This window comes from Dendrobates tinctorius, unplaced genomic scaffold (genome assembly GCF_039654945.1).
Source record: "Dendrobates tinctorius isolate UK_male_01 unplaced genomic scaffold, ASM3965494v1 ptg000202l, whole genome shotgun sequence".
NCBI lineage: Eukaryota > Metazoa > Chordata > Amphibia > Anura > Dendrobatidae > Dendrobates > Dendrobates tinctorius.
The window spans coordinates 6,485,583-6,557,671 of record NW_027361869.1 but is presented as its reverse complement, the minus strand read 5'-3'; the positions used below and the strand labels follow the sequence as shown (position 1 = coordinate 6,557,671).

Below are 72,089 nucleotides of genomic sequence, written 5' to 3'. Positions count from 1 at the left end.
ACTGAAAACGTGTGTGCAAAGCGTTTCTCTTGTTTAGGACAAACAGAAATAATATGCGAGGCATCTCCACAGAAAAAACACAGCTTATTACGCCTTCTGAACTCCTGACGTTGCGCCTTAGACAAAACTCTATCACAATGCATAGGTTCAGACGTCTGTTCTACTGGTGGCAACACCTCTCATGCAATCCTGCGTTCACGTAAACGCCGATTAACCTGAATGGCTAATGACATAGAATCGTCAAGACCAGAGGGAACAGGAAATCCCACCATAGTATCTTTTACGGCTTCTAACAAACCCTTCCCAAAGAGAGCAGCCAAGGCATTATCATTCCAGGTAGTAAGGACCACCCACTTTCGGAACTTTTGACAGTACAACTCTGCAGAATCTCGACCCTGGTTCAATGCCAACAGGGTCTTTTCAGCCTGATCAATAGCATTAGGTTTGTCATACAACAACCCCAAGGCTTGAAAGAATGCGTTCACATTAGTCAGAATAGGATAATCTGGTTTCAAAGAAAACGCCCAATCCTGGGGATCACCACGCAGCAAAGAGATGACAATTTTAACCTGCTGAGCGGAGCTCCCTGACGAGTTAGGCTTCAAGGCAAAAAATAATTTACAATTATTTTTGAAACTCAAAAATTTAGATCGATCCCCAAAAAATACATCAGGTGTAGGGATCTTTGGTTCAACAGCATGCGAACGAGCAAGGTAGGCGGAAATTTCCCGCACTTCCGCAGCGAGCTGCTCCACACGATCAGACAATTGCTTTATCTCCATTGAGAGAAAAAAAAATTCCCCCTATGGCCTCAAAGATATAGAGGAAAGAATATACACACCTTTTTTTTTTTTTTTTTTTTTTTTTTTAAGACAATTCTTTCCTGCAATTGAGTACCCTAGGATCTGCGGTATGGCGGGTGATTCTGTTATGATTGAGTCACCGTAGGAGGCAAAAACAGAAATGTTAGCTAAGTCCAGAAAACCAGAAAGGTTGGCAGCTATCGGATTGCAGACCCCTGAACCTATCCACACAACTAGCAGTAGCTGTGGGGGGTTCCTACGATGCCCTAGACCCCTCGATCACAGCCGGAGAATTAAATAGCCTAAAGACAGAAAGGGAAATCTAAACTGCCCCAGAGCAGACCCCAAAGCAAAAGGCAGCCCCCCACATATAATGACGGTGAAGCAAGAAGAAAGAACACAACACAGACAGAAAGATAGACTGAGCAAAGCCGGGGCCCAAGCTAACTAGATAGGAAAGGACAGGAAGGCTGCTGTCTGCAATCCGTGAAAAACCCTATGAAAATAAGAGCCAACAGACTGACAGTGAAAAAGGCCCTGAAGACGCTAGGCTTCAAAAAGACTATGTCAGTACTCAGGAATATTCTGAAGACAGAGCAACAGGCAAAAGAAGAATCAGCTCACCCCAGCAGGGAATGGCAGAATCCAGAAAAGCAAGGCAAACAAAAACAAAACACAAATGCTAAAAGGCAAAGCAGAAAACTTAGCTTTAGAGGAGCAGGAATCAGACTGGTTTCCTAGGGAGTTCAACAGGAGCCATGTGTGTACGAGGTGTAAGGAGCGGAGCCGTGTGTGTATGAGGTGTATGGAGCAGAGCCCTGTGTGTACAAGGTGTACGGGGCGGAGCCGCACGTGTACAAGGTGTATGGAGGAGAGCTGTGTGTGTACAAGGTGAATGGAGCAGAGCCGTGTGTGTATGAGGTGTACGGAAAGGTGCCCTGTGTGTACAAAGTATATGGAGCTGAGCCTTGTGTGTATGTAGCGGAGCAGAGCCGTGTGTTCACAGGGTGTATGGAGTGGAGACGCATGTGCATGGAGCAGAGCCGTGTGTGTACGGGGTGTATGGAGTGGAGCCACATGTGTATGGAGCAGAGTGTGTGTGTACAGGATGTACGGAGCGAAGCCACATGTGTACAGTGTGTATGGAGTGGAGCTGCATGTGTACGGGACGTATGAAATGGAGCCCTGTGTGTACAAAGTGTACGGAGATGAGCCGTGTGTGTACAGAGCAGAGCAGAGCCATGTGTCTACGGGATGTACGGAGTGGAGCCGCGAGTTTATGGAGCGGAGCTGCATGTGTACGAGGTGTACAGAGCGGAACCATGTGTGTATGAGGTGTATGGAACAAAGTCGCATGTGTACAAGGTCTACGGAGTTGAGCCATGTGTGTACAAGGTGTACAGAGCGTGGCTGTGTGTGTACAAGGTGTGCGAAGCAGAGACGAATGTGTACGAGGTTTACGGAGTGAAGCCATGTGTGTACTGAGTGGAGCTGTGTTTGTTCGAGGTGTACGGAGCGGAGCTGTGTTTGTACGAGGCATTGAAAGTGGAACCGTGTGTGTATGAGGTGTGCGGAGCCATGCATGTACAAGGTGTATGGTGGGGAGCATTCATACCTCCCAAGCCGAGAGCTTACTTTTCCCATGGACACAGGAGTACACGGCGGAGCCCCGAGGAGCACTTTAAAACTCACATGTGAGGTTCCACCGGAAGTGACGTGCTAGAAACTGACTGGAAATGAGGTAATTTTGGGAGGAGATTGTGACAGAACCATGGAGGCACTTCATCAGGGAATGCTTCAGATCCATCACCGTGTCCTCCAAGAGCAGGACTCGGGGATATCGGCCAACTGAGTGGCTCATGATATGTCCTTCACCGGGAGGCTCAGGTGGACACTACAATGGGAGCCGGGCTGCTATAGTATCTTTATAGAATCTTTCTTTCTCTCTCTGTTTCTTTCTTTCTCTTTTCTTTCTTTCTCTCTCTGTTCTTTCTTTCCCTCTCTAATCTTTCTTTTATTCTTTCTCTCTCTCTTCTTTCTTTGTTTCTTTCTTTCTCTTTCTCTCTGTTCTTTCTTTGTTTCTTTCCCCTCTTTCTCTCTCTCTCTGTTCTTTCTTTCTCTTTCTTTCTTTACCCTCCTTCTCTCTCTAATCTTTCTTTCTCTCTCTAATCTTCATTTATTTCTCTCTCTCTGTTCTTCCTTTCTCTCGTTCTGTTCTTTCTCTCTCTGTTCTCTTTCTTTCCCTTGTTTCTTTATTTCTTTCTCTCTGTTCTTTCTTTCTTTATTTCTCTCTCTCTGTTCTTTTTTTCTTTATTTCCTCTCTTTCTCTCTCTGTTCTTTGTTTCTTTCTCTCTCTGTTCATTCTTTCTTTCTCTCTGTTCTTTCTCTCTCTCTCTGTTCTTCCTTTCTTTCTCTATAATGTAGCCCCCTCCATACGGTATAATTCAGCCCCACAAAGAATATAATGTAGCCCCTTCAGAATATAATGCAGCCCCCCTCATAGGGTATCATACTACCCCCCTCATATGGGGTATCATGCTGCCCCCTATCATACGGGGTATCATGCTGCCCCCTCCTCACATGGGATATATCATGCTGCCTCCTCTTAGGCCTCTTTCACACTTCAGTTTTTTACAATCAGTCACAATCCGCCAGGTTTTGAAAAAAACGGATGCTCAATTTTCTTTTGAGGATCCGTTTTTTTCCCCATTGACTTGCATTAATGGCGGATTGTGACGGATTGCTGTCCGTTGCATCCGTTTTTTTTGAGGATCCGCCAAAAGTTGCTGTCCGTCACCATCCTCAAAGATTTCAAAACGGAGCTTGCAACGTTTTTTTCTCTGGCGGATATCATAATCATGCAACCAGGACTCCCTATATAACTAAAAAAAAAAAACCTATACTCACCTCTCCTCCTCGCTCCCACGCTGATTTCAGCAGTGGCTCTGAGCCGATGTCAGGAGCTGCGCTGCAGTCAGACCGACACACAGCGGGGACATGATGAAGTGACCTCATTGCGCACCCGCTGTGTGTCAGAGGAAGAGGGTAATGATGGGAGAGGGAGCGTCATTATTGTGGCGCACACTGGGGGGCCGCGCTGACGCCACGAGCCCCTGTCTTTCGGCCCCATGGGCTGGGGGCCCTTATTATTAGGAATCTGAGTTCTGGCATACCTATGCAGAAACCCAGGTCCTCACATTTATCTCCAGAGGCTAAGGCTGGTTTCACATTTGCGTTTTTTAGCGCTGGAAAAAAACGCATACCTGCGCATGCGTTTTTTCCCCTATATTTAACATGGGTGCGCATACCTGCGCGCTGGTAAGCGCATGTATGTGATTTTCATGCGCTGCGTTTTTTTGGGGTGTGCGTTGGTATTTTCCAGACGCAGCATGTTGCATTTTTTGGCCCTGCAAAAAAGCGCATGCGCACATATGCGCACGTTTTGCGCTAAAAATGGCCATTATAGCCTATGGATGCGCATATGTGCGCACTGGCATGCTCATGTATGCGTTTTTTTGCATATGCGTTTTTTTTTTAACCATGGAATTTAGGGGTTTGGGTTAGAGTTAGGGTTAGTTAAGGGGGTTTAGGGTTAGGGTCAGGGTCAGGGTTAGGGTTGGGGTTTGGGTCAGGGTTAGGGTTAAGTATGGTTTGGTTAAGGGTTAGGGTCAGGGTTAGGGTCAGGATTAGGGTTAAGTATGGTTTTGTTAAGGGTTAGGGTCAGGGTTAGGGTTAGGGTCAGGGTTAGGGTTAGGGTCAGGGTTAAGGTCAGGATTAGGGTTAAGTATGGTTTTGTTAAGGATTAGGGTCAGGGTTAGGGTCAGGATTAGGGTTAAGTATGGTTTTGTTAAGGGTTAGGGTCAGGGTTAGGGTTAGGGTCAGGGTTAGGGTTAGGGTTAGGGTCAGGGTTAGGGTTAAGTATGGTTTTGTTAAGGATTAGGGTCAGGGTTAGGGTCAGGATTAGGGTTAAGTATGGTTTTGTTAAGGGTTAGGGTCAGGGTTAGGGTTAGGGTCAGGGTTAGGGTCAGGATTAGGGTTAAGTATGGTTTGGTTAAGGGTTAGGGTCAGGGTTAGGGTTAGGGTCAGGGTTAGGGTTAAGTATGGTTTTGTTAAGGGTTAGGGTCAGGGTTAGGGTTAGGGTCAGGGTTAGGGTTAGGGTCAGGGTTAGGGTTAGGGTCAGGGTTAGGGTTAGGGTTAGTTAGGGTTTAGGGTTTGGGTTAGGGTTAAGTATGATTTGGTTAAGGGTTAGGGTCAGGGTTAGGGTTAGGGTCAGGGTTAGGGTTAGGGTCAGGGTTAGGGTTAGTAAAGTCATGGTTTGGGTAGTGTGAGGGGCCACCTAAAAATGTTGGAAAAAAAACGCAAACGCGGTAAAAACGCACTAAAAACGCATACAAACGCATAAAAACGCTGCGTTTTTTTCATGCATGCTCATAAAAATGCTTGAAAAAAACGCAGCAGTTGTATGCTTATGTATGCGTTTTTTCAATGCGTTTTTTTGCGGGAAAAACGCGCTGCAAAAAAAAGCAAGTGTGAAACTAGCCTAAGTCCTTTGTGCCAGCTTCTGAGCATGCTCACAGGACGAGCTCCTATTGGAGTTCGGGAGTCAGGTGCTCAGGTCGTGCTCTGAATTCTATTGGCTCCTATTGGAGTTCTGAAGATTTCCGGCAGGACCCGTACGCTATAAAAAGCGCGCATGGCTGTTCTGCCATGTGCTAGTATAGTCTTACTTGCTGCTGTATGTTTGTTGATGGATGCATGGACTGGCGAATGACTCATTTGAAACCCCCATTCCTTGGTTATTACAAATGTGTGAGTGTTTGAGTCAGAAACAGTATTAGCGCCAGCGCGCCATTGCTCCTGCGCTCAGCAGCTAGCGTCATCTTGCGCCTGCTTGACTGTGGCGTTTCTACAGCGGCTTAGTTTTTGTCGCGCTGCAGTCGCAGCACTAGGTGCGTTCTCACGTGCAACGCCCTATTCCCCAGACGTCCATGGTAGGTCTAGTCGGAGTTGGTACCATCAGCTAGGGCCACTCCTGTGACCAGTTACCGCATCAGTGTCGCTGAGCTCCTGTGATATTTAAACAGACTCAGCATCTCTGCACGTGTGTGTGTGTATGCTTGCAGCTCTGTGAGTGCAACAGAGCTTGTGTAAGCTTGCAGCTCTGCGTGTGCAACAGAGCTTATGTATGCTGGCAGCTCCACGAGAGCAACAGAGCTTGTGTTTATGCTTGCAGCTCTGTGAGGGAAACAGAGCTTGTTCCACCGTTACTTTACATGTGCTTGTGTTCGCAGCTCTGTGAGTGCAACAGAGTTTGCTCAGTGCACCTGGGTGACGTCTAAAACCCTGTGCACTCTAACGCCATATACTTCTGCCACCATCTAGCAGCGGTCTTATCATCTACCGCACGGTGGACCACGAGCGGTGAACGCACTTTATTTATAATTTTATTTAGTGCGTTCCACCGCTCCTAACATTATACTAGCGCCAGGGTCTGGCTAGCGATGGCAGAACAGCAACAACTACTGCAGTGCATTAAGCAGCTCGGCGACCGGGTGGCCGCTCTTGAGAAGTCTCTCTCAGCTGCACAAGCTACTGATGCTGCTGTACACGCTTTAACTGACGCGGTAGCGCGTTTGTTTGTGTCCACCCTTGCGCCGACAGTTACCCGCCTCCCGTTGCCCGATAAGTTTTCCGGGGATGGCGCCTCTTGTAGGGGCTTTATGAGCCAGTGCTCGATTCACCTGGAGCTGCTGGCTGCGCAATTCCCTACGGAACGGGCCAAGGTGACATTTATCATATCCCTACTGTCGGGCAAGGCTCTGGAATGGGCTACGCCTTTATGGGAGCGTGGTGATCCGGATATTAGGTCCGCAGGCCACTTGCTAACTGCTATTAGGCAGGTGTTTCTCGGTCCACGGGTCACACACATCACTTCTCTACAACTTCTCGCTCTATCCCAGGGATCCCTCTCGGTCAGCCAGTACGCTGTCCATTTTCGGACACTGGCGTCTGAGTTGGAGTGGTCCGACAAGGTCCTTATCCCAGTTTTTTGAAGAGTATTAGCGGAGCACGTCAAGGATGCTCTCTCTACGAGAGAGATCCCCACCAGCCTGGAGGAGTTAATATCTGTCTCCTCGCGCATTGACCTCCGCTTCTCTGAGCGTGGTTTGGAGCGTGCTCACTCCAAACGGAGAGGTACTCTAGCTCCTGAATTTTTTTTACTTCTGGAGCCGCCTGAACCAGAGTTCTTACCCCCAGAGCCTATGGAGGTGTCTCGTGCCAGTTCTGATACACCTCCAGCTCAGGAGTCCATGTGCGATTGTTATCATGTGCACGCTGCTTCTCCGGAAGCTAGTGCCCCGCAATGGTCGGATTCCGAGCCGGTCGACGAGACTTTTGTCCCTCCATATCTGAGGCCTAAAGTCCTCGCGTGGGCACACGCGTCCAATACGCATAACCATCGTGGCTATATGCAAACCACGAGGCTGTTGGCTGGTGCATATTGGTGGCCACACAGGGCTCGGGACGTTAAGAGGCACATTCAGGCATGCACCTCATGTGCTCGGCATAGCCTTCCTAGGCAGAGTGTGGCGACGACCGTCGACACACGGCGGCGTCCCACTGTCTCTCCCACTCCTGCCATCTCCCAGGTGTCCTTTCTGAGACCTGGTGATCTTGCCTCTACCGATGCCTTCCACGTGTCCCGGGTTATCGTGCCACCTACCAGGACACCAGCCTCGCCTTCGGACGAGTCTAAGACCTACGCCACTGTGGGGCACAGGCTTGTGGGTCGGAAGGCTCAGGGAGGGGGGATAATGTTAGGAATCTGAGTTCTGGCATACCTTTGCAGAAACCCAGGTCCTCATATTTATCTTCAGAGGCAAAGTCCTTTGTGCCAGCTTCTGAGCATGCTCACAGGACGAGCTCCTATTGGAGTTCGGGAGTCAGGTACTCAGGTCCTGCTCTGAATCCTATTGGCTCCTATTGGAGTTCTGGAGATTTCCGGCAGGTCCCGTACGCTATAAAAAGCGCGCATGGCTGTTCAGCCATGCGCTAGTATAGTCTTACTTGCTGCTGTATGTTTGTTGATGGATGCATGGACTGGTGTATAACTCATTTGAAACCCCATTCCTTGGTTATTACGAATGTGTGAGTGTTTGAGTCAGAGCCAGTATTAGCGCCAGCGCGCCATTGCTCCAGCTCTCAGCAGCTAGCGTCATCTTGCGCCTGCTTGACAGCGGCGTTTCTACAGCGGCTTAGTTTTCGTTGCGCTGCAGTCGCAGCACTAGGTGCGTTCTCACGTGCAACGCCCTATTCCCCAGACGTCCACGGTAGGTCTAGTCGGAGTTGTTACCGTCAGCTAGGGCCACTTCTGTGACCAGTTACCGCATCAGTGTCGCTGAGCTCCTGTGATATTTAAACAGACTCAGCGTCTCTGCACATGTGTGTGTGTGTGTGTGTGTGCTTGCAGCTCTGTGAGTGCAACAGAGCTTGTGTATGCTTGCATCTCTGTGAGTGCAACAGAGCTTGTGTATGCTTGCAGCTCTGTGTGTGCAACAGAGCTTGTGTATGCTGGCAGCTGCACAAGAGAAACAGAGCTTGTGTTTATGCTTGCAGCTCTGGGAGTGAAACAGAGCTTGCTCCACCGTTACTTTACATGTGCTTGTGTTCGCAGCTCTGTGAGTGCAACAGAGTTTGCTCAGTGCACCTGGGTGACATCTAAAACCCTGTGCACTCTACCGTCATATACTTCTGCCACCGTCTAGCAGCGGTCTTACCATCTACTGCACGGTGGCCCCCTAGCAGTGAACGCACTTTATTTATAATTTTATTTAGTGCGTTCCACCGCTCCTAACACTTATAGCGGGCAGTGTTAGCCGCAGCCTGCGGCAAACACTGCCCACTTAATATTCACTCCTCTCCACGCCCATGGGGTCATGAGGAAGTGTGAATATTCATTTCACTTTAGCAGCGGGAACAGGCTTTGGCTTCCTGTCACCCACTGCTGCTGTGCTGGCACCGGGGGCCCCTATAGCAGCTGCTGGTGTGCCGCTATTAGCGATACACCACTGGTTGGGGGCCCCTGAAGCAGCAGGGGCCCTATATGCCAGCAGGTGTCAGTGCCTGGCCCCACTGGAGAATCCTCCGGTTCTCCAGTGGCCCAGTCCGACCCTGAATGAGGGCACTGTTTTCTAGGGCACTTGCACCAGGCATTACTATATTCTAGAGAGTTGCTTTAGAATTTAAAGGTCACACAGAATCACACAATATGTACAGTAATAGGGGCACATACGGCAGCAGCCGCTCAGTATTGGGGCATCAGCAGGATGAGCATTTTGTCAGGTTGAGAATAGTCCAATTGGTGACAGTGCAGAAAATATGAGAAGTGAAACATGTCTTTGTTGTGTTCTCTGCAGCCGAGTCCTGGCTGGAGGAGTTGGAAAAGATGGGAAAAGTGAACAATTCCATTAGAAAGAACGTCAGCGGTAAGTCACTATCTGTAACTCTGCTGTAATCTATTATATGTTCTGTAGGATGGGTATTATTTACCACTGACCATATGGTGGTAACATCAATATTGGTCTTTTTATATATAGATTATTTTTGGCAACAGTGCGATCATCTGCTGAGGTTCTCTGGTTAGGGGCCCACTCAGAAGTTTCACCCCCCCCCCCCCGAACCAAAACCCTAGCTACGCCTCTGGATCCTGTACACATGTAACAATCTATAACTTGTAAGATTACGAGATATATGTCTATGTTTATAAAGTGTAGTGGTTTCTGACAAGTTAAGCGTTACTATGTTTTTATTTATGTTAGGAGCATTAAAGGGTTTGTCCAAGTTTGTGATGAGTCTGCAGTCATTCTATGTGACTGTAGAGATCTGATTTCTCAGGGCGCACTGCATGCTGTCAGGATTCTCTGGTTCTTGCATTGAGAGTGGGAGGTCATGAAACTGCTAGTATACAATTTGCATTCATGCTGTCACGTGTAGACTAGTCATGTGTGGCCTCATTCAATGAAAATTAGTTGAACGAGGCAAAACACAACCCAGTCGGAATGTGGCCAAAAGTATACGAATTGTATGCTTGTGTTCACATGACCATCCCACTCTTGTCACAGGTAGGGGAGAATCCTAAAAGTGTGCAGTACATGTCCTGTGAGAATTCAATAGCATGTAGTCACCTACAGTGACTGCAGACTTTCATCTCAGATCTAATAATAATAATAATAATTTTATTTCTATAGCGCCAACATATTCCGCAGCACTTTACATTTCAGAGGGGACTTGTACAGACAATAGACATTACAGCATAACAATAATCACATAGATCAAAACAGATACCAAGAGGAGTGAGGGCCCTGCTCGCAAGCTTACAGTCTATGAGGAAAGAGGTAGACACGAAAGGTGGATGGAAACAATTGCTTTTGTTTTTCTTATAAGAATCAGGTGTTCATGTAATGCTGCATTAACCGGTTATCAGCCTAAATATGTAACAGTACAGACACAGTGGGCTATTAAATGCATAAAGCATGTGGGAACATGATACGAGAAGCCTGGTTATGGTAAAAACTTTGAATTGGCAACACAGGGGTAGTTAGGTTAATGCGTTGAGATGGTAGGCCAGTCTGAACCAATGCATTTTTAAGGTACACGTAAAACTTTAGGAATTGGGTATTAATCGTAATAACCTGGATAGTGCATTCCAAAGAATTGGCGCAGCACGAGAAAAGTCTTGGAGACAGGAGTGGGAGGTTCTGATTTTTGAGGATGTTATCTTCAGGTCATCAGCAGAATAGAGGGCACATGTCGGGTGGTAGACTGAGACAAGGGAGGAGATGTTGGGTGGTGCTTAGCCATTGAGTGCTTTGTGGGTGAGGGTATTAAGTTTGTACTGGATTCTGGAGTGGATGGGTAACCAGTGTAGTGACTGGCACAAGGTTGAGGCATCGGTGTAACGATTGGTAAGAAATATGATCCTGGCTGCAGCATTCAAGACAGATTGGAGGGGGGAGAGTTTGATAAGAGGGAAACCGATTAGTAGAGAGTTACAATAGTCCAGACGAGAATGAATAAGAGAAACAGTGAGAGTAAGAAAGAGTTGAATTCTAGAAATGTTTTTTTGAGGTGCAGATAACAAGAGCGAGCCAGTGATCGGATATGGGGGGTGAATGACAGCTCTGAATGGAGTATGACCCCAAGACAGCGGGCCTGTTGCTGGGGAGTAATGGTGAAACCACACACGGAAATGGCAATTTCGGGCATAGGTAGGTTAGTAGAGGGAGGAAACACGAGGAGTTCAGCTTTTGACAGGTTCAGTTTCAGATATAGTGAGGACATGATGTTAGACACAGCGTTTAGACAATCACTGTTTTTTTCTAAAAAGGCAGGCGTGATGTCAGGAGAAGAAGTGTATAATTGGGTGTCCTCAGCATAGAGATGGTACTGTAAACCAAATCTACTGATTGTTTGACCAATAGGGGCAGTGCACAAAGAGAAGAGGAGGGGGCCTAGAACCGATCCTTGAGGAACCCCAGCAGTAAGGGGAAGATGAGAGGAGGAGGAACCAGCAAAAGATACAGTAAAGGAGCAGTCAGAGAGATAGAAGGATAACCAGGAGAGAATGGTGTCCTTGAGGCCGATGGAGCGGACCATAGTGAGGAGGAGCTGATGATCCACAGTGTCAAATGCTGCAGAGAGATCCAAGAGAATTAACATGGAGTAATGACCATTAGATTTATCTGTTAGTAGATCATTAGAGACTTTAGTGAGGGCAGTTTCAGTAGAGTGTAACGAGTGGAAACCGGATTGTAGAGGGTCGAGAAGAGAATTATCTGAGAGATAGATAAGACAGGAGTGGACCAGGCATTCCAGGAGTTTAGAGATGAAGGGAAGATTAGAGACAGGTCTAAAGTTAGCGGCACAGTTTTGGTTGAGGGATGTTTTTTTTAGTAATGGATGTATGATGGCATGCTTAAATGAGGAGGGAAAGATACCAGAGGGGAGAGAGAGGTTGAATATTTTTGTTAGGTGAGTGATGACAGCAGGGGAAAGGCACTGGAGGAGATGTAAAGGAATGGGGTCACTGGTGCAAGTGGTAGGACGACAAGATTCAAGAAGCCTGATTACTTCTTCTTCTGTGACTGGTTCAAAGCCAGAGAGTGAGCTAGATGCAGTGGGGGAGGGAGGACAGTGCATGATATGAGGCGATTGGGAGATAATTTCCTGTCGGATATGATCAATTTCTTCTTTGAATTAATTGGTCAGCGTGGAGATCCGTGGTTGGGGCCTGCACTCTTTTGTTGAGTAGGGAATGAAAAGTGTCAAAGAGACGTTTCGGGTTATTGGACAGTGAGGTGATGAGGGTGTTGAAATAGGTTTGTTTTGAGAGATGAAGGGCAGTGTTGTATGGCATAAACTTATAATGGAGGAAATCTGGACAAGCCTTTTAATTATAAAATGAAGCATTGTAGCCACTCCTAACAGTGTGTAATATTCTCACTATTAGGATTCAGCTCTTCTTGCTGGTTCCAGCAGTTATCACATGGCCACTTCACTCATATGCAATTTTCATCCTTTCAGTCAGGTGATAGCTAGCTTTTCTTCCGGCTTCTCTCAGTTCTTCACTGAACATTGAGAGAATTAGGAAAAGCAGCTAGTCGACACGTGACTGTAAGTGTGCAAATCATATATGTGCTTAGAGTGGTGGGGGGGCACCAAACTGAATTCTTGCCCTGAGTGTTGAAAAACCTTGATACACCACCTCTGCCCTTGAAGAGTTTAGAGCCGGAGCTTTGCCTCCCATTGGTTTTGCACCAAGGTCATTACTTAGCTTTGTCAGAGGCATGACAGAAATGGACAATATAAATAAAAATCAGAAGAAGTGCCAGACTGTAGTCCCATTGGAGGAGATTATTTTGAGATCTCACAATCCACTATCAAGACAGAGTCAACTCCCTTATCTAATCCCAATTTACTGGGACACAATTACAAGTTCACCATATATTTGCATACTGGCCATCTTCTTTGAGATGCTCACTCACTTAGTAGAAGACTTTTTGAAGGAAATTTGACAATTAAAGAAATGGTATTTACCTGTGAAACATAGAGATAATCTGCACGTACACACAAAGCTATTTGGTATGTTCAGTAATCTGAATGGAAGAGCGACTGCAGGGAGAAAATAAAGTTATAATCTTCCTGCAGCCGCTTGCTTCCAGTCATTGAAAGAGCCCTGGAAATATGACCAGTCAGCACTGACAAAAAGGTAAGCATTCTGTAATCACTCACCCTACCCTCTAAACGACAGCCTGCTCTGCGTCGGTGTAACCACTCTTACACTTAGTGTGCAAAACACAACTAATTATTCACCCATAAGTTAGGATTTTGATAATTAATTAAATTGATCTTGTGAATTTAAAAAGTGTTTATTATTACACAAATGGCCACACAGACTTTTGCTAAACTTATCACAGAAGGAAATATTAAAAATAAGCTTGTTTTTTGGTAAAAACCTGACCCAAGGTTAGCAAACAATTTAGAAATTTCTGGGATTCAGCTTATGGCCAGTGAGATTCTAAAAAAATACACAGGCTTGTTTTTCCAACAATCTCCAGGATCTTTCTGAAGTGTTTGCATATTTATAGGCTTAATGAATTGTCCCCCACATTAGTTTAACTGAAGAGATAACTATTAATCCATAGGCTTCTCCAATGCAAAGACATGCAAAGTTGAAGAGCAGTACGAAATTAGAATAACATGTGTCTGCCATAACTAGAGTTGAGCGACTTTTGCTTTTTTAGGGTCGCGTTTCGTTTCGTGAAACCCGACTTTTCCAAAAGTCGGGTCGAGCAAGATCGTCCGATTATAGGGAAAAGTCGGGGTCGTCCCGAAACACGAAACCCAATGTAAGTCAATGGGGAATAAAAGTCGGCAGTGAGAGGAGGACAGGAAACACACCTACAGTGCCCATTTGAATGCCAAAAGCATCAATTCTTCTTACTTAAGCTTGTCAACCTTAATTAACTTCATAATACAAGTTACGCACTGAAAAATGGGGGTTATTTGGCTAAATTTGTGGGGGGAGAGGGCTGGCTGCAGGTTTTCATGTGCCCTGGGCGAAAGAGCGCCCCTTTAACACATACCACAACTCATCATGCTCCGATACGGCAGAGAAATAGCGGTATAGTACAATGAAAAATACCTCACTTTTTACATCTCATGACGAGGCCCATCTATTTCTCCATACAAAATCATTGGTCCCATATAATGTTTGAAACAGTATATGATGAGCTCCACATAATGCTACAGTATATGTTGGTCCCCATGGATGAAGCTCCACTGTCTTATGGGCCCAAATAATGCTCCAAACATAATGGGCCCCATTTCTACTGCTCTAGTGTATAATGGGCCCTGTAAATGCTGCTCCAGTGTCTGATGTCCACCTTTGGAATGTTCCAGTGTATGGTGGGCCCCATCTATCATTCTCCAGAGTATAGTGCTCCCCAAAAATTGCTGTCCCAACATAGAAAACAATCAAATAAGTCTCCTCGCTAGGGAATCCCTGTACTTGTCTGGACAGGTGCTGTAGCTTGCTTAACAGCTCGCCAGCCGTTCTCACGCCCAGTATGGATTGCACGTGATTGCACAAAGGTTAGAAAGGGTACCGTATCCCTGGATAACATGTATGGATAGCGTACACATTCAAAATATATGTCTATACAGCATGAGGCAGGCTCAGACGGTGTTAGGCCCAGTATGGATTGCACGTCATTGCACAAAGGTTAGAAGGGGTACCGTATCCCGGATAACATGTATGGATAGCGTACACATTCAAAATATATGTCTATACAGCATGAGGCAGGCTCAGATGGTGTTAGGCCCAGTATGGATTGCACGTCATTGCACAAAGGTTAGAAGGGGTACCGTATCCCCGGATAACATGTATGGATAGTGTACACATTCAAAATATATGTCTATACAGCATGAGGCAGGCTCAGACGGTGTTAGGCCCAGTATGGATTGCACGTCATTGCACAAAGGTTAGAAAGGGTACCGTATCCCTGGATAACATGTATGGATAGCGTACACATTCAAAATATATGTCTATACAGCATGAGGCAGGCTCAGACGGTGTTAGGCCCAGTATGGATTGCACGTCATTGCACAAAGGTTAGAAGGGGTACCGTATCCCCGGATAACATGTATGGATAGCGTACACATTCAAAATATATGTCTATACAGCATGAGGCAGGCTCAGACGGTGTTAGGCCCAGTATGGATTGCACGTCATTGCACAAAGGTTAGAAGGGGTACCGTATCCCCGGATAACATGTATGGATAGCGTACACATTCAAAATATATATGTCTATACAGCATGAGGCAGGCTCAGACGGTGTTAGGCCCAGTATGGATTGCACGTCATTGCACAAAGGTTAGAAAGGGTACCGTATCCCTGGATAACATGTATGGATAGCGTACACATTCAAAATATATGTCTATACAGCATGAGGCAGGCTCAGACGGTGTTAGGCCCAGTATGGATTGCACGTCATTGCACAAAGGTTAGAAGGGGTACCGTATCCCCGGATAACATGTATGGATAGCGTACACATTCAAAATATATGTCTATACAGCATGAGGCAGGCTCAGACGGTGTTAGGCCCAGTATGGATTGCACGTCATTGCACAAAGGTTAGAAGGGGTACCGTATCCCCGGATAACATGTATGGATAGTGTACACATTCAAAATATATGTCTATACAGCATGAGGCAGGCTCAGACGGTGTTAGGCCCAGTATGGATTGCACGTCATTGCACAAAGGTTAGAAGGGGTACCGTATCCCCGGATAACATGTATGGATAGCGTACACATTCAAAATATATGTCTATACAGCAAGAGGCAGGCTCAGACGGTGTTAGGCCCAGTATGGATTGCACGTCATTGCACAAAGGTTAGAAAGGGTACCGTATCCCCGGATAACATGTATGGATAGCGTACACATTCAAAATATATGTCTATACAGCATGAGGCAGGCTCAGACGGTGTTAGGCCCAGTATGGATTGCACGTCATTGCACAAAGGTTAGAAGGGGTACCGTATCCCCGGATAACATGTACGGATAGCGTACACATTCAAAATATATGTCTATACAGCATGAGGCAGGCTCAGACGGTGTTAGGCCCAGTATGGATTGCACGTCATTGCACAAAGGTTAGAAGGGGTACCGTATCCCCGGATAACATGTATGGATAGCGTACACATTCAAAATATATGTCTATACAGCATGAGGCAGGCTCAGACGGTGTTAGGCCCAGTATGGATTGCACGTCATTGCACAAAGGTTAGAAAGGGTACCGTATCCCTGGATAACATGTATGGATAGCGTACACATTCAAAATATATGTCTATACAGCATGAGGCAGGCTCAGACGGTGTTAGGCCCAGTATGGATTGCACATCATTGCACAAAGGTTAGAAGGGGTACCGTATCCCTGGATAACATGTATGGATAGCGTACACATTCAAAATATATGTCTATACAGCATGAGGCAGGCTCAGACGGTGTTAGGCCCAGTATGGATTGCACGTCATTGCACAAAGGTTAGAAAGGGTACCGTATCCCTGGATAACATGTATGGATAGCGTACACATTCAAAATATATGTCTATACAGCATGAGGCAGGCTCAGACGGTGTTAGGCCCAGTATGGATTGCACGTCATTGCACAAAGGTTAGAAGGGGTACCGTATCCCCGGATAACATGTATGGATAGCGTACACATTCAAAATATATGTCTATACAGCATGAGGCAGGCTCAGACAGTGTTAGGCCCAGTATGGATTGCACGTCATTGCACAAAGGTTAGAAGGGGTACCGTATCCCCGGATAACATGTATGGATAGTGTACACATTCAAAATATATGTCTATACAGCATGAGGCAGGCTCAGACGGTGTTAGGCCCAGTATGGATTGCACGTCATTGCACAAAGGTTAGAAGGGGTACCGTATCCCCGGATAACATGTATGGATAGCGTACACATTCAAAATATATGTCTATACAGCAAGAGGCAGGCTCAGACGGTGTTAGGCCCAGTATGGATTGCACGTCATTGCACAAAGGTTAGAAAGGGTACCGTATCCCTGGATAACATGTATGAATAGCGTACACATTCAAAATATATGTCTATACAGCATGAGGCAGGCTCAGACGGTGTTAGGCCCAGTATGGATTGCACGTCATTGCACAAAGGTTAGAAGGGGTACCGTATCCCCGGATAACATGTACGGATAGCGTACACATTCAAAATATATGTCTATACAGCATGAGGCAGGCTCAGACGGTGTTAGGCCCAGTATGGATTGCACGTCATTGCACAAAGGTTAGAAGGGGTACCGTATCCCCGGATAACATGTATGGATAGCGTACACATTCAAAATATATGTCTATACAGCATGAGGCAGGCTCAGACGGTGTTAGGCCCAGTATGGATTGCACGTCATTGCACAAAGGTTAGAAAGGGTACCGTATCCCTGGATAACATGTATGGATAGCGTACACATTCAAAATATATGTCTATACAGCATGAGGCAGGCTCAGACGGTGTTAGGCCCAGTATGGATTGCACATCATTGCACAAAGGTTAGAAGGGGTACCGTATCCCCGGATAACATGTATGGATAGCGTACACATTCAAAATATATGTCTATACAGCATGAGGCAGGCTCAGACGGTGTTAGGCCCAGTATGGATTGCACGTCATTGCACAAAGGTTAGAAGGGGTACCGTATCCCCGGATAACATGTATGGATAGCGTACACATTCAAAATATATGTCTATACAGCATGAGGCAGGCTCAGACGGTGTTAGGCCCAGTATGGATTGCACGTCATTGCACAAAGGTTAGAAGGGGTACCGTATCCCCGGATAACATGTATGGATAGCGTACACATTCAAAATATATGTCTATACAGCATGAGGCAGGCTCAGACGGTGTTAGGCCCAGTATGGATTGCACGTCATTGCACAAAGGTTAGAAGGGATACCGTATCCCCGGATAACATGTATGGATAGCGTACACATTCAAAATATATGTCTATACAGCATGAGGCAGGCTCAGACGGTGTTAGGCCCAGTATGGATTGCACGTCATTGCACAAAGGTTAGAAAGGGTACCGTATCCCCGGATAACATGTATGGATAGCGTACACATTCAAAATATATGTCTATACAGCATGAGGCAGGCTCAGACAGTGTTAGGCCCAGTATGGATTGCACGTCATTGCACAAAGGTTAGAAAGGGTACCGTATCCCCGGATAACATGTATGGATAGCGTACACATTCAAAATATATGTCTATACAGCATGAGGCAGGCTCAGACGGTGTTAGGCCCAGTATGGATTGCACGTCATTGCACAAAGGTTAGAAGGGGTACCGTATCCCCGGATAACATGTATGGATAGCGTACACATTCAAAATATATGTCTCAGGAGGCAGGCTCAGACGGTGTCAGGCACAGTATGGATTTGACGGCCCAGATTACACAGCGGAGGAGCAGGGAGAGGTAAAGATTGCAAATGCTGGGGCCCTGGCCAAGCAAGGGGGGCCCACTCGTGGGCGTCGGTACTGGCACTGGGCCCCTCATAGTACAGCAGTGTGTCTGACGGCGGGTGTTCACCACCGCCGTCAGAGACACTTGATTGCACTATGAGGGACCCTGTGCCAGTGCCCGCGCCCAAGAGTCGGCCTACCCACCTGTCCAGGGCAACGGCACTCGCACGGTGTCGTGCGCTAGGTGGTGACCCCGGCCATGGGGGGGGAGGCAGCACAGTTAGGGAGTTTTAGAAAGTGGCATATGTTGATGTTGGACATTCAACTGATGCAAAAGGCAAAATAGGTGAAGTACCAGGAAGAGGTGGACCAAAGCAAGCCATTTTTCTGTCACCCTATGTGTCATCAGGGGAAGGTGGGACAAAATCCTTGGAAACCCATGCGTGGTTCATTTTAATGAAGGTTAGATCATCCACATTTTGGGTTGACAGACGGGTCCTTTTTTCTGTCAGGATTGATCCAGCTGCACTGAAGACTCTTTCCGATAGCACACTTGCAGCTGGGCAAGCGAGCTCCTGTAAGGCATATTGGGCCAATTCAGGCCAGGTGTCCAGTTTAGCGGCCCAATAGTCAAAGGGGAATGACCTGTGTGGGAGAACATCGATATGGGAGGAAAAGTAGTTTGTAACCATAGTTGACAACTGCTGTCTCCTGTCACTTTCCATCGATGCAGTATTACCAGTTGTGTGAGCGGTATTTGAAAAATCAGTCCACAACATTGTCATGAAACCCCTGTCTCCAACGCCACTTCTGCTGTGTGCACCACGAACACCTCTGCCAAGCTGCCCCCGGCCCGTACGGCTCGTGTGAGAACCATCACCGCTGCTGTGTGCTGGGAATGCCTCAAGCAACCGATTTACCAGAGTTGCTTGTTTATTAGCCAATATTAGGTCAAGGTTCTCCTGTGGCATGATGTTTTGTAATTTGCCTTTATAGCGTGGATCCAGGATGCTGGCCAACCAGTAGTCGTCATCGTTCATCATTTTGGCAATGCGGGGGTCCCTTTTTAGGATCCGCAAGGCATAATCTGACATGTGGGCCAATGTTCCCAGTGTCAATGATACACTGCGAGTGCTGGGTGGAGGAGCACTTTCTGGCAAATCCACATCCCTCCAGTCACGCACAAACCCTGTACCAGACCTTGCCACGCCAACATTTTCACTTGCCCCACGAGATGCATCCTCCTCCCATAAGTAATCATCCCCATCATCCTCCTCCTCCTCCTCCTCTTCTTCCTCCACCTCGTCCAGGAGAGGTCCCTGAGCAGACAATGGCTGAATGTCATCAAGGATTCCCTCCTCCTCTTCCTCCTCATCAACATTGGCTGCAGACGCCTGCTCCTTAAGGTGCGTCAAAGTTTGCATGAGCAGACGCATAAGTGGGATGCTCATGCTTAGGATGGCGTCGTCTGCGCTTACCAGCCGTGTGCATTCCTCAAAACACTGAAGGACTTTACAAAGGTCTTTCAGCTTCGACCACTGCACGCCTGTCAACTCCATGTCTGCTCTCAAAGTGCCTGGCCGTGTATCCTCCCACAAATGCATTATGGCCTGCCTCTGCTCGCACAGCCGCTCCACCATGTGCAGGGTGGAGTTCCACCTTGTTGCAATGTCGATAATGAGGCGGTGGTTGGGAAGGTGGAGCAATCGCTGCAGCTTCTGCATACGAACGGAGTGTACAGGCGACCGGCGGATGTGCGCGCACAGTCTTCGCACCTTCTGGAGCAGGGCTGTTAACTCCGGATAATTTTTGAGGAAGCACTGCACCACCAGGTTCAAGGTGTGAGCCAAGCAAGGTATGTGGCTGAGTTTTGAAAGGGCTATGGCTGCCACAAAATTACGGCCGTTATCACTAACTACCTTGCCTGCCTCAAGATGTACACTGCCCAGCCATGACTCAGTTTGTCGCTTCAAGTACTCGGCCAGCACCTCGGCGGTGTGTCTGTCGCCCAAACACATCATCTGCAACACAGCCTGCTGACGCTTTCCACTAGCTGCTCGATAGGGGGACACATCGTGTGCAACAGTGGCAGCTGCAGATGGAGTGCTCGTACGACTGCGCTCTGTGGACGAGCTGTCGCTTCTGGAGGAGGAGGAGGAGGAGGAGGGTCGAACGCCTACAGCCAACTGTTTCCTATACCGTGGGCTAGGCAGCACTGTCCCACCACCGCTGTCCCCTGTGGACCCTGCATCCACCACATTAACCCAGTGCGCAGTGATGGACACGTAACGGCCCTGGCCATGCCGACTGGACCATGCATCAGTTGTGAGGTGCACCTTTCCGCTCACTGACTGCTTGAGTGCATGGACAATGCGGTCTTTCACATGATGGTGGAGGGCTGGGATGGCTTTGCGAGAGAAGAAGTGGCGACTGGGTAGGTCATAGCGTGGTACTAAATAGGCCATGAGTTCGCGGAAAGCTGTGCTTTCCACCAACCGAAAGGGCATCATCTCAAACGAGATTAGTTTGGCAATGTGGGCGTTCAAACCCAGTGTACGCGGATGAGAGACTGAGTACTTTCTTGACCTACTCATAGTGTCTGGGAGGGTGAGCTGGACTTGAGAGCTGCATATGGTGGAAGTAGCGGTGGACAGGGCGGACTGAGAGAGGGTTGATGATGGTGATGGAGTTGGTGTTCTTTCTGATGGCCTAGAATCAGTCTTTCGTTGATATAACAGTGGGATTCCCTGACTGCTGTGGCCTTGCAACGACACCTCAACATTTGCTGCTGTGCTAACCGGTGGGCTTACAGTGGGGGAAACAATGTAGCGTTGCTGACTACCTTCGTTGTGATCAGTTGCACATGTGGCACTTGAGGTTTGGTGTTGTGTCCACGCTTGCAAGTGCATGCTGGTTAAATGTCTAAGCATGCAACTGGTATTCAAATTTTTCAGATTTTTCCCTCGGCTAAAGGTCTTTGCGCACTTCTTACAGATAACCTTGGCCTGATCATGAGGATTTTGTTCAAAAAAGTGCCACACTGCACTCTTCCTACTTTGGCAGACATTTTGCGGCCTAGCACGCTGTGATCTTTTGACCCTCTGGACAAGCTGTCCAGCAACTCTTTTGATGTTTGGAACCTGTCTTTGGAGTGCTCCGGGCCTGCCAGATAACAGCTGTTGCGATGTCGATGTCTGCTGTGGATGCTCCTCATCTGAGCTATTGGAAGCAGCACCCTCTTCCCCCAATGGATGCCAATCTGGGTTAACAACTGGGTCATCCATCACCTCCTCTTCTATGTCATGTGCACCTTTCTCTGTGTCACCGTGTATGGTGGTATAGTGTGCGGGAAGGGGCACCTGAGTCTCATCAGGGTCAAAATCTGGCTCTGTACACTGCGAGGACAATGTAGTGCTCTGAGTGAATGTACCAGCAGAATCATCCATCAGCGGCTGTGCATCAGTGCACTCCATGTCAGATTCATCTTGGCCTGGGTAATTCACCATTTGACTTGATAATCCAGGCATGGTATGTGAAAACAGCTCCATGGAGTAATCAGTAGTATGGCCTGCGTCATCCTTCAATCTTGGTTGGGGTGAAGGACACAAGGAAAGGTGTGGTTCATGAACATGAGCCTCCAATGACGACTCAGTGCTTTTACTTTTTACAACTGAAGAAGAGGAGGCGATAGAGCTGGAGGCTGAGTCAGCAATGTAAGACAAAACTTTTTCCTGATGCTCTGCCTTTAAAAGCGGATTGCCAACTCCTAGAAAACTAAGCGTTCGAGGCCTTATGTAGCCAGACGATGACGCAGGGTCAGCACCTCCTGCATTCGGTCCTATTTTGCTCTTGCCACTACCATCAGATCCACCACCAACACCATCATTACCAGCTGCCAACCCCCGCCCAATTCCACGGCCTCTTCCACCAGGCTTCCTCATTTTTGGTAGAAATGTAGACAAAATCCAACAAACTATATAGTAATGTAAAACAAGGTACAAGGTGTCTATAGGACAGGGGAGTTTTAGAATTTCTGCACACACTTGTGGACAGTGGACACTTGTGGATTGTGTGCGGCCCACTGATATCTGAGCGCTATGTGACACGCTCGATGGCACAGCTGCCTGTGACCAAAGTGACGAGAGGATAATGGAGATTTTGAATCTCTGCGTACACTTGTGGACAGTGGACACTTGTGGATTGTGTGCGGCCCACTGATATCTGAGCGCTATGTGACACGCTCGATGGCACAGCTGCCTGTGACCAAAGTGACGAGAGGATAATGGAGATTTTGAATCTCTGCATACACTTTTGGACAGTGAACACTTGTGGATTGTGTGCGGCCCACTGATATCTGAGCACTATGTGACGCGCTCGATGGCACAGCTGCCTGTGACCAAAGTGACGAGAGGATAATGGAGATTTAGAATTTCTGCACACACTTTTGGACACTGGACACTTGTGGATTGTGTGCGGCCCACTGATATCTGAGCGCTATGTGACACGCTCGATGGCACAGCTGCCTGTGACCAAAGTGACGAGAGGATAATGGAGATTTTGAATCTCTGCGTACACTTTTGGACACTGGACACTTGTGGATTGTGTGCGGCCCACTGATATCTGAGCGCTATGTGACACGCTCGATGGCACAGCTGTCTGTGACCAAAGTGACGAGAGGATAATGGAGATTTTGAATCTCTGCGTACACTTTTGGACACTGGACACTTGTGGATTGTGTGCGGCCCACTGATATCTGAGCGCTATGTGACACGCTCGATGGCACAGCTGCCTGTGACCAAAGTGACGAAAGGATAATGGAGATTTTGAATCTCTGCGTACACTTGTGGACAGTGGACACTTGTGGATTGTGTGCGGCCCACTGATATCTGAGCGCTATGTGACACGCTCGATGGCACAGCTGCCTGTGACCAAAGTGACGAGAGGATAATGGAGATTTTGAATCTCTGCGTAAACTTTTGGACACTGGACACTTGTGGATTGTGTGCGGCCCACTGATATCTGAGCGCTATGTGACACGCTCGATGGCACAGCTGCCTGTGACCAAAGTGACGAGAGGATAATGGAGATTTTGAATCTCTGCGTACACTTGTGGACAGTGGACACTTGTGGATTGTGTGCGGCCCACTGATATCTGAGCGCTATGTGACACGCTCGATGGCACAGCTGCCTGTGACCAAAGTGACGAGAGGATAATGGAGATTTTGAATCTCTGCGTACACTTTTGGACACTGTACACTTGTGGATTGTGTGCGGCCCACTGATATCTGAGCGCTATGTGACACGCTCGATGGCACAGCTGCCTGTGACCAAAGTGACGAGAGGATAATGGAGATTTTGAATCTCTGCGTACACTTGTGGACAGTGGACACTTGTGGATTGTGTGCGGCCCACTGATATCTGAGCGCTATGTGACACGCTCGATGGCACAGCTGCCTGTGACCAAAGTGACGAGAGGATAATGGAGATTTTGAATCTCTGCGTACACTTTTGGACACTGGACACTTGTGGATTGTGTGCGGCCCACTGATATCTGAGCGCTATGTGACACGCTCGATGGCACAGCTGCCTGTGACCAAAGTGACGAGAGGATAATGGAGATTTTGAATCTCTGCGTACACTTTTGGACACTGGACACTTGTGGATTGTGTGCGGCCCACTGATATCTGAGCGCTATGTGACACGCTCAATGGCACAGCTGCCTGTGACCAAAGTGACGAGAGGATAATGGAGATTTTGAATCTCTGCGTACACTTTTGGACACTGGACACTTGTGGATTGTGTGAGGCCCACTGATATCTGAGCGCTATGTGACACGCTCGATAGCACAGCTGCCTGTGACCAAAGTGACGAGAGGATAATGGAGATTTTGAATCTCTGCGTACACTTTTGGACACTGGACACTTGTGGATTGTGTGCGGCCCACTGATATCTGAGCGCTATGTGACACGCTCGATGGCACAGCTGCCTGTGACCAAAGTGACGAGAGGATAATGGAGATTTTGAATCTCTGCGTACACTTGTGGACAGTGGACACTTGTGGATTGTGTGCGGCCCACTGATATCTGAGCGCTATGTGACACTCTCGATGGCACAGCTGCCTGTGACCAAAGTGACGAGAGGATAATGGAGATTTTGAATCTCTGCGTACACTTGTGGACAGTGGACACTTGTGGATTGTGTGCGGCCCACTGATATCTGAGCGCTATGTGACACGCTCGATGGCACAGCTGCCTGTGACCAAAGTGACGAGAGGATAATGGAGATTTTGAATCTCTGCGTACACTTTTGGACACTGGACACTTGTGGATTGTGTGCGGCCCACTGATATCTGAGCGCTATGTGACACGCTCGATGGCACAGCTGCCTGTGACCAAAGTGACGAGAAGATAATGGAGATTTTGAATCTCTGCGTACACTTTTGGACACTGGACACTTGTGGATTGTGTGCGGCCCACTGATATCTGAGCGCTATGTGACACGCTCGATGGCACAGCTGCCTGTGACCAAAGTGACGAGAGGATAATGGAGATTTTGAATCTCTGCGTACACTTTTGGACACTGGACACTTGTGGATTGTGTGCGGCCCACTGATATCTGAGCGCTATGTGACACGCTCGATGGCACAGCTGCCTGTGACCAAAGTGACGAGAGGATAATGGAGATTTTGAATCTCTGCGTACACTTTTGGACACTGGACACTTGTGGATTGTGTGCGGCCCACTGATATCTGAGCGCTATGTGACACGCTCGATGGCACAGCTGCCTGTGACCAAAGTGACGAGAGGATAATGGAGATTTTGAATCTCTGCGTACACTTTTGGACACTGGACACTTGTGGATTGTATGCGGCCCACTGATATCTGAGCGCTATGTGACACGCTCGATGGCACAGCTGCCTGTGACCAAAGTGACGAGAGGATAATGGAGATTTTGAATCTCTGCGTACACTTTTGGACACTGGACACTTGTGGATTGTGTGCGGCCCACTGATATCTGAGCGCTATGTGACACGCTCGATGGCACAGCTGCCTGTGACCAAAGTGACGAGAGGATAATGGAGATTTTGAATCTCTGCGTACACTTTTGGACACTGGACACTTGTGGATTGTATGCGGCCCACTGATATCTGAGCGCTATGTGACACGCTCGATGGCACAGCTGCCTGTGACCAAAGTGACGAGAGGATAATGGAGATTTTGAATCTCTGCGTACACTTGTGGACAGTGGACACTTGTGGATTGTGTGCGGCCCACTGATATCTGAGCGCTATGTGACACGCTCGATGGCACAGCTGCCTGTGACCAAAGTGACGAGAGGATAAGGGAGATTGGATTGCTTTTAAAAAAGCAGTTTGCGGAGCAGTGGGTAAACAGCAATGCCAGCGTGTCAGGAAGCCTTAAAAGGCAGCCCAACAACCAACACCACTGATACACCACAATATAGCCTCCCCTTGCACTGCACACACAGTGACTGGTGTGTTGTGCAGGCCAAATCGCTAGCAGCAGAAGCAGTTTTTTTGTCTTCTTCCCTGCCTAACGCTCTCCCTACAGAATCAGCAGCAACCTCCCTATACTAAGATCGGCAGAAGTAAGATGGCGGTCGGCGTGCACGCCCTTTTATACCCCCTGTGACGCCCACCAAAGCAAGCCAATCACTTGCATGCCCTTCTGAAAGATGGTGGTGACCCGTGCCTATGTCATCACGTTGCCCACAGTGTCCGTGGATCCTGATTGGCTGAAAAAGAGCGCAAAACAAACTTTTGAAACGCGACTTTGGCGCGTAAGTCGCCGACCTCGTGGCCGACCTCATCCTAGGGTCGGGTTTCGTTTCATGAAACCCGACTTTGCCAAAAGTCGGCGACTTTTGAATTTTTTCGACCCGTTTCTCTCAACTCTAGCCATAACATTACATAAAATTTGTAAAGGTAATTGTATTTTACAAATATTTTTCGAAACAACATAATGATGCTGAAAACCCTAATGATTTCTTAATGTGGAGAAACAGAAATGCTCCTCCAAGCAATGCTCATCTCATAGACTGAAGGCTGGCTCATGGAAAGTCTACCTGCCTCATTTTAAAGGGATCCTGTCACCAGGTTTTTTCAATATAAAGTACAGACACAACTTTTACAGCCGCTTTTTCAGCATTGTACTAAGCTGTTTGCATGTTCTCAATCTCCAATGCATAGCACAAAAAAAACCTTTCATCATGCCCACATACAGTGCGGTCCTGTCCGATAGTCATCTTTGGTCTTGATTCGGCACCTTCTCTATTCCCAAAATCGCCATCCTCCTTCCATGCTTCATGTGGATGACGTGTCCTACGTCATTCACACACTGTCCCCCAATTTTGCTCCTGCTAGGTAAATTTTTCTCTGCTTTGTCCATGGTACAGTAATGTATTGTAATGAACATGTGCCGGGAAAGACCAAAAAGCACAGATGACCCTGAAGTAAAGTCGGCACTAGTGTTGAGCATTCCGATACTGCAAATATCGGGTATCGGCCGATATTCGCGGTATCGGAATTCCGATACTGAGTTCCGATACTTTTTGCATATCGAATACCGGAATCGGAAGTTCCCATAATGCTATGAGCCAGTTTGATATGATTCAGCCAATGAGGAATCCTAAGAAGTGTGGGCACATCCTGTTAGGCATGTTAACTAATGGCATGGCTGTGATTGGCTGCGAGCAGACCACCCAGCTGCTCCTCCCCCAGACACACGCTGAACAGTGATCTATGGAAAGTGAAACTAGTGAGGGAGGAAGAAACGACCAGTTCTCATTTCAATGCCAGAACACCTCCCCCCTGGACTTTTATCATAGAAGCAAGAGATGGTATCTTGGAAACCGTGCAGACTAGCCACAGAAGGTAAATTACTTATTGTCAGCATTCTGCAGCCTAGATATGCACTGAGATTATGTGAAAAGCCCGGACAACCTGTTCTGTTATGTATTTCCGCCAAGTTGGATCGTCCGCCAGGGCTGGTGGGGTACTCGGTACCGGGCCCGTTGGTTTCACTGGGAGATGTCACAGTAGCTGTGACCCGGTCCATGGCCCTGGGCATCCATTGTAAAAGAGAAATGTTGAACGTGTGGATGATGATTAAAGTTTATGAGTGAATGATTTGTGATGCCACCTGTGGTGTTCGGCAATGAAGATGTTAGGCTGGAGTCACACTAACCTGCGCAAAATACGGTCAGTATTTTACATGCGTAATATGGATGACAGACCCCTAAATAGTGCTCCGTATGTCATCCATAATCAAGGTGTGGTCGCGTATTTTGCGCATGTCAGCATCCGTATGCAATCCGTATGGCATCCGTATGGCGAGATTTTCTCGCAGGCTTGCAAAATGGACATATAATGGAGCCCTATGACAGGGTTTCTAAAGACACCTGGTGCGTATTTCTCGCAAGTCACATGTGTGGTCCGTGTGTAATCCGTATTTTTTGCGCACCCATAGACTTGCATTGGCGTATTACGGCCGTAGTACACTGACAATCGCAGCATGCTGCGAGTGGCACGGAGCGTAGGATACGGAGGAGAAATATACGGCTGGTGCAAGTGACCCCATAGAAAATCATTGGTCCGTGTCTAATGCGTGCTTTTTGCGCCTCTCACTCTCCCGTATTCCTCGCCAGTGTGACTCCGGCCTTAAGCCGACGCTGCAGGCAGATCATCTGGGACAGATAGTGTGGTGCAGCAATGATGTTGTGGCTCTCCACAGGTAGGGCTGTAGTCCCAGGGCAGTGTAGATGGAGAGGTAGTGAAGAGACTTAGATGGTGCAGTGCCAGGCACAGAGATGTAGCAGTGCTGAGTGTGTTGGCGCAGGAATAACTGGAGGACACCAGGGCATGTAGTTCCAAAGCTTTACTCACAGTCTGTTGTGCATACAGGTGCCCGCATCCGTGCCGTGTCCTCCGGGTCAGGGGCTCAGTCAACCTCCAAGCTAGATGAAGCACTCCGCCAACATGTGCCTTTTCTGAACGTCTCCCTCTATTGCTACACAACCCCTTTAACAAAGTCAATATCTTTGTAACTCCGTACGTCTTAAAAAAAAAATAATAATTCCTGCTCTTCCATTTGATTGGGCTAAACCTCTATGCCTTTAACGTCTCCTCCACCTCCCCCAATACATTCTACATTATTCTTAGTTGTTTTCCTTCATGTAGAATTAACCTACAAGGAAAGTAAGGGTTTATTTTAATTCCGATATTTCTGTCCCATTGACTTGCATTGGTTTCCGGTATCGGAATCGGCGATATCCGATACTTTTTGGGTATCGGTCCGATCCAATCCGATCCGATATTTCCCGATATCGGAAGGTATCGCTCAACACTGGTTGGCACATATGCACTACAGTACTCCACTCTACTTTCAGCAGGGAAGACAGAAGTTCTACTTCACAGGAACGTTATTGGGATACACTGAATGGATGACGTAAGATGAATCATCCACATGAAGCAGGGAGGAGGACAGCGGTTGTAGCAAGAGAGGAGGCGCCAAGGCAAGACCACCCATTGGTTCCTACCAAACCGTATGGGGGTATAATGAAAGGCACTTTTTGTGCTATGCAGATGTGATTGGGGACATACTTATAGCATACTACAATCCTGTAAAAGTATTAAAGGTATTGGTTGTACCTTATTGAGGGAAACCTAGTGGCAAGATCCCTGTAAAGTAGTATCTCCAAGTTTAAAAACTATTCTCTATCTGTGAAATAGAAGATAACTTCCTGATCGCTGATCTGACTGGAGCAGTGTTCAATCATGTGCACTGTTGCTCCATTTATTCTTAATGTGATTAGTGAAAACTAGCCAAATGCAGCACTCGAATATCTACAGCGGCCTAATTGAGAATAAATTAAACCAGTGAGCATGATCGACCGCTGATTCTTTAACCTTGGGCTCCTCAAAACCCTTGTTCTAGGGATTGGTGGGGATCCCAGCAGTTGGACCACCAGTGATTGGAAAGTGTTCCCCTATCCAGTGAATTGAGAATTAGCTTCCAAACTTGAGAATATCCCTTTAACCAACATTCTGGACTAGATTACATTTTTCCAATGCTTAGCTAAGCGCTTTTGTCCCATCACTTTTGCACTTTTTAGGTGTCAATGTGCCAAGACCACCCCATTCATAACCTATCACATGTTTCTATCATATGTCAGTAGTTTTTTTTTAAATTACAGTAAACCTTAGAGGGGTATGCCCTGTGGAACATATCAAATATTTAATAGGTGGTGTAACGGGCTAGGTGATGGAACCACTGTGCCTTAGCGCAAGGAAGGCCTGGAGGGGTGTGACTAGGAGCCTCACCCAATTTGACCTCAGATACACAGCAGCATGCGATACCAATATATGAGGAGAGACAAGGGAGGTGGTCTAGGTGCTACTCCTGGACTGATCTTGGGTAACTGGCAGCTGACCCCCTAGGAACAGGTAGCTGGGACAACCCAAAGGAGTAGATCAATCAATCATCAATCAATCAAATTTATTATCGCCAAGTACATATTACATATATACAAGGAATTCTTTGTGGCAAAGAGGCAACATAATATATAACAACAGATACAACAAGTAACATCTAACAAGACAGATACAGTATATAGTCTACACATGACGATTTAATTGTTGAACAGAGAGTGGATAGAAGCTGTTCATATGGCGGTTGGTACTGCATTTGGGGACTCTGAAGCGACGTCCTGAAGGGAGTAGTTGGAATGAGGAGTGTCCCGGGTGAGAGGGATCGGATGAAATTTTCAATGCGTGGGATCGAATACTCTTATCATAAAGATCCTGGATTTTAGGCAGGGGGGAGCCTATAATTCTCTCTGCTGTTCTGAAAGTCCTTTGTAAGCGGAGTTTGTCATGCGCAGTGGCTCCCCCATACCAGACTATCAGAGAGGAACAAATCACAGATCTGATGACAGCATTAAAGAATAAGATCAGCAGATTCTTAGACAAACCATATCTTTTCAGCTGACGATTAAGATTAAGGCAGGCACAGTAAGAACATGGGTACCATGGGTGTAGACGAGACTGGTTGGTGTGAAGATGGGCACTGGCAGGTGCAGGATGGACCGGTTGATAGGCAGAGTGGAATGGCTGATAGACAGGCAGGCTGAAACAGCTGATATCTAGGCTGGTGGGCATGGCTGATAGACAGGTGGGCAGGAATGATTGATAGACAGGCTGGCGGACATGGCTGATAGGCTGGTGGGCATGGCTGATAGACAGGCTGTCAGACAAGGATGATAGACAGGGAGACATGAACGGCTAATAGACAGGCTGGTAAAAAGAAATACAAGCACTGTGACCTAAGAACTAACAAGAGTGTTAGGAACAAACTTGGAGGTGTTTTAAATAGTAAGTGCGCTCCAGCCATTGACCGTAGGGACTTTAGGACGGTGCGCACACAGTCTCTTTAATACGCCGGCCCTAAGCATGATTTCTGGGGATCTGCGAACAGTGCCCAGACCCTGGGAAGCTGCAGGAGGATGAGGACAGGGAGTGGGACCGTGGCGGTGAGTTTGTTAGCTTCCCTGCTGGGGAGGGGAGGCAGAGAGCAGAGACGCCGAAGACATGACTGGTACGGCAGGTACAGGATGGCAACGGTGAGAACGCTGATGACTGCAGAAGCGCCGACGTTGTAGGTGGCACTTTAATTTATCATGAGAATAAGACCTAGGTGTGCAGTATCATGAATAGAAAGGTTCCTGCGCATGAGCACATCTCTTCATTAGTTTATAGTGGAGCTCTGAATATTGCAGAGCATGTGTAACCATCTTTCATTTTCTAACAGCGCTCACTGTTTTCTATTCATTAAATAGATGCTAGTCCCAAACTGCAATCCTTGTATCACAGGAGTATGTCTTAGATTTTCCAAAAGGGAAAACATCAATATAATCATTAGAGTTGAGCGATACCTTCCGATATCGGGATATATCAGATCGGATTGGATCGGACTGATACCCAAAAAGTATCGGATATCGCCGATTCCAATACCGGAAACCAATGCAAGTCAATGGGACAGAAATATTGGAATTAAAATTAACCCTTTCTTTCCTTGTAGGTTAATTCTACATGAAGAAAACAACTAAGAATAATGTACAATGTATTGGGGGAGGTGGAGGAGACATTAAAGGCATAGAGGTTTAGCCCAATCAAATGGAATAGCAGGAATTAATTTTTTTTAAGACGTTTGGAGTTACAAAGATATTGACTATGTTAAAGGGGTTGTGTAGCAATAGAGGGAGACGTTCAGAAAAGGCACATGTTGGCGGAGTGTTGGAACAGAGTGCTTCATCTAGCTTGGAGGTTGACTGAGCCCCTGACCCATAGGACACGGCACGAATGCAGGCACCTGTACAGTATGCACAACAGACTGTGAGTAAAGCTTTGGAACTACATGCCTTGGTGTCCTCCAGTTATTCCTGCGCCAACACACTCAGCACTGCTACATCTCTGTGCCTGGCACTGCACCATCTACATCTCTTCACTACCTCTCCATCTACACTGCCCTGGGACTACAGCCCTACCTGTGGAGGGCCACAACATAAAAGCTGCACCACACCATGTGTCCCAGAGGATCTGTCTGCAGCGTTGGCTTAACATCTTCATTGCCGAACACCACAGGTGGCGTCACAAATCATTAACTCATAAACTTTAATCATCATCCACACGTTCAACATTTCCCTTTTACAATGGATGCCCAGGGCCACGGATCGGGTCACAGCTACCGTGACATCTCCCATTGATACCAACGGGCCTGGTACCGAGTACCCCACCAGCCCTGGCGGGCAATCCAACTTGGCGGAAATACATAACAGAACAGGTTGTCCAGGCTTTTCACATAATCTCAGTGCATATCTAGGCTGCAGAATGCTGACAATAGGTAATTTACCTTCTGTGGCTAGTCTGCATGGTTTCCAAGATATTATCTCTTGATCTCTTGCTTCGAAGATAAACGTCCGGGGGGGGTGTTCTGGCATTGAAAGGAGAGCTGGTCGTTTCCTCTTCCCTCACTAGTTTCACTTTCCATAGATCACTGTTCAGCGTGTGGCTGGGGGAGGAGCAGTTGGGTGGTCTGCTCGCAGCCAATCACAGCCATGCCATTAGTTAACATGCATAACAGGATGTGCCCACACTTCTTGGGATTCCTCATTGGCTGAATAAAATCAAACTGGCTCATTGCATTATGGGAACTTCCGGTTCCGGTATTCGATATTCTAAAAGTATCGGAACTCAGCATCGGAACTCCGATACCGCGAATATCGGCCGATACCCGATATTGCAGTATCGGAATGCTCAACACTAATAATCATTATAAAAACTGTGAATTATTTATTGATCTGTGTTTTTTAGTGTTTTGACTGTTCCATTTTCCCAGCATGTCTAAAGAAGATGTATCCTCTGCCAAACACATTCATGGCCACTATTATTCCTATGTAAAATCGAAAGAATCAAGTTTTGCATATTATTACAATTTGAAAAGCAAAACAATGGAGGATGCCACACAGGCTCTTTAATTTGGTCACAGATGGGTGGCGATCATTTTATGGGAGCACAGTGGATCCAAATAATACAGTGCAATGTGTTAATTTATGTGTTATTATTTCTGATGCTACTTATGAAATCAGAAAGTCCCATTTGCATCCTCCCACCAGTCAACACATACACAATTGGGTTGAAGCAGGTATTTGAATAGGCAAGAGTGATAAAGAGCGGCATGAATGTGAGGACATTGAACACGCGTATGAGGTTCATATTGAGAACAGCGATGTATAACACAGTCTCTGCGATGAACAATGGGGTCCATGTTATAAAAAATACCAGAATGATAATGAGGACCATTCGATAGAGCCTGTGAGTATTTATGGTCTTAGATCTTCTCACATGCATAACTATAATTATATTACAAACTATTACAATACCAAGGGGAATAAAATATCCAATGATTAAGAAAGGAACCACCATCATCTTAGACGTACTTATCAAATGATTCCACAAACTAAGCGCCTCCTCACCACCACAACATTTGTCGGATGAGCACTGTTCAAAGTAGGGTCGGAACTTGGTGTAGATGTTAGAGGCTAAGATGTCACTTGTAATGTTCTCACTAGTCACATTATATCCATTGTTGACCACTACAACAACAAAGCTTTTACTGCCAATGTGACTGCATAGTTTGACTTCTCCAATCTTCACCTCACCACTATAGTAAAGCATTGGGACACTGCACACTACTGTAATAATCCAGATTAAAGCACAGACCCAAAAAGAAACGCGTTGGGACATGAATTTGAGGTGGAATATTGGCTGAGCTACAGATAACACTCTGGCAATATTTAAGGAGATAAGAATTAAAACACTGGCGTACATATTAGCACTTATAGAGAAAAGAAACAGTTTACAAATTTGTGGCCCAAAAATCCAGTTGCCTTTAAGAACTGCAAAGGCATGAAGGGGTAAGGTAAGGAGAGTGAAGAAGTCAGCGAGGGCCAAATTCAGAAACCAGTATTTAGACTTGTTTTTCTTCATGACAAATCCAAGAAAAAATATGACAATTGCATTTCCCACCAGTCCCACAAGGAAGATCAAGATGTCCACCACAAAATTGAAGTACTTGAGGATAGATGTGTAAGCTTCAAAATATTCGATGAGAAGATGGATATCCTCAATGGAGTAACAAAGTCCATGGAATAAAGACATGTTTCCCACGTTAGGCCCTAGAAATTGAGCACAGGCATTCGGTTAGAGTCAGGGTCTGCGATAACAATGTAATCAGTTGCAAGAAATTGTATTCACGTCCTTTAATATTTACTTAGTCATCAAGAATCCATGACTTACCAGTGATCAACAAAAAGTTTCCCACTGCTGCAAAGTCTATGGCACTAATGAAGATAGATGGGTGCAGAGCTTGGCTATTTTCATATCTATAACTTCATTGGCTTTGAATAGAGCAACAGGAAACATGAAAATTCTGCTGCTTCAATCAACCCCCACTGATCGGCAAAAATGGGAAACTTCTTTTGTCCTCTGTCTGCAAGTCGACATCCACGAGCAGTTGAACTTCATTTCATGTATGTGACCTGCCACTGCATTCAAAGTCATTAACAATGAAGATGGCTTCTCCAGGCCAAAGGGAGAACCAAGGAAAAGCAAAGAAAACAAGCCCCTGTTGTGGCGATCAGTGGTTATTGAATAAATTGGCATCTGCACTGCTCAAAGTCAATGGAGATGAAGATGTCAAGATGCTACGTCTGTCAGAGGCCACAGGCTCAAAAAGGCTACCTCGGACAGACTTGACACCAGCAACTCCATCTGGCTGATTTCAGAGGAACCTCGACCTTCACCCTTTCTCATCTGTACTGGGATCTAGTCTTACAACAGGAGCCACTTGATTGCTTCCACAGAAGGGCTGCTGTCTGGAAGAGCGAACCAGAGGTAGGAAGGGTTACCAAACAGGGCCAAAACTGAGAATTATGTCATTGATAAAATCATGAGACAAGCTGGAGCTCAAAATTCAATCCAGAGTCAAAACACGGGAAATACAAGACAGTACACAGGAGTCAACAGCAAAAAGCAGCCGACAGCACAATGGAGGATTGGATGCCAGTTCAAAGGTTCATGGACCCAAATGAACAATAGTCCAAAATAAGGAAGAGGAACAGCATCCGGTCTGGGTGAAAAATTGTATCAAAAATTTATTCTGCCAGTATAAAATACTACGTTTCGGCCATATTGTGGCCTTTTTCAAGTATAGCATAACAGTACATATGGTGGCCTTTTATAGTGTGGCACAGCCAATCACCATCAAGGTAACACCCATCACAAAGAATCTATACATAAAATACATATAAATACATCCATCAGTTACGTGTATATTCAATAACACAGCTTATCCAATCGTTAACAATGATAATCATAATCATATTAATGATATTACAAAAACGTCTCATATATAAACATCAATCCCCAAATCTGCCCACCAATGGTCGTAATGCATCAAAGGTATCCATAGAAATAACACACCAATCCCTTGCAATAATACATATCCATATATGAACCGCCAATCCCTAATCACATAATAGTGGCGCCAACCCCAATGGACCAATCCTGAGTGGACTCACAAATCCCTATATCGGCAGAGTTCCCTCTCCCCACATGACAGCATCAGCTAGAGCCAGGTCACATCAGGAGCGAAGCCTGATGATGCGCGCTACAAGGCCACAGCGAGCGCGCCGCCCATCCCAGCCCAGGCCCGGTCACGTGAACACTCCATCACCGAACACCGCGCATGCGCGGTGCTATGTGAGGAATCAGCCACGCGACCCGCCCACAGGGGAGGACCGCGCACGCGCCGAGGCCCAGAGCGCGCGATCACACGCAACACTCCTCCGTAAAACCCGCACATGCTCTGGTAGCTAAAAGCAAATGTAAAGCCACATTTAAATAATGAGTCCACACGAATAGACCAAAGATGCTCCCAAAAAAAGACATTTAGAATCAAAAAACCACATCCATGGTAAATTTAATAATATTCCGTACTTTATGGGATTCATAAATGTTGTATATTATATAAGGAGCAAAACTGGGATATTTACAAAAAAGAAAAAAAGAAAAGGAAAAAAAGAGAAAAGAGGGCACGGGGAAAGGCAGGCAAGAAACAACGACAAAATTCAAAAAGGACAACATCCTCTTCATGATTTCAGGACTGTTCAGTCCCCGTGTCCTCCACTCTTTCAAATGTATCACCTATAAACACTAAAAATAAAAAATATTTAATTAAAAAACATAATAGCCACATAAATAAATATATATCCTAACAAAGAATAATGGCACAAGATAAGGGATTAGGTGACACAAGTATGCAAATTGTAATCCAAGTTCAAACCCCTTGGTTGTAACGTATCAAGAATAGATATCCATCTCAACTCCTTTTTTTTCAGCATCTTAACCCTATCACCCCCACGTCTTAATACAGAAACCCCATCTATCACTCTAAATCGTAACTGATTCACTGAATGTCTGCATTCTAAAAAATGCTTCGGAATCGGCAAATCCACTAGTTTAGTCCTAATCGTACTCTCATTGTTAACGATTGGATAAGCTGTGTTATTGAATATACACGTAACTGATGGATGTATTTATATGTATTTTATGTATAGATTCTTTGTGATGGGTGTTACCTTGATGGTGATTGTCTGTGCCACACTATAAAAGGCCACCATATGTACTGTTATGTTATACTTGAAAAAGGCCACAATATGGCCGAAACGTATTTTATACTGGCAGAATAAATTTTTGATACAATTTTTCACCCAGACCGGATGCTGTTCCTCTTCCTTATTTTGGACTATTGTTCATTTGGGTCCATGAACCTTTGAACTGGCATCCAATCCTCCGTTGTGCTGTCGGCTGCTTTTTGCTGTTTACTGTTTGGACTCTGGCGGGCTTGCACCGGATTGAATATGGAAACTACTAATCCAGAGGTGGGTGAACTGGATACTGCTATGATTTTTTCCTATACAGAGGATGATGCGATAAGAATTTTATCTGGAGCCCGGACAGATATGTCCTTTTTAAATAAACCTACTGCTGATATGCTTAAAAAGAAATATGAAACAGAAAGAAGGAAATGCATATCGTATGAATTGCATGCTACTACATTATGTGAATATTATAAAGTCCGTAGGATTCCACGTGGTTTAAGACCGCATTTGCGTCCTACATTGCTTGCAGATAATTCACAATTTTGCAGCAGGTTTGAGTCTATTACAAACAAATTTGCATTTGATCTAATGCTTCTGAATGTTGAGTTTCTTCATATAGAGGTGGAGTCTGTGAAGAGAAACATTGTTGATTTGGAACAGCAATTAGCAGCTGAATTGACAACACAGGAGGTGGACTTATTTAAATCCCAGTTGGAGGATAAGTTGATGAAATATCGAGGTGATATAGAAAAAATGAAACGTACGAAATGGTTTCGTGATGCTGATGATTACAGATCTGGTCGTGTGTTTTCATGGCAGATGGGTCAGCACAATACTCCATACTCTAGGAGAGATCGACCTTTGCCAATGCGTAGAAGGAGGAGACCACCAGTTAAGGATCAAAGATTTGGGTTCACTACCGCTGAGTCTGATTCATCGGATGACTCTAATATGGGTGCAGCATCTTCATCTTCTACTTTTTTAGGAAGAGACAAGTTGGACAATATGACAAGAAAAGGAGGACCCGTCGAGGAGGTAGAAAGCATAGGAGAAAGAGGAATGTCACGCAAAGCACCAATGCGAACGAGGAATATGGAGGTGAAAAAGAGAACCTAGCAACACAGAGGTACTTGGTGGTAAATATCTCGTCGTGTGTGTTATCTGAAGTGGACTATGGAGTATTATCTAAGGGACTGTCGTTTTGTCCCACAAATTTTCCTGATTGGTTTGAAATCGAGTGTGACTTGTTCTCTTTTTTTAGGAGACTACGACTGGCGTCCTTTTTTTCTGACAAGGAAGAAAAATCATGTATAATTAATGATGATGATAAATCTAGTGGTTTCACGCTCCAGGGTGTTGGATTATATAGTAAGAGTAATTTTCAACCACCTGTTAGGAATAACTTTGTTGAATCATATATTCAGTTGGTTGAAAGAGATATTGCACAATTGAAAGGGGAGTTTTGGGGTCAACATAGGGGGAATCTTACATACTCTGAAAAACAGGCATTGGATAATCTTTCAAAGAATACTGCTATTACGATAAAAGCTGCAGATAAAGGTGGTGCGGTAGTTGTTATGGATACGGACAAATATAAGATGGGGATTCTTGGCCAACTTTCTGATACTGCGGTGTATGTTAAATTGATGAGTGACCCCACCCCTCGCTTTTTGAGCGAATTACGGCTTTTGGTGGATGAGTCCTTGCTTAATGGACTCATTGATCAGAAGCTGTCTGAATATTTGGTAGTGGATGCTCCCCTGACACCAATATTATATACGCTACCGAAAATACATAAGAGTTTGGAGAATCCACCTGGGCGTCCCATAGTGTCTGGGAGGGGGTCACTATGTAATAAGGTTTCGATTTTTCTTGATAAAGTATTACGACGTTTTGCTACCTCAGCACGGTCTTATATTGTGGACACAAATGATTTTCTACAAAAAATCAGTGACGTTAAGGTTACTCCTCACATGATACTTGCATCCTTTGATGTGGTTTCTCTATATACATCTATTGAGCATGATAGGGGTTTGGAGGCCGTCGATGTGGTGCTGACAGGCTCGGACATGGCATCAGAGTGTGCACAGCTGGTCCTAGCACTGTTGGGTTTCATCCTCAGGAGAAATTATTTTCTCTTTGGGGATGATTATTACCTACAGTTGCGCGGTACCGCCATGGGGTCCAATGTGGCCCCAACCTATGCAAACATCTATATGGCGGTATTCGAGGACCGGTATGTGTACAATTCCACCCACTGGTGCCATGTCCGGGCCTGGTGGCGCTACATCGACGATATTTTTTGTATCTGGGATGGTAGTCTGGAAGATCTTCTTGATTTTCAAAATGAATTGAACAATGTAATCTCTGAGTTGAAGTTTACACTGACCTACTCTTATGATCAGGTCCAATTTTTGGATACGTTGGTTTATAAAAAAGATGAGTTTCTATATACCGATCTTTTTATAAAAGAGACAGATAGGAACAGTCTGTTGGTATTTGATAGTAATCACCCAAGACGGATGGTGGAGTCACTACCATGGAGTCAAATGCTATGTGTACGGAGGATTGTTAAAGAGTATGATAAGTTGGACCTAAGATTGGATCAGATGTGTACAAAATTTATTAATAGGGGTTACCCGATGGATCGAGTTAATTCTTATAAAGTTAAAGCTCAAAATATATCGGTAGAGGATTCTAACCGTAAGCAAATTAAAGGGCCTAAGAGACGAGTTCCTTTTGTCTCAACATATTTTCCAGTTAGTGGCAGGATTGGAGGTATCTTGAACAAACATTGGAGCCTCTTACAGAAGGGTCTACCCCAGATATCAGAATTTGTGGATAGGCCATTACTTTCATATAGACGTGGACATAATCTTAAAGATAGATTGGTAAGGTCAGACATTGGTTCATCAAAAGTTAACATACAAAGGACAATATGTCCTCCGAAGATGGGCAATTTTCCATGTTTGGGATGTGCCTGTTGTGGTAATATGTTAAAAGGTGACAGTTTTAATCATCCTCGAACTGGAAAAAAGTTTTCTATCAAGGAGAGGTATACGTGTTCGTCAAGTTTTGTGATTTACCTAATTTTGTGCCCATGTGGGCTTATGTATATAGGAGAAACTACTATGGAGATTAGGGCTCGCATTAGTAAGCATAAGAGTACGATTAGGACTAAACTAGTGGAGTTGCCGATTCCGAAGCATTTTTTAGAATGCAGACATTCAGTGAATCAGTTACGATTTAGAGTGATAGATGGGGTTCCTGTATTAAGACGTGGGGGTGATAGGGTTAAGATGCTGAAAAAAAAGGAGTTGAGATGGATATCTATTCTTGATACGTTGCAACCAAGGGGTTTGAACTTGGATTACAATTTGCATACTTGTGTCACCTAATCCCTTATCTTGTGCCATTATTCTTTGTTAGGATATATATTTATTTATGTGGCTATTATGTTTTTTAATTAAATATTTTTTATTTTTAGTGTTTATAGGTGATATATTTGAAAGAGTGGAGGACACGGGGACTGAACAGTCCTGAAATCATGAAGAGGATGTTGTCCTTTTTGAATTTTGTCGTTGTTTCTTGCCTGCCTTTCCCCGTGCCCCCTTTTCTCTTTTTTTCCTTTTTTTCCTTTTCTTTTTTTCTTTTTTGTAAATATCCCAGTTTTGCTCCTTATATAATATACAACATTTATGAATCCCATAAAGTACGGAATATTATTAAATTTACCATGGATGTGGTTTTTTGATTCTAAATGTCTTTTTTTGGGAGCATCTTTGGTCTATTCGTGTGGACTCATTATTTAAATGTGGCTTTACATTTGCTTTTAGCTACCAGCGCATGTGCGGGTTTTACGGAGGAGTGTTGCGTGTGATCGCGCGCTCTGGGCCTCGGCGCGTGCGCGGTCCTCCCCGTTGGGCGGGTCGCGTGGCTGATTCCTCACATAGCACCGCGCATGCGCGGTGTTTGGTGATGGAGTCTTCACGTAACCGGGCCTGGGCGGGGATGGGCGGCGCGCTCGCTGTGGCCTTGTAGCGCGCATCATCAGGCTGCGCTCCTGATGTGACCTGGCTCTAGCTGATGCTGTCATGTGGGGAGAGGGAACTCTGCCGATATAGGGATTTGTGAGTCCACTCAGGATTGGTCCATTGGGGTTGGCGCCACTATTATGTGATTAGGGATTGGCGGTTCATATATGGATATGTATTATTGCAAGGGATTGGTGTGTTATTTCTATGGATACCTTTGATGCATTACGACCATTGGTGGGCAGATTTGGGGATTGATGTTTATATGTGAGACGTTTTTGTAATATCTTTAATATGATTATGATTATCATTGTTAACGATTGGATAAGCTGTGTTATTGAATATACACGTAACTGATGGATGTATTTATATGTATTTTATGTATAGATTCTTTGTGATGGGTGTTACCTTGATGGTGATTGGCTGTGCCACACTATAAAAGGCCACCATATGTACTGTTATGTTATACTTGAAAAAGGCCACAATATGGCCGAAACGTTGTATTTTATACTGGCAGAATAAATTTTTGATACAATTTTTCACCCAGACCGGATGCTGTTCCTCTTCCTTATTTAGTACACAGGAGTCAAGTCACAGACAGCCTAGGTCTAGCTGAACTAACTAACAACTGGCAGCTAGAGACTGTCTTTTGGGATTTATATAGAAAGGAGCTCATCTGTTGCTACTAGCAGAGAGCTAATTACCTACCAGCTTACTGCAGCAAAACACAATAGTATAGCAAAGGAAGAACTAGTCTCAAATCTAAAAACTAAACACTAACAGGCTACAAGCATCCAGCAGTGATCGTAGTGTTATTGCAGCACTGCCTAGTAACCAGGGCAAGGGTTACAGCAGTACTTACAGACATGGACATTAAAGGAAAACAACGGGAGTTATCACTCATGCGCTGCTAAGATAGAATCATTAAAATAAAAACATTTATTAGAACAGGTTTACAAGTCTGTCTGAATCATATTTTACATTGGTTATGCATAGTAGATAATTGCCTTTATATATCAGCATATTAACAAGCTCTGCTGCTTTTACCCTACATACTGGACTCATTTTTCAGAAATTGGAACAAAACTTTCTGCTACCTGAATTTTTCAATTTTTTTTCCATTCCATTTCAATACATGAGGTTTCAATATAGTGTAGGAAACAACTAAGGTGGGGTACGAGGGTTTTTTTGTTAGGCATAGCTCCCCTTTGAGTAGCCCTTAAAAAAATGTCAGTCAATCCATTTATCACCTGAACATGCTGTTACAACAGTAAGAAATAGTGTCTTCAAGTTCTCTATATGTCATACAGAAAAGGACTACCAGAGAGTCATTTTGAGTCCAGAAAATTCATAATACTCAATCATGTGTCATAAAAGACCAAAGTAAATGATCAATATCTTTATTTCACAATTTAAAAATCACCAACAATAATTCACAGGTTATAAAATGTAGATAACACAAGAACAGGCGGGCAGCTCCATAACCATATATGCAATGGTAAGCACCATAATTATGGACTAACAAATTGTCTACTCATGATATGCATATGAATTTTACAGTAAAAGTGCATAATAAATCATATCATAAATTGACAAATAAAGTAATACAAAGTATATGTCCATTAAAGCAAGGCTAAGGAATAGGGCGATAGCGTTAGAGTACAAAAACTCAAATATAGATTATCAAGAAGTACTGTGCGGCTTATGTAGTAACTCACAAAGTGTGCCTATGAAGGAGCAACATGCAAAACAGAAGCCGCGGAGACACCATCACGTGTTTCTCAACGCAAGCAATGACCAGCCAGGTCTTTGCCCGGGAAGGAACAACCACGGGAAGGGCAGTCACCAATGAAGGAAACCACCTATGCCAAAACACGGTATCCATCCACATACAGCTGTTTCGGGGTATTGCCCCCCATCAGTGTGGAGTAGGAAACTGGCTGGTAGGAGCAATGCCTAGTAAAAAGACTATGAAGAGGAGGATGAATGAACTCATGGAGATCAACATCCGACACTGCGGAGACACCATCACGTGTTTCTCAACGCAGTGATTCTAGAGCACTGCCCCCATCCCTTATGGGAAATATGTAAAACATGCAAAACAGAAGCCGCGGAGACACCATCACGTGTTTCTCAACGCAAGCAATGACCAGCCAGGTCTTTGCCCGGGAAGAAACAACCACGGGAAGGGCAGTCACCAATGAAGGAAACCACATATGCCAAAACATGGTATCCATCCACATACAGCTGTTTCGGGGTATTGCCCCTCATCAGTGTGGAGTAGGAAACTGGCTGGTAGGAGCAATGCCTAGTAAAAAGACTATGAAGAGGAGGATGAATGAACTCATGGAGATCAACATCCGACACTGCGGAGACACCATCACGTGTTTCTCAACGCAGTGATTCTAGAGCACTGCCCCCATCCCTTATGGGAAATATGTAAAACATGCAAAACAGAAGCCGCAGAGACACCATCACGTGTTTCTCAACGCAAGCAATGACCAGCCAGGTCTTTGCCCGGGAAGGAACAACCACGGGAAGGGCAGTCACCAATGAAGGAAACCACCTATGCCAAAACATGGTATCCATCCACATACAGCTGTTTCGGGGTATTGCCCCTCATCAGTGTGGAGTAGGAAACTGGCTGGTAGGAGCAATGCCTAGTAAAAAGACTATGAAAAGGAGGATGAATGAACTCATGGAGATCAACATCCGACACTGCGGAGACACCATCACGTGTTTCTCAACGCAGTGATTCTAGAGCACTGCCCCCATCCCTTATGGGAAATATGTAAAACATGCAAAACAGAAGCCGCAGAGACACCATCACGTGTTTCTCAACGCAAGCAATGACCAGCCAGGTCTTTGCCCGGGAAGGAACAACCACGGGAAGGGCAGTCACCAATGAAGGAAACCACCTATGCCAAAACATGGTATCCATCCACATACAGCTGTTTCGGAGTATTGCCCCTCATCAGTGTGGAGTAGGAAACTGGCTGGTAGGAGCAATGCCTAGTAAAAAGACTATGAAGAGGAGGATGAATGAACTCATTCTAGAGGGATGGGGGCAGTGCTCTAGAATCACTGCGTTGAGAAACACGTGATGGTGTCTCCACAGTGTCGGATGTTGATCTCCATGAGTTCATTCATCCTCCTAGGCATTGCTCCTATTCCTGTAGTGAGGTCAACCTGACTGATGGATCAGACCCTGCGTCTCATGAGTGTGTGGGGGTGGGACATCCACAGCGAGACGTCATGTCCGGCGTCAAGGGGCGGTGGATGGGGAATAAATTATTCCATCCATCACACACAGTACCCGCCCCTTAATGACGCCATCGGCGACTCCCACTAGAGGACGGCCGTCCGCACACACTTCCCGCAGCGTCTACAGAGACCCATCATGCATTTGGAAAAAATAACTATGGTCATATATTTCTTCTGGGCAACAAAAAGGACACCAAAAATGATGCACATATATTGGACAATACAACATTAAAACATCGCTACAAAGACATAAATTATGTAATACAAGTCTTATCCAAGAAAAATTCTTAAAAAAGCTCATAAATAATCACACAGAAAAATCATTACGTATCTAAGACAAGTAGGTATATCATCCAATAACACATAGAATCAAAAAAGCAGGAGATTCTTCAAGAGAGATATCCGTGTGACATCAAAAGAGCCTTGTTGTATGTGGGGATTCAAAGAGGCGCAGGTTAGTGCTGAGATGACATCCGCTAATGGGAAAAAAGAATTAAAAAACACAAAGACACAAAAATTAATAAAAAATGTTAAAAAATCCCATGAGCAAACAGATGAACCACATTGCAAGCTAAACAGAAATGAAAACACATACACAAAAAATTCCATCATAAAAATGATGAAAAACTCAATTTTTCATTAAGACCCAAGGGGGTCATGGTATTCAATCTGATGTTCCATTTGCATTCAAGCTGCGCCAACCTACGCTTCAAATCACCTCCTCTATTACCACCATGTATACGGTCAATCCCTCTAATTTTGAGGAGAACCGAATCACAGGAGTGGCGCAGCCTGAAATGGCGGGGAATGGTCTTCAAGGACGCAACATCTACCACAGTCTGGGCTGCCCCAACGTCCCTTACATGTTCCCTAATGTGGACACATAGTTACCTAGATGTTAATCCTATATAAATCAGCTTACAGGGACATGTTGCATAATAAATTACATAATCACTACTACATGAAATATATTCCCTAATCTGAAAAACCCTAGTGCCATCAGATGTGCTAAAATCTTTGGCACGTACCAAATTCCGACAGGCCAAACAAGAACTACAAGGAAAACAGCCTTGAATTGGCTTGCCCATATTAAAACGGAAAAAAGGTTTTGCCACGTAGTGGCTCTTTACTAACATGTCCCTTAAATTACTGCTCCTTCGAGCAGTTTCCATATGTGTCTGGAAGTGCATTGGGGCGCGACAATGCACTTACAGCTGTGATGAGTTCAATGGGGATATTATTATATAGTGCATCGTGGTCAGTATTAATTATTGGATATATGACATATAACTATGTTTGTGACAGTTACTGATAACAGGGTTTTATGGCAGGCACTCATGTAGTTACTGTGGCTGTCACTTTATTAGAGGCACTGTAAGCTGTGGTTATTAAGAGGGCATTATGGCTGTCACAATTAACCGCTTCCCAACATATGACATACAGTTATGTCATATACCTGGTTCCTGACTTTTATGTGAGCTTGTAAGCCGAGCCTACATCTTTCTCGGCAGCTGATGGTTAAATTATTCAGTCGCTAAAATTAAACTTTTCTCCATTACGGCGAACATAGGTAATATTTATTAACAAGTTGTTTGTTTTGCAAGGCCTCTTTAAAGAGGTGGAGATGTGGCTCATAAGTGGAGAAAGAAGCATATTTCACTGATAAGACATATTACAAAGTTTCTTATATTTACAATTAATTTATTCAAGGTTTGTTGAAAGCATGACCATCCACTCTTGTCACAGGAAGGGGGGAATCCTAAAAGTGTGCAGTACATGTCCTGTGAGAATTCAATAGCATGCAGTCACCTACAGTGACTGCAGACCTTTCATCTCAGGCCTGAACAAGCGCTTTAATTATAAAATGAAGCACCGTAGCCACTCCTAACAGCGTGTAATATACTCACTTTCAGGATTCAGAAATGGTATTTACCTGCGAAACATAGGGATAATCTGGACATACATACCACATTATTTAATATGTTCCGTAATCTGAATGGAAGAGCAACTGCAGGGAGAAAATGAAGTTATAATCTTCCTGCAGCCGTTTGCTTTCAGTCATTGAAGAAGTCCTGGAGGTATGACCGGTCAGCACTGACAAAACAGTAAGCCTGCTGTAATCACTCACCCTACCCCCTGAACGACAGCCTGCTCTGCGTCGGTGTAACCACTCTTACACGTATTGTGCAAAACATGACTAACAGGGTATTCTCTCATAAATTAGGATTTTGGTAATTAAAGGGAATCTGTCACCCCTTTTTTGAGATATCATATAATGATATCATTCATTTGTGTGTCACATAAGGATTCTCTTAGTACTTTTGCTTCCCCCTGACCCCGCACCTTTCATGCATAAATACCTTTTTTATATCGGTTCAGATGTATGTAAACTGCCGCTGTCCGGTCCGCTGGGCGGGGCTTATTCACCTGCACCTCCCCTCCCTGTCTTGCTCAACGCATTTCTTCTTGTGTAGAGCAAGACAGGGAGGGGGGAGCAGGTGAATAAGCCCCGCCCAGCGGACCGGACAGCGGCAGTTTACATACATCTGAACCGATATAAAAAAGGTATTTATGCATGAAAAGTGCGGGGTCAGGGGGAAGCAAAAGTACTAAGAGAATCCTTATGTGACACACAATTGAATGATATCATTATATGATATCTCAAAAAAGGGGTGATAGATTCCCATTAATTAAATTGATCATGTGAATTAAAAAAATCTTTCTGAAGTGGTTGCATATTTATAGGCTTAATGAATTGTCCCCCATATTGGATTAACTCAAGAGATAATTATTAATCCATAGACTTCTCTAAAGCAAACACATGAAGTTGAAGAGCAGTACGAAATTAGAAAAACATGTGTCTGCCATAGCATCTCATAAACGTTGTAAAAGTAATTTTTGTCTTTTAAAAATATTTCTTAAAACAACATAATGATGCTGAAAACCCTAACAATTTCTAAATGTGAAGAAACAGAAATGCTCCTTCAAACAAAGCTCATCTCAGAGACTGAAGACTGGCTCATGGAAAGTCTACGAGTATCTTTTTAAAGGGAACCTGTCAGCAAGTTTTTCCAAATGTAAAGTACAACCACCACCTTTACGGACACTTTTTCAGCATTGTACTAAGCTATTTGCAAGTTCCCAATCTTCTCTGCATAGCACAAAAAAAACTTTTATTGTTCCCACATACAGTGCGGTCCTGTTCATCTTTGGTCTTGATCCGGAACCTCCTCTATTCTTTTCATTCTCTACCCAACCGAAGAGTACAGACCCCAACCTCGGAGCTCCGAGCTGACGATCTGGCCAATTACTTCAAAGAAAAAATTGACCAGATTTGACAGAAAATTATCTCCAAATCCCCTCATACCATGCACTGTCCTCCCTCCCCCACTGTATCTAGCTCACTCTCTGATTTTGAACCAGTCACAGAAGAAGAAGTAAGCAGGCTCCTTCCATCTTCTCACCCAACCACTTGCACCAGTGACCCATTTCCGTCACATCTCCTCCAGTCCCTTTCCCCTGCTGTCACCCCTCACCTAACTAAAATATTTAACCTCACTCTCTCTTCTGGTATCTTTCCCTCCTCATTTAAGCATGCCATCATACATCCACTACTTAAAAAACCATCCCTCGACCAAAACTGTGCCACTAACTATAGACCTGTCTCTAATCTTCCCTTCATCTCTAAACTCCTAGAATGTCTGGTCCACTCCCGTCTTATCCGCTATCTCTTTGATAACACTCTTCTTGACCCTCTCCAATCCGGTTTCCGCTCTTTACACTCTACTGAAACTGCCCTCACTAAAGTCTCTAATGATCTACTAACAGCTAAATCAAATGGTCATTACTCCATGCTAATTCTCTTGGATCTCTCTGCAGCATTCGACACTGTGGATCATCAGCTCCTCCTCACTATGCTCCGGTCCATTGGCCTTAAGGACACCATTCTCTCCTGGTTCTCCTCCTATCTCTCTGACCGCTCCTTTACTGTATCTTTTGCCGATTCCTCCTCCTCTCACCTTCCCCTTACTGTTGGGGTCCCCCAAGGATCGGTTCTAGGCCCCCTCCTCTTCTCCTTGTACACTGCCCCTATTGGTCAAACAATCAGGAGATTTGGTTTCCAGTACCATCTCTATGCTGATGACACCCAATTATACGCTTCTTCTCCTGACATCACGCTAGCTTTTCTAGAAAACACCGGCGATTGTCTAAACGCTGTGTCTAAGATCATGTCCTCACTATATCTGAAACTGAACCTGTCAAAGACAGAACTCCTTGTGTTTCCTCCCTCTACTAATGTACCTATACCCGACATTGCTATTTCTGTGTGTGGTTCCACTATTACTCCCCAGCAACATGCCCGCTGTCTTGGGGTCATACTTGACTCCGAGATTTCCTTTTCCCCCCATATTCGATTACTGGTTCGCTCTGCACCTCAAAAACATTTCTAGAATTCGACCTTTTCTTACTTTTGGCTCTGCAAAAACTCTTACTGTTTCTCTTATTCATTCTCGTCTCGACTATTGTAACTCTCTTCTAATCGGTCTCCCTCTTACCAAACTCTCCCCTCTCCAATCTGTCTTGAATGCTGCAGCCAGGATCATATTCCTCACCAATCGTTACACCGATGCCTCTACCTTGTGGCAGTCATTACACTGGCTACCCATCCACTCCAGAATTCAGTATAAACTTATTACCCTCATCCACAAATCCCTCCATGGCTCAGCACCACCATACATCTCCTCCCTTGTTTCAGTATACCACCCTACCCGCGCCCTCCGTTCTGCTGATGACCTGAGGTTAGCATCCACAATAATCAGAACCTCCCACTCCCGTCTCCAAGACTTTACATGTGCTGCGCCAATTCTTTGGAATGCACTTCCCAGGTCAATACGATTAGTCCCCAATCCCCACAATTTTAAGCGTGCCCTGGAAACGCATTTATTCAGACTGGCCTATCGCCTCAACACATTAACCTAATCTATCCCTGTGTGGCACAGCCAAAATTTTACCATAACCAGGTTCCCCGCATCATGTTCCCACATGCTTTATGCATCCATTAGCCCTCTGTGTCTGTACTGTTACACACTTAACATTATGGCTGGTCCATACAATCAGGGCAGCTGTTACAACCCACCTTTCGTGTTTCCCCTTTTTTCCTCATAGATTGTAAGCTTGCGAGCAGGTCCCTCACTCCTCTTGGTATCTGTTATGATCTATGTGATTATTGTTATGCTGTAATGTCTATTGTTTGTACAAATCCCCTCTGAAATGTAAAGTGCTGTGGAATATGTCGGCGCTATAGAAATAAAATTTATTATTATTATTCCCCAAATCACCATCCTCCTTCCATACTTCATGTGAATGCCGTGCCCTACATCATCCACACAGTGTCTCCCAAGTTTGGGAATTATTCTCTATCTGTGAAATAGGAGCTAGCTTCCTGTCGCTGGAACCCCTACTGATCCCAAGATCTGGGACTCTAAAGGTCCCTGTGTAGATGGAGCAGTGTTCAATCATGTGCACTGTTGCTCCATTTATTCTTAATTTGATTACTCAAAACCAGCCAAGCGCAGCACTTGAACATCTCCAGCAGCCTCATTGGGAATGAATTAAAACAGTGAGTATGATTGACCTCTGCTTCTTTCAAACTGGGCTTCTCAAAGCCCTGGTTCTCGGGATCGATGGGGATCCCAGCAGTTGAACCCCCAGTGATCAGAAAGTGTTCCCCTATCCAGTGAATAGAGAATTAACTTCCAAACTTGAGAATATCCCTTAAACCCAACCTTTTCTACTAGATTAATTTTTTTCAAGGCTTAGCTAAGTACTTTTGTCCCATCATTTTTGCACTTTTTAGGTGTCACTGCACCAAGACCGCCACCATTCATAACCAATCACATGTTTCTATCATATGTCAACAGTTTTTTTTAAATTACAGTAACCCTTTGAGGGGTATGTCCTGTGGAACATATAAAATATTCAATAGGTGGTGAAACATGCTTGGTGGTCGAACCACTTTGCCTGAGCCCAAGGAAGGACTGAAGGGGCAGGACTAAGAGTTTCATTCAAACTGACCTCGGATGCACAGCAGCATACAATACCAAGAAAAAAGGAGAGACAATGGAGGTGGTCTAGGAGATACTCCAGGACTGACCCCCTAGGAACTGGTAGCTGGGATGATCCCAAGGAATGCAGGCAGGCGCTGTTAGAACATGGGTACTATGGTTGTAGATGGGACTGGCTGGTGTGAAGATGGGCACTGGCAGGCTGGACCGGTTGATAGACAGGTGGGCGGGCACGACTGATATGCTGGTTGGTAATCAGATATATGAGCACTGGGACCTAAGAACTAACAAGAGTGTTAGGAATGGTATTGCGCAGACACCTCCCACAGAGTGGAGGTGCCTTAAATAATAAGTGTTCTCCAGCAATTGACTGGGGGCACTTTAGAACGGTGCACACACTGTCCCTTTAAGATGCTGTCCCTAAGCACAGTGCCCAGGGATATGTGAGCAGTGGGTAGACTCTAGGCAGCCACAGGAGGATGAAGATCAGGGAGCGGGACCGTGGCGGTGAGTATGTTGGCTTCTCTGCTGGGGAGAGGAGGCAGAGAGCAGAGACGTCAAAGACATTACAAGTACGGCAGGTGCAGGACGGTGGTACTGAGATCGTTGGTGACTCTGCAGAGGCGCCGACGTTGTATGTGGCACTTTTATTTATCTTGAGAATATAAGACCTTGGTGTGCAATATCATGAATAGAAAGGTTCCTGCTCATGAGCACATCTCTTCATTTGTTTATAGTGGAGCTCTGAATATTGCAGAGCATGTGCAACCATCTATCATTTTCTAACAGCGCTCACCGTTGTCCTTGTATTGTATGAGTAGGTCTTAGATGTTCCAAATGGGAAAACATCAACATACCGCAATCATTCTAAAAACTGTGAACTTTTCATTTACCAGTGTTTTTGATATTATGACTGTTGCATTTTCCCAACATGTCTAAAGAAGATGTATCCTCTGCCAAACACATGGCTTAGACTTGCATGGCCACTATTATTCCTATGTAAAATCGAAAGGAAAACGTTTTGCATAGTATTATCATTTGAGAAGCAAAATAATGGAGGACACCACACAGGCACTCATAGAAGTTGGCTTTAATATGGCACAGATGGATGGCGGTCATTTTATGGGAGCACGGTGTATCCAAATAATACAGTGCAATTCGTCCATTTATGTGTTGTTACTTCTGATGCTACTTATGAAATCAAAAAGTCCAGCTTGCATCCTCCCACCAGTCAACACATACACAATTGGGTTGAAGCAGCTGTTTGAGTAAGCAATGGTGAACAAGAGTGGCATGAATGTGAGGACATTGAACATGAGTATGAGGTTCATATTGACAACAGCGATGTATAACACAGTCTCTGCAATGTACAATGGGGTCCATGTTGTAAAAAACACCAGAATTATCATGAGGACCATTCGATAGAGCCTGTGAGTATTTATGGTCTTGGATCTTCTCACATGCATAACTATGGTTATATTACAAATTATTACAATTCCAAGGGGAATAAAATATCCAATGATTAGGAAAGGAACCACAAACGTCTTAGAAGTAAACATCAAATGATTCCACAAACTAAGCGCCTCCTCACCACCACAACATTTGTCGGATGAGCACTGTTCAAAGTAGGGTTGGAACTTGGTGTAGATGTTAGAGGCTAAGATGTCACTTGTAGTGTTCTCAGTAGTCACATTATATGCATTGTTGACCACTACAACACCAAAGCTTTTACTGCCAAAGTGACTGCATATTTTGACTTCTCCAATCTTCACCTCACCACTGTAGTAAAACACTGGTACACTGAACACTACCGTAGTAATCCAGATTAAAGCACAGACCCAAATAGAAACGCTTTGGGACATGAATTTGAGGTGGAACATTGGATGAGCCACAGACAACACTCTGGCAATATTTAAGGAGATAAGAATTAAAACACTGGCAAACATATTAGCAGATAAAGAAAAAAGAAACAGTTTACAAGTTTGTGGCCCGAAAATCCAGTTGCCTTTAAGAACTGCAGAAGCATGAAGGGGTAAGGTAAGGAGAGCGAAGAAGTCAGCGAGGGCCAAATTCAGAAACCAGTATTTAGACTTGTGTTTCTTCATGACAAATCCAAGAAAAAATATGACAATTGCATTTCCCACCAATCCGACAAGGAAGATCAAGATGGCCACCACAAAATTGAAGTACTTGAGGACAGATGTGTAAGCTTCAAAATATTCGATGAGAAGACGGATATCCTCAATGGAGTAACAGAGTCCATGGAATAAAGACATGTTTCCCATGTTAGATCCTAGAAATTGAGCAGATTCAGTTAGAGTCAGGGTGTGTGACTGGCAATGACAAAACCTCTAAAAGAAATATTAGGGTGAAAGACAAAAAACAAACCAAGAAAAAGAAAAAAAAAACTAAAAAAATACCTTTTAATTCAATAATTAAAACATCACAATAGATTATCCAAGAAAGCACAAGAGAGCTAGGGTCAAACAAGTATCCAACACAGAAATGTCTAGGTAGATACGTTAGATAGGGGGGAACCGATCTCACCCTAATGGGCCCTACCACAAGCCCTACGTGACTGCGGAGGTTGGCACCCTAATTGTTGATGATGTGGCACCCCCGCTCAACGTCGGTAGCCTTAAAAGACCCTAGACCACCCTAAACACAAAAAAAGTGGGATACACAGAAAAAACACGCACACTCACATAGACAACTGAAAAAAAGCCCCTAGTGGGGAGACATGAATTGTCTCATTTGAGAATATGAAAATGCTATTGTGCTGTAAACTTATCTCGAAGTCAAAAATATTGCTGTATCGTAGACTTATCTCAGAGTAAAAAATGCTGAAAATGCAGCAGGATAAACTTATCTCGTAGTAGAAAAATGCTTGTATGCTGCAAAAAGACAGACCATAGGGTGAATGCCCACAGCAAAAAAAGCTGTCAAGAATATATTATTATATAAAAAAGGTATGCCTCAAAAAAAGTATACAGAAGTATCTATCCCTTTAGTAAATAAACCACAATATTAGAGACACCTTCAGCATTTTTTACCAACGTTGAGCGGGGGCGCCACATCGTCAACAATTAGGGTGCCAACCTCCGCAGTCAGGTAGGGTCTGTGTTAGGGCTCATTAGGGTGAGATTAGTTCCCCCCTTTCTAACGTATTTACCTAGACAATTCTGTATTGGATACTTGTTTGACCCAAGCTCTCTTGTGTTTTTTGGATAATCTATTATGATGTTTTAATTATTGAATTAAAAGGTATTTTTTAGGGTTTTTTCTGTTTCTTGGTTTGTTTTTTGTGTGACTGGCAATGTAATCAGTTACAAGAAATTGTATTCACATCCTTTAACATTTACTTAGAATCCATAACTTACCAATGATCAGCAAAAAGTTTCCCACTGCTGCAAAGTCTATGGCACTAATGAAGATAGATGGGAGGAGAGCTTGGCTATTTTCATATCTATAGCTCCATTTGCTTTGAATAGAGCAACAGGAAACATGAAAATTCTGCGGCTCCAATCAAACCCCACCGATCGGCAAAAAATGGGAAACTTCTTTCGTCCTCTGCAAGTCGACAGCCACGAGCAGTTGAACTTCATTTCATGTATTTGACCTGCCACTGCATTCAAAGTCATCAACGATGAATATCGCTTCTCCAGGCCAAGGGAGAACCAAGGGAAAACAAAGAAAACAAGCCCCCATCGTGGCGATCAGTGGTTGTTGAATAAATTAGCATGTGCACTGCTCAAAGTCAATGGAGATGAAGATATGAAGATGTTATGTTTGTCAGAGGCCACAGGTTCAAAAAAGCTACCTCGAACAGACTTGACACCAGCAACTCCATCTGGCAGATTTTAGAGGAACCTCGACCATCACCCTTTAAACTTTGTACAGGTATCTAGTCTTACAACAGGAGCCACTCGATTGCTTCCACAGAAGGGCTGCTGTCTGGAGGATCGAACCAGAGGTAGGAAGGGTTACAAAACAGAGCCAAAGCTGAGAATCATGTTAGTGAAAAAATCACGAGACAAGCTGTTGGTCAAAATTCAATCCAGAATCAAAACACGGGAAATGCAAAACAGTACACAGGGTTCAAGTAACAGAAAGCCTAGGTCTAGCTGAACTATCTAATAACTGGCAGCTAGAGACTGTCTATTGGGGTTTATACAGGAAGGGAGCTAATTACCTATCAGCTTACTGCAGCAAAATACAATAGTATATCAAAGGGACAACTAGTCTTAGCAATATGAAAGCTAAACACTACTCACTACCAGTGTCAAGCAGTAACCGTAGTGTTATTGCAGCACCACCTAGTGACCAGGGCAGGTGTTACAACAGGACGTACAGACACGGATGAAACAGAAGGTGAGCTCAACTAACTTCTACAGTGCCATAGACCAAAACCAGGCTAGGAGAGAACCAGGCAAAAACAGGGGACATGAGTCCTCCATTCTACTATCCATCTATCCAGTGTCTGAATAACAGTTTCCACTGGATATGTTCAATAGACAATTGTCTATAGATCCAAGTATATCAACAAGCTCTGCTGCTTTTACCCTACATACTCGACTCATTTTTGAAAAATTGGAACAAAACTACCTGAATTTTTCCATTTTTTTCCATTCCATTTCAATACATAAGGTTTCAATATAATGTAGGAAACAACTAAGGCCTGTTTCACACCTACGTTTATCGTGTCAGTCGGCAGCCGCCAAAAAGGTGGAGAACGGATCAGTGGCCGATGAAACACCAATGGGAGCTATCGGACCATTGGTGCGCCGAGATTTGCCGATATGGGAATGTTAAAGGAACCGCGCTGAAAAAAAAAATACCGCCGATGTATCGCGATCCGGGAGCCGAGAGCGGGCATCTCGCGGGATCTGGGAGGACGTGGTAAGGAGAGAGAGAGAGATGCTCCAGCAGTCAGAACAGGATTTAGGGTTAAATCTCCAGCAAGTGGGAAAAATGCGGATCCGGTCACACAAAAAATGTTGCATTGTCCGTCCAGTGATGTCAGCGGATGCCAAAATTTTGGCGGATCAGCAGAAATACGGATGCAACGGACGACCGTCAGTCAAAATCCGCCGTTAATGCAAGTCAATAGGGAAAAAACGGATCCGCCAAGAAAAATGGCGGATCCGTTTTTTAGGCAAAACGGAGGATTTTGACTGATGGTGACAAACGGATGTGTGAAACAGGCCTAAGGTGGTATACAAAAATGTTATGAATGAGTCAACGAGGAGGAAAAAACAAAAAGCAAGCTAAGCCCAGAAAACCGGAGAGGTTGGTAACTAGCGGATTGCAGACCCCTGATCCTATCCACAACTAGCAGTACCCGTGGAGCGTGCCTACGGTGATCCTAGACACCTTGTCACGGCCAAAGAACTAAATAAGCCTAAAGAAAGAAAGGGAAAATCTAAACTGCCCCAGAGCAGACCCCAAAGCAATAGACAGCCCCCAACATGTATTGTCGGTGAAACAAGATGAAAACACAGACACAGGTAGAAAGATAGGCTGAGCAAATGATGGGGCCCTCCCTAACTAGAAAGGACAGGAAAGAAAAGCTGCTGTCTGCAATCACGCAAAAAACCCTGCCAAAAAAAAATGTCCAACACGTCTGATAGAAAAAGGCCCTGAAGTTGCTAGACTTCAAATCACTATATCAGCACTCAGGTATATTCTGAAGACAGAGCAAAAGAGATCAACTGATCAGAGACAAAATGGAGATTCAGCCCAGTCCCAGCCATGGCTGGCTGAACACAAAAACTAAGTAAACCAGACAAAAACTCATAAGAACAATAGCAGAGAAAACTTAGCTTTAGGAAGGCAGGAACCAAACTGGAAACCAGGAGCCACACTCAGGAAAAATCACCAGCAAGAAACTTGGGAGTTGGCTGCCTTAAATCCAATCAGAAACTCCTGATGTCCAATCGCATTCCTCTTCCTCAGGTGGCCGGTCTCTGCCATTTAGATCAGCTTCATTACCTCCCTTCACCAACAGAAGGGAGTCCAGATAGAGAACTCACTACTCCTCTGTCAGCACAGCCAGCTCCACAACCCTCACCAGAAGCCAGAGGCAAACCCAAAAATGAGCTCACAACACAAAAACTTTATTAACCCCTTCCCAACATATGACAGAGTTGGTCACATACCTGGTCCCTAAGACAATAAACATGGAAGACCACCCCATGAGAAGCACCAGGTGGCTTAATTGTTACAATGAAAAGTGGGGGATTATCCTCTCACCTGGAAGGGTTTTGCACCCCTGCACAACTCCGGTAGGGGACGTCTCTGTGTACTCCTGCCCTGTAGCTCCGGGATCGCTCCTGTGCTGTGCTTTCTCATGTGGTCACGTGGACCCAAGATCCAGTGACCTGATGCCACTTCACAGGATGTGACGTCACTCTAGGTCTTGTTGCCTGGATATAAACGCTATAGCTCCAAGCTGCTCCAGCCACAATCCCCCAAGAGGAATATCAACTTTTTTGGAAAAAATATGTATGTGGTCAATTTAAGGCGCTCTATGGCTATGGAGCACACTGCAATGGATTAGTGGTAAACAAACCTTTTATTAGACCACTCTGCGTTTTGTTAGCGGACCACTACCTTCCTCAGGTGGATTTACCACAAACACCTGAGGAAGGTAGCGGTCCGCTGCTGAAACCCGAAATGCGTAGTGGTCTAATAAAAGGTTTGTTTACCACTAATCCATTGCAGTGTGCTCCATAGCCATAGCGCTCCTTAAATTGACCACATATACCGTATATTTAAAGAAATATACAGTATATATACCTGGTTCCTGACTTTGATGTGGGTTTGTAAGCCGAGCCTCAGTCTTTCTCGGCAGATGATGGCTGAATTATTTTAGTCATCATCTGCCTCTAACAGTCACTAAAATTAAACTTTCCTCCATTCCTGAGAACATAGGTAATTTTTAATAACAGGTTGTTTGTTTTGCAAGGCCTCTTTAAAGGGGTGGAAATTGGCTCATAAGTTGAGGAAGAAGCATTTTTCACTGATAACTGATAAGACATTAAAAAGTGTCTTATATTCCCCTTTACTATTGATGTATTCTAAGGTCGTTGAAAGCATAATGTACATTTATATAATAGAGAAATGTTAGTTTTTTCAATATTAAACTAACATAAAACTCATGCATCTATTACAGCATGTATGGAGAGGACAAACTATTGGAACACACAGTACAAGACCAGCAATTAGGATTCCTAATGCTCCCAGTTCTATAGAATTGTATTTCCCACCTTCCTTCCTGCGGTCACCATCACTCATCATGTTCATTAGCTAAAATATAAATAAGGCCGGCGTCACACTCAACATATAAAAAATCGGTCCGTTTTTCACGGATGAGAATTTCACAAATATTTTATGAACAGTGATCCGTATGTCATCCGTGTGCAATGCGAGGATGCGATTTCCTCGCATCTAAGCGTCCGTGTGACATCCGTGTGGCATCCTTTTGGCATCAGTATGGCGACATTTTCTCGCCAGCTTGCAAAATGGACATATAATCGATCCCAATGGCAGGTTAAAATAGAAAAGAAAGAACAGATAAATACACATAGAATATATATACTCTGCGCGACCTCCGTGATGTCAGTGGTAGACACGGAGGTTGCGCAGAGTTTCCGCTTGACCTGAGGTGAACTCAGAAGCATGGGAAAATGTTCTGAAACTTTCCCACGCTAATCAGTTCATCTCCGGTCAGCCTGGGCACCTGCGCAGACAGGTTTCCATTCATTTCTCATAGGTTTACAGCCGAGCCGGTAGCATTATCACTGGTCCCGGCTGTAAACTTTTTAACCCCTGCAGATGGATTGCAGTGGGGGACATGACTGAACGGCGAAAAGTTATGGATATTGTTTTTTTTTTTATTACAGGAGAACGAGTGCTTCGATTGGATTGGCTGTGTAATAAATTAGGTCAAAAACTGTGTGTCATTATTTAATTACTATATACTCGAATATAAGCCGAGATTTTCAGCCCAAAAAATTGGGCTGAAAGCAGGCCCGGATTGGCAATATAACTAACCGGGCATTTTCCCGCTGGGCCGCTGTCACATGGGCCGCGGACGGCAGCGCCCGATCATCTGGCCGCTTGCCAGCTGCTGCGGCCACTGTTGCTCCTGCCGCCGGCCCTCTGCGGGCACGGCGGTGATAGTTTCAAGTTCCTCCCGCACTGCAGGGAGATAAGCCGCCACGCACCCCCCACGCACCCCATCCCCCAGCCACTCACAGCGTCGCACTCGCTTGCCTGCTCGCTCTGTTCGCAGGACCTGTGATGAGGTCACAGGAGAGGAGGAGTCAGGGGGTCACATGATCAGCAGGAGCCTTTGTCCAGACCCCCGATCATGTCACCCCCTGACTCCGCCCCTCCTGTGACCTCATCACAGGTCCTGTGCGCTCAGCCTTGCCTCTACCGTCTGCAAGACTCTGCTTTGCTGTTGTCATGGTGCTGGTTGAGGTATGTATGTGTGGGGTCAGGAATTACAGTGTGGATGTAGAAGAGCTGTGTGTGTACGAGGTGTACAGAGCGGAGCCGTGAGTGTACGAGGTGTACGGAGCGGAGCCGTGTGTACGAGGTGTACGGAGCGGAGCAGTGTGTACGAGGTGTACGGAGCGGAGCAGTGTGTACGAGGTGTACGGAGCGGAGCAGTGTGTACGAGGTGTACGGAGAGGAGCCGCACGTGTACGAGGTGTACGGAGAGGAGCCGCGCGTGTACGAGGTGTACGGAGAGGAGCCGCGCGTGTACGAGGTGTACGGAGAGGAGCCGCGCGTGTGCGAGATGTACGGAGAGGAGCCGCACGTGTACGAGGTGTACGGAGAGGAGCCGCGCGTGTACGAGGTGTACGGAGAGGAGCCGCGCGTGTACGAGGTGTACGGAGCGGAGCCGTGTGTACGAGGTGTACGGAGCGGAGCCGTGTGTGTACGAGGTGTACGGAGAGGAGCCGTGTGTACGAGGTGTACGGAGAGGAGCCGTGTGTACGAGATGTACGGAGCGGAGCCGTGTGTGTACGAGGTGTACGGAGAGGAGCCGTGTGTACGAGGTGTACGGAGAGGAGCTGCGCGTGTACGAGGTGTACGGAGAGGAGCCGTGTGTACGAGGTGTACGGAGAGGAGCCGTGTGTACGAGATGTACGGAGCGGAGCCGTGTGTGTGTACGAGGTGGAGCCGTGTGTGTACGAGGTGTACGGAGCGGAGCCGTGTGTATGAGGTGTACGGAGCGGAGCCGTGTGTGTGTACGAGGTGGAGCCGCGCGTGTACGGAGCGGAGCCGTGTGTATGAGGTGTACGGAGCGGAGCCACGCGTGTACGGAGCGGAGCCGTGTGTACGTGGTGTACGGAGAGGAGCCGCGCGTGTACGAGGTGTACGGAGAGGAGCCGTGTGTACGAGGTGTACGGAGAGGAGCCGTGTGTATGAGGTGTACGGAGCGGAGCCACGCGTGTACGGAGCGGAGCCGTGTGTACGAGGTGTACGGAGAGGAGCCGCGCGTGTATGAGGTGTACGGAGAGGAGCCGTGTGTACGAGGTGTACGGAGAGGAGCCGTGTGTAAGAGGTGTACGGATAGGAGCCGTGTGTACGGGGTGTACGGATAGGAGCCTTGTGTACGGGGTGTACGGAGAGGAGCCGTGTGTACGAGATGTACGGAGCGGAGCCGTGTGTGTACGAGGTGTACGGAGAGGAGCCGTGTGTACGAGGTGTACGGAGAGGAGCTGCGTGTGTACGAGGTGTACGGAGAGGAGCCGTGTGTACGAGGTGTACGGAGAGGAGCCGTGTGTACGAGATGTACGGAGCGGAGCCGTGTGTGTGTACGAGGTGGAGCCGTGTGTGTACGAGGTGTACGGAGCGGAGCCGTGTGTATGAGGTGTACGGAGCGGAGCCGTGTGTGTGTACGAGGTGGAGCCGCGCGTGTACGGAGCGGAGCCGTGTGTATGAGGTGTACGGAGCGGAGCCACGCGTGTACGGAGCGGAGCCGTGTGTACGTGGTGTACGGAGAGGAGCCGCGCGTGTACGAGGTGTACGGAGAGGAGCCGTGTGTACGAGGTGTACGGAGAGGAGCCGTGTGTATGAGGTGTACGGAGCGGAGCCACGCGTGTACGGAGCGGAGCCGTGTGTACGAGGTGTACGGAGAGGAGCCGCGCGTGTACGAGGTGTACGGAGAGGAGCCGTGTGTACGAGGTGTACGGAGAGGAGCCGTGTGTAAGAGGTGTACGGATAGGAGCCGTGTGTACGGGGTGTACGGATAGGAGCCTTGTGTACGGGGTGTACGGAGAGGAGCCGTGTGTACGAGATGTACGGAGCGGAGCCGTGTGTGTACGAGGTGTACGGAGAGGAGCCGTGTGTACGAGGTGTACGGAGAGGAGCTGCGTGTGTACGAGGTGTACGGAGAGGAGCTGTGTGTACGAGGTGTACGGAGAGGAGCCGTGTGTACGAGATGTACGGAGCGGAGCCGTGTGTGTGTACGAGGTGGAGCCGTGTGTGTACGAGGTGTACAGAGCGGAGCCGTGTGTATGAGGTGTACGGAGCGGAGCCGTGTGTGTGTACGAGGTGGAGCCGCGCGTGTACGGAGCGGAGCCGTGTGTATGAGGTGTACGGAGCGGAGCCGTGTGTACGTGGTGTACGGAGAGGAGCCGCGTGTGTACGAGGTGTACGGAGAGGAGCCGTGTGTACGAGGTGTACGGAGAGGAGCCGTGTGTATGAGGTGTACGGAGCGGAGCCACGCGTGTACGGAGCGGAGCCGTGTGTACGAGGTGTACGGAGAGGAGCCGCGCGTGTACGAGGTGTACGGAGAGGAGCCGTGTGTACGAGGTGTACGGAGAGGAGCCGTGTGTAAGAGGTGTATGGAGAGGAGCCGCGTGTACGAGGTGTACGGAGAGGAGCCGTGTGTATGAGATGTACGGAGCGGAGCCGTGTGTGTGTACGAGGTGTACGGAGAGGAGCCGTGTGTACGAGATGTACGGAGAGGAGCCATGTGTACGAGGTGTACGGAGCGGAGCCGCGCGTGTACGAGGTGTACGGAGCGGAGCCGCGGGTGTACGAGGTGTACGGAGAGGAGCCACGCGTGTACGAGGTGGACGGAGTGGAGCCATGTGTATGGAGTGGAGCCATATGTGTACGGGATGTACGGAGCGGAGCCAAGTGTGTACAAAGCATACAAAGCGGGCTTTTCCCACGGACACAGGAGTACACGGCGGAGCCCCGAGGAGCATTTTAAAACACACACATGACGTTCCACCTGAAGTGATGTGCTGGAAGCTGACCGGAAATGAGAATTTCTTGAGGAGATTGTGACGGAACCAGGAATGCTTCAGATCCATCACCGTGTCCTCCTCCGACAGCGCAGACAGCAGGATCGCCTTGGAATCGGGGATGCCGGCCATGTGAGCAGATCATGATAGGTCCTGCACCGGGAGGCTCAGGTGGGCACTACAACGGGAGCCGAGCTGCTATAGTATCTTTGTAGAATCTTTCTTTATTACTGTCTCTCTTTTTCTTTCTTTCTCTGTTCTTTCATTCTCTGTTCTGTCTTTCCCTCATTTTCTTTCTCTCTCTGTTCTTTCTTTCTCTCTCTGTTCTTTCTTTCTCTCTCTAATCTTTCTTTTTTCTCTCTCTGTTCTTTCTTCCCCTCTTTCTTTCTTTTCTTTACTTCTTTCTCTCTCTGTTCTTTCTCTGTCTCTCTCTGTTCTTTCTTTCTTTCCCCTCTTTCTTTCTCTCTCTGTTCTTTCTCTGTCTCTCACTGTTCTTTCTTTGTCTCTCACTGTTCTTTCTTTCCCCTTTCTTTCTCGCTCTCTCTGTTTTCTTTTTTTTCTCTCTCTCTGTTTTCTCTCTTCCTTAGTGCCAGCCACTGTGCCCTCAGTACCAGTCAGTGTGATCAGCAGTGCTAAATGGGTGCGATTAGGTGTGGACATGGGTGTGACTAGTTGTGAAATGAATGTGGCTGGGCGTGGCCAAAATTTGCAGCGGCGCGCTATGCGCGCCGCAGTCTTTGTCCATCTTTCCCTTCTTCAAAAGTTGGGAGGTATGATAGGGGCGGCTATGACCAGGGGGTCTGGTTGCCCAATAGAGAGCAGTTCTGCCAGGAATTCTGTAATCATGCATACAAAAGGGGACAGAGATTTGGGAGGAGTACTGTACCTAAAAGCAATAAATAGGACTGAGCTGAAATACTGGGCACAGCTGTGACTACATGTTATATAGTCGTGTTAATCTCCTCTCACTTCTTGTAAACTACAAGTGTACAAAGATATTATATAGTCACCATGTGACTAGTGGGCCTGTGTAACTTCAAATGCCAGGGCTGAATTTTAGTCCCAGTCCGGCCCTGGCTGAAAGTCCCCCTCTCGTCTTATATTCGAGTCATATACAAAGTGGGTCAGAGGGGGAGGGGGGGCGGGGGTGTCAGGTCATACTTACCCATCCTGACGCTGTGTCTTGAGCCCCCAGCTTCTCCCCGTGCTCTCTCTTCCTGCCTTCAGCGGTCACGTGGTGCTGCTCATTAAAACTCATGAATATGCGCATATTCATGAGTTTTAATGAGCGGCACCACGTGACCGCTGAAGGCAGGAAGAGAGAGCGCGGAGAAGCTGGGGGCTCAAGACACAGCGTCAGGACGGGTAAGTATAGCGATACTCACCTGTCCTGCGTCCATGGCTGCTTGCTGCTGTCTGTCATCGGTCAGTGACTTCAGACAGCAGAGGGCGCGGTGACATGGTTAGTGCGCGCCGCGCCCCCTGCAGTCTGAACGTCACTGACTGATGACGTGGCAGATAGCGGTGAGCAGCCATGGACGCAGGACACGTGAGTATCTCAGGTGCCACCAGTGACACCGGCACCTGACACCCAGCGACGGAGAGGTGAGTATGTCTTTTTTTTTATTTTTACATGCAGCAGCAGCAGCATGGGGGCAGCATATGGGGGAACAATCTATAGAGCTTCTTATGGGGGCAGCATATGGGGGAATAATCTGGAGCTTCTTCTGGGGTCAGCATATGGGGGAACAATCTATGGAGCTTCTTATGGGGGCAGCATATGGGGGAATAATCTGGAGCTTCTTCTGGGGTCAGCATATGGGGGAACAATCTATTGAGCTTCTTATGGGGGGCAGCATAAGGGGGAACAATCTATGGAGCTTCTTATGGGAACACCATATGGGGGAATAATCTATGGAGCATTTCCCAACCTAGGCTTATACTCAAGTCAATAAGTTCTCCCAGTTTTTTGTGGCAAAATTAGGGGGGTCGGCTTATACTCGGGTCGGCTTATACTCGAGTATATACGGTAAAATATTTTCTAATTAATGTCTGTATGTCTTTTTAGCCCTTTAATACCATTGTATTAATAATAGATCGGTGTCTTATTGACACCTCTCTATTATTAACCTGGCTTAATGTCACCTTTCAATTGCAAGGTGACAAGAATTAACCCCTTATTAACCCACATGCCACTGCTACACTGCAGTGGGAATAGAGAGGCTAAGTGCCTCTGGGGTGGCTGGGCTGGGGGCAGATCTTTGTAGCCGGGGAGGGGGGCAATAACCATGGTCCCTCCCTAGGCTATTAATATCTGCCCTCAGTCACTTCTTTCCCTCTCTAGCAAAGAAAATTGCGCGGGAGCCAAAGCAATTTTTTTACAGGAATATACCCGTTAATTTAACAACTACATGTCCCAAATTTTACATACATACACTAATCTAATTATAAGTTCGGGACATATATAAACCTAAATGAAATTAAATGATTTACTGTATGTAAATCATGTGTCATTTCATGTTGGGTTCTGTAATGATTTTACAGAAGCTGGCAATTGAATTTTAACCAATTCTACTATATATATCTCTCTGAAATATATATATATATATATATGAGAGATAGATAGATAGATAGATAGATAGATAGATAGATATAGAGTGTGGTGTAGTGACCACTGTGTCCAATAGGGGGTGCTGTATGGATGTCCCAGGAGAGTGGATGAATGGCAAGATACTGAATGACTGTTATGTATCTCAAGGTGGGTGGCCTTGAGATGGAGACTTATGTATGGGTGTTGATCAGCAGTGATACTGCTGAGGTGCTGCTTTAATGTGACAGGGAGAAGTCTCCAGGTAACTAGGGAGATGGGCGGGACAGTTACCTGCAAACCCACCCAGGGGGTGTGTTTAAAGAACACTGTTGTAAAGAGTGTGTAAATGCTTGAAGGACCTGTGATGAGGTCAGAGTCATTTGACCTGGTGGGCGTGGCTATGAACCATATAATGTGGCCAGGGTGAGTCACATGTGGTGAATGCTGGGACCCGATTGATCCAGTGTGGAAGGTCCCACTGCTGTTTATATGAAGTTTTGTTGCTGCTGTGGGTTTATGATTTTGAATAAACCGCATGGACTATGCTTGCTTTATGGAAAATCTGTGCTGGATCTGATTTTGTGGCTGCTGAGCGAGTGTCCCCTACCCGAATAACAGCGCTACCTCACAATTGGTGGAGAAAGCTATGGGTATTGTTGTAGCCTTGTTGCAAGGAGTAACGGAAGAGGACTGCAAAGTCAGTTGCTAAGGGCAACGCTGAGTCAGGAAGGCTGACGGTTGGGGAAGCCACTGCCCGGCTGTGGTTCTGGAACCGTGGGGCGGCCTAGTGAGTAAGGCACTGTCCGTATCGGTGAGCCCAGTGCGGCCGTTTACCCAGGAGAAAGAGACTTATAGGATACCTCTGCGGTAGAGGGGTCCGAGAACCTACGCAGCCAGCAGGTGAAGGTCGTGAAAACCGTGTTGTACTGACCGGGGTCAGTGAGAAAGAGACTGGTGATTGATAGAGTGCCTCTGTGGAGAAGAGGTATCCAAGGACCTGTGGGGCCAACACAGGTAACGGACAGGTGTTCGTGTTGTACTGACCTGGGTCAGTGAGAGAGACTGTGTACTTGGATGGTTCAGTGTGCAAGGTCCTGGAGGGTCAGTGTTGGGAGATTCTAGGAGAAGAATCGGATCCCTGGAGCACGTGGTATGACCTTGGATCTGATGAGACGTGAGTGTTGGGCAGTCTCAGGAGGAGATGGATTTCCTGAAGAGCACCCGCTAAGCCCCTGGACCTGGTGAGACCGGTGTGTTGGGAAACCCTGGGAGGAGGGGCGCTCCCTGAATAGCACCCGGTGCACCCTGTGTGTTGGACAGTCTCAGGCGGAGACGGAACATCCTGAATAGCACACAGACAGGACACATGAGTTTTGTGTGGTGTGTTGGTGTGGCCGGTGTGTTGGGAAACCCTGGGAGGAGGGTCGCTCCCTGAATAACACCCGGTGCGCCCTGTGTGTTGGACGGTCTCAGGAGAGGAGACGGAACGTCCTGAATAGTACACAGAAAGGACACGTGAGTTTTTTGTGTGGTGTTTTTTTCTTTTCCCAACTCAGCCTGCGGTGGCTCAGTGGGAGTCAAGAAGGTGACAAGCGGCTTCCTGTAACTCGGCGGGGTTACGAAGGGGACAAGCGGCTTCCGGTAACTCGGCAGGGTTACGAAGGGATCAAGCGGCTTCCTGTAACTCGGCGGGGTTACGAAGAGGCTACCAGCCGCTGTGTGTGAACAGCAGCCAGTGGTGTTGGTGATCGGTGACAGCAGGAGCTGTGGTGGTGCCAGCAAGGACTTGTGTGGTATCGTTAAAAGACATAAACTGTGTTGTGTGAACTGTGGTCTGAGAAGACCGGTATAACAGACATGGGGAAATCCTGAAAGGGGGCGGTTGCCCAAATCGGGGTGGTAGCCCAAAGGGGGGTGGAGTCCCAGAAGGGGGTGGTGACCCAAATTGGGGTGGTAACTCGAAAAGAAGTGGCGTCCCAGAGGGGGCCGGTGACCCAAATTGGGGTGGTAGCCCAAAAAGGGGTGGAATCCCAGAGGGGGGCAGTGACCCAAATCGGGGTGGTTCAGAAAGGGGCCGATGTATCAAAAGAGGAACAGCAATGTTCGTGTATGTTGTTTTCTGAATGTGGAATATTCTTTCTGGATAATGACGGGCCACAGGTGTGTACCGTAATGCTGCACCGAGAAGGAGTCTCGGGTCGGCTGGACTCAAAGTGTCAGGTGACTCTGACATCATCTCCTCTCACTTTTTGTCTAACCGAGAGAATGGTCCAGGTTCGCTGTAAACATGGGGTCACGGTGAACTATACGGTAGACAGAGTGATGTTTGAGGGGCCCGTAGGTGGTGAGTGCCAAGGGGGTGGGATACCATGGGACTTAGTCTATGCCTTGGAGAGGGGCCGGGACTTTGTCGTGTTTGATGACATGTGGCAGGAGGTTTGAGATGTTTCTACTGTTGGGCTAACAGATATTGAGACGGTGACTGCTCCTGACATGGACAGGTCAGAGGTAGAATTAACCAGAAGAAGAAGTACATCTGCCCAACTTATGGACCTGACGTCTCGTGATATGATGGATGGTGGGCTGGGAGATGAGACGATTGGGGGGAAAACACGGTGAGGGTGACTCAGACTCTGGGGGTGACTGTGGCTCAGAGAGAAAGAGAGCACAGAATAGAAGGGCTAGAGAAGGAAGTCTCTGAGCTCAGAGGTCACCTGTCAACATGGCAAAACGTGAAAAAGACGCTTAGTGAAGAGATGGAAGAACATCTCAAACAAGAAAGAGTCCTGAGACAAATGGCCGAGCACAGGGTTGAGGAGCTCGAGAAAAAAGTCTTCTAGCTCAAAGAAACTGTAAGTGGTCTTCTGCGGGAGAAGAACTTTGACAGTGATGAACAGCGGCAGGTCTGACTGGTGGTGGAACAGAGCTGCTGGTGCCCGTCTTGGCAGACGGTCATGAAGAGATGAGAGCTCATGAAGTTGGGGAGCTAAGAACTGTAGTGAGGGAATTGTCCGTGGTAAAGCCAGGGCCTCCTGCCCAGGAAGAGAGCAAGGCCACAACCTTCAAGTTTGTGATTGATGTACCAAAAGACATGCAAGATGCCTGTGCTGAGGAAGGTGTGCATGAGGCTTTCAAAGAGGCGGTCAAAGCATGTAAGGTGCACTGGGCACCTGAGACTCCGCAGTTGGTGATGTCAGCCAGGGAAGACACAGCAAAGTGGGTGGCTGTCTTGAAAAACATGCATCTGCAGTGTCTCCATGTCAAACAGTTGGTTAGGTGGAGTAATGTGAAAGCTGCTCGACGCCTAGAGTTAGCAAGGGAGGCTATGGATCGGCTGGGTTTGTGGAAAGATGTGGTTCCGGTACCCAAAGCTCTGATTGAGAGAATCATTGGAAGATCCGGGAAGGTAATGTAAGACCTTGTGAATATCTCCGATGTGGTGAGGGTGAGGATCCCTCCTGATGATGTAGACCAGGTATTCAGTGAAGAGGGTAGGATTCCTGTCCTGGTGGTTGGCTCCGTGGAAAGCCTGAGAAACTTTCGGATGCTCTTGGAGCATCGAGTGGGGTACCTGCAAGAGATTGAGCAGTTGAGGCTGGACCGTCGACAAATCAATAAAGAGGTTCGGAATACCAGGTGGCGGCCGCCTCCAACCCAACAAGATGTAAGGACCCGAAGGGTTCCACCAAGAAGTGACAGGGTAGATGGCCGAAGAAGGTCAGCAAGTGGTAGTTCGACTGGCAGCATGACGTTGAGAGACCGTAGTTCCTGTGAGATGCTGAATGAGTCAGACTCACGCCAGACAGTAGACCCAACTAAGACTGATGACCATACCAACCGGGGGAGCTGGTCGGGGAAAAGAACAAACAGGGAGAGGATGTGGTGACTAGACAGTGTCTGTGTCATGATCCCAGTGCAGGTTTTTGAGCTGCACACCGGGGGTTAATGTCTGGAGCTCTGTGCAGGTTTTGACCTGCACACTTGGGGTTAATGATTGTGGCCTCTTTCTGGTTCTGGGAGAGCTTCATAAACCTCTGGGTAGCTTCAATCCCTGCCAGTTATACTTTTGCCTTTGGCCTAGTGTGCTGACCCCCGTGTGCCTGTTTGTTGCTATAGCTTGTTTATATGGTTCTGACCCGATTCTGTTTCCCGTTGTGAGTTTGCCTGTTGTTTTTGTACTGCGTTATTATCTGTGTATGACTCGTTGCCTGTGACCTGACTACTCTCTGCTCGCCCCTCTTGTACCTTGCAGCTATCTGTGTATGACTCATTGCCTGTGACCTGACTACTCTCTGCTCGCCCCTCTGGTACCTTGCAGCTATCTCTGTGTGTGACTCATTGGCTACGTCCTGACTATTCTCCCTGTCTATGCCCCTTGGTAACTTTGTCTCGCAGTTACTCTGCTAGGAATTGTCTTGCAGCTCCTAGCTCTGTGGAGTTTAGGCCACGCCTCTAGCAGTCACGTGCTTCAGGCCCTGCAGGTCTGAAGTACGCATCTATTCGGTTGCTGCCCGCTCCACAGGTATCTTTGAGCACTGTTCGCTTTACTCAGGACACGCGCACTGGCTCAGTGAGCAAGTTCAGTGCGGTGTCTCTGACAGTCTGATGACGCAGACAGACTGTAACTGAAGGGTCAAAGATCAGGGCCGATATTCTAACCGCTTGGGGCGGGGGAGGCCTAACGTAGCGATGAGGCCGTATGATAGAAGGAGATGGTTCTCTCGACCTGTGGGGCAAGGTGTAATGAGTGCCAGGTCTCGAGAGCCTGATGTAAGGTTGGGTGTTATGAGCTCATTTTCTGCTCCACCAGTTGAGAGTTCTCCTTCCATTCTCCCTCTGGTGGTGACAGGAGGTAGTGAGGTTGGTTTAAGTGGTAGTGATCTGCCACCTGATGAGGAGGATAACGATTGGATCTCTGGATTATCAGACTGCATATAAGACAGTCGACGCCCTATCCTGGTGCTGGTGATTCAGTCTGCTTCTCAGGTCTTGGACTTCAGCTCTCTTCCAGTCTTCTCAAGTTAAGTTTGTTTTTTGCTAATGTTCACACTTGCGCTTGTTGGTCAATTCAGGTTCTTGTGTGGTCAGCTTGCCCCTGCTGGGGCTATGTTGAACTTCCACTCCTATTTATCTGTATTTGCCAATTTGCCTTTTTGTCCCTTATTAGATTGGCCTCTTTTTGCTCTATTTCAGAATATTTCAGAGTGCTGATATAGTGGGAGAAGTCTAGTGACTTCAGGGTTAATTTTGCTATCAGACATGTTGGACATTATTTTGGGAGGGTTTTTTGGCAGATTGCAGACAGTGGCTTTCCTTTCCTGCCCTTTCTAGTTAGTCGGGCCCCATCGTTTGCTCATCCTATTTTCCTGCCTGTGTTTGTGTTTTCATCTTGCTTCACTGTCAATACATGTGTGGTGGCTGCCTATTCCTTTGGGGTCTGCTCTGGGGCAGTTAGTTTTCCCTTTTCTTGCTTTAGGTTTATGTAGTCCTCCGGTGGTGACGAAGCGTCTAGGAACATCGTAGGAACGCTCCACTGCTACTGTTAGTTGTGTGGTTAAGATCAGCGATCTGCAATCTGCATAGTTACCAACCTCTCTGGTTTTCTGGGACTTAACTTTTTGTTTTTCCTCCTCGGTGACCCATTCATAACAGAATCACCAGCCATACCGCAGATTCTAGGGTACTCAAAAGCAGGGAAAAATTGTTTAAAAGAAAGAGAAAAAAAAAAGTGTCAGAATTTTTTTTATATGTATATATATATATATATATATATATATATATATATATATATATTTTTTTTTTTTTTTTTTTCCTCTTTTTTTTTTCTGGGGCCGTAGGAGGATTTTTTTTTTTCCTAATGGAGATTAAGCAATTGTCTGATCGTGTGGAGCAACTTGCTGCTGAAGTGCAGGGAATTTCCACCTACCTCATTCAGTCACATGCTGCTGAACCTAAGATTCCTACTCCTGATGTGTTTTCTGGGGATCGGTCTAAATTTCTGAATTTTAAAAATAATTGTAAATTATTTCTTGCCTTGAAGCCTAATTCATCAGGGAGCTCTGTGCAGCAGGTTAAAATTGTCATCTCCTTGCTGCGCGGCGATCCCCAGGATTGGGCTTTTTCTCTGACACCTGAAAATCCTATTTTGACTAATGTGGATGCATTTTTTCAAGCCTTGGGGTTGTTGTATGATGAACCTAATACCGTTGAACAAGCTGAGAGAATCCTGTTGGCATTAGACCAGGGTCAGGATCCTGCAGAGTTGTACTGTCAAAAATTCCAAAAGTGGGCGGTCCTTACTACATGGAATGATAGTGCATTGGCAGCTGTCTTTCGGAAAGGTTTGTCAGAGACCGTAAAAGATGTTATGGTGGGATTTCCTGTTCCTTCTGGTCTGGATGGCTCTATGTCATTAGCCATTCAAGTTGATCGGCATTTACGTGAACGTAAAACTACACGGGAGGCGCTGCCACCTTTTGAACAAATGTCTGAACCTATGCAATGTGATGGGGTTTTGTCTAGGGCGCAACATCAGGAGTTTAGAAGGCATAATAAGCTGTGTTTTTTCTGTGGAGATGCCTCTCATACTATTTCTGTCTGCCCTAAATGAGAGAAACAATTTGCACACACATTTGCTGTGGGCAGTATACAACCTAAGTTCCTTTTAGCAATTACTCTGATCTGCTCCTTGTCCACATTTTCCACTATGGCTTTTGTGGATTCAGGAGCAGCTCTGAATCTGATGGATTTGGACTTTGCTAAACGTTGTGGTTTGTCCATGAAGCCTCTGCAGACGCCTATTCCTTTGAGGGGTATGGATGCAACTCCTTTGGCGGAGAATAAACCTCAGTTTTGGACCCAGGTGATAATGCGAGTTGCCCCAGACCACCAAGAAAATTGTAAACTTTTGGTGCTGCATAATTTGCACGATACTATTGTTCTGGAGTTCCCCTGGTTGCAAACTCATAACCCAGTTTTGGATTGGAAATCTGTGTCTGTTGTGAGTTGGGGTTGTCAGTGTGTTCTTAGGGACGCTCCTGTTTTCTCCACCTCTCCTCAGTCTCAGGATATTCCTGATTATCTGGCTGATTTCTCTGATGTAATTAGTGAGAGGAAGTCTGCATCTATGCCTCCTCATAGGAGTTATGACTGTGCAATTGACTTGATGCCTGGGTGTAAATTTCCCAAGGGTCGGCTTTTCAACTTATCTGTACCCGAACATGATGCTATGCGATCCTATATTAAGGAGTCGTTGGAGAAGGGTCATATTAGACCATCCTCGTCACCTTTAGATGCTGGGGTTTTTTTTGTGGCCAAGAAAGATGGTTCATTAAGACCGTGTATTGATTATCGTTCCCTTAACAAGATGACGGTTAAATATCAGTACCCGTTACCTCTGATGTCTGATTTATTCTCCAGAGTTAAGAGTGCCTGCTGGTTTACTAAGGTTGACCTCAGGGGGCGTATAATCTTATTCGCATCAAGCACGGGGATGAATGGAAGACGGCGTTTAATACTACGGAGGGACATTTTGAGTACCTGGTGATGCCTTTTGGGCTCACTAATGCCCCTTCTGTCTTCCAATCCTTTACGAATGATATTTTCCAAGACTTTGTGGATAAGTTTTTGATCATCTATCTGGATGATATTTTGATCTTTTCTAGTGATTGGGATTCCCATATGGAACATGTCGGGACTGTGTTACGGATTTTGAGGGAGAATTCCCTGTTTGTTAAGGGATCGAAGTGCCTCTTTGGTGTACAGAGGATTTCATTTTTGGGATTTATCTTGTCTCCATCGACTATTGAAATGGACCCGGGCAAGGTACAGGCCATTTATGATTGGGTTCAGCCTACTTCTTTGAAGGCTCTCCAGAAGTTTTTGGGTTTTTCTAATTTCTATCGTAAATTTATAGGTAATTTTTCTAGTATTGTCAAACCACTGACTGATCTGACCAAGAAGGGAGCTGATGTGCTGAATTGGTCTCCTGAGGCTGTCTCAGCATTTCAGGAGCTTAAGTGGAGATTTACTTCAGCTCCAGTGTTACGGTAGCCTGATGTCTCACTTCCATTTCACGTGGAGGTAGACGCTTCTGAGATTGGTGCAGAAGCTGTTTTGTCCCAAAAAGACCCTGTGACTTCTAAGATGAATCCCTGTGCCTTCTTTTCTCGAAAGTTTTCCCCATCTGAACGCAACTATGACGTGGGGAATCGGGAATTGTTGGCCATGAAATGGGCATTTGAGGAGTGGAGACATTGGTTGGAGG

At 46.1% G+C, this 72,089-nt stretch overlaps 1 protein-coding gene across 1 annotated transcript; it reads right to left on the bottom strand.

The window, feature by feature from the left end:
- Positions 1-32,934: 32,934 nt before the first annotated feature.
- On the bottom strand, positions 32,935-58,263 carry LOC141056981 (chemerin-like receptor 1). Its single transcript, XM_073553457.1, has 2 exons — positions 58,220-58,263; positions 32,935-34,110 (listed from the first exon to the last, which is right to left on the bottom strand). The coding sequence occupies exon 2, from the start codon at positions 34,091-34,093 to the stop codon at positions 32,984-32,986; it is 1,110 nt and encodes a 369-aa protein (XP_073409558.1). The 5' UTR covers positions 34,094-34,110; positions 58,220-58,263; the 3' UTR covers positions 32,935-32,983.
- Positions 58,264-72,089: the final 13,826 nt, after the last annotated feature.

Coding starts and splice junctions, on each gene's coding strand:
- LOC141056981 (XM_073553457.1), bottom strand. CDS start 34,093: ATGTCTTTATTCCATGGACTTTGTTACTCCATTGAGGATATCCATCTT.